A 72,089-nucleotide genomic window follows, 5' to 3' on the forward strand; every position below is an offset into this window, starting at 1 on the left:
ATCCATCATGTCATCGTGTGCACTTTCAAGTCACAGCTTTATACTTGCAAAATACTAGCAGTATATAGTAAGAAAGGTTAGACTAGTTTTATGCATTTGGCTCCCAGACAAAATCTCACCATCCCTTTTTATAAAAAAAATAACACATTTGAAATGTGACTTTATCTCAACTTAGGAGGATAACTAAGATTGCACTATTTTTTAGGGAGAGAGAGAGTGAGAGTGTAACCAGGAGGGTCCCCCCTGCGCGCCATGATCGAGCGCGACACGCTCAATTAACCCATTTTTAGATCAGATCTGCCAATATTGTCTTGGGTCTCCATTGGGCTCATGCATGCGTTAGCTACTATTTTCTTTGCTTTGCTAAGTTAAAAAAGTTGAAGACTATATAAAAACTATTTGAGCTTCATCTCTTTTTAATGTGGGACTAAAGAAAGTATACAAGAGAAAAGAAATGTAGGTTTGAAATTTTGAAATACTCCTACAATAGGTAAAAGATGAGATTTAGTCCTTTCTAGCTTGGAAAAAAAAACAATTTATCTAGCTGGGTTGACCCATGAGGGTAGGGTGGATATATAGTTGGCGATAAACCCTCCTCATCTCAAAGCAATAGAGATAACATTCTATATTTCTTATTTTCTTTTTCTTTTGAGTGACTAGATTGTTTTTTGTTTCCAAGATCATAAGCAGGGGCGGCCCAATGCATTTGGGGGCCTAAGGCGAACTTACTAAAAAAGGCCTTTGTTAAAATAATAATAATAATAATTTTCTTTGTACACCTTGATGTTTTCCTATCATATTAGATCCGTTGTCATACCCTTGTCCTCTTATATCATTAACCTCAAGTTTATATTTTTCTATTATATTTATAAGTTCATTAAAAAGGCCTTTTCCAGAGGTATCATCTACTTCTAAAAATTCTAAAAAATATTCTTCTACTTTTACTGAACTTGTTGAAGTATCTATACATCTTAAAACTAGGGTCATTTGTTCCTGATGGCTTGCATCAGGAGTGCAATCAAGTATTACAGAAAAGTATTTTGCTTCTTTAATTTTTTTAATTATTATAGCTTTAATTTCAGATGCTAACATTTGAATCAAGTCATTTTGAATATTATGACCTAAATAATGATTATGAATTTCACCACTATTGAATGCGTCAAGTATGTTCTTGCGTTATTGGATCAAATTCTGCAATTGTTTCAATAAAACTTAGAAAGTTTCCGTTATTGCTTTGATAGATCTTTTCATTTTTCCTCGAAATGCTAAATTATTTTTTGCAAGATTTTTTACGACAGCAATAATTCTAAATAGAATTTTTTTTCCAATGATCCTTCTCTTGGTTTATTTGTTCTTGGAGACTTTTATCAATTGTATTATTTTTTAGCAATCTCACCTCCAAATCAATCCACCTATTCATGCTAATGATATGTTCATTAGTTTTTTTTATGACTTTTAAGCTTGATACCTAGATTTTTCCAATCCCTACTTCCTTTATTGACTAATTGACTCGTGCTAGGCTTTGAATCAAATAATTTACAACAAAAATAATATACTCTATCCAAATCTTTCGAATACACTAACCATTTTCTATCATGTTTTTCACTATTAGGTAACTTACGAATATAATATATCGTAGAGAAGTGTCTATTGTTTTCATCCTTAGAAAAATGAAAATCATAATCCCTAATTAGACCTCTTTCCACTATTAGATCTCTAAATTTTGTATCAATCATTTTCCATTGACCAAGATCATATAGATTTGTAGGAATAGAACTAGTTTCACAATTTTTTTCCTTGTTTATCCTATCTTCATCTGATTGTTCATTGTGTTCTTTACTAGATATTGTTTCACTAGTAATCTCATTTTTTAACTCTATTTCGGGTGCCTGTTCTGTTGCTAATTCCTGAGTTGAATTTGATGTGGTGTTATGTTTGTTTGTAACAACAAATCTATCTAGAGCTCCTTTTTGAGATTGAATGAGTTTATCATTTTTTTTTTTGAGTTTTTCATACCCACAGTCATATTTTCTATAAGACATTTTAATCTATAAATAATATTATCAAACTAAGCAATTAAAAAAACACCACAAACAAATCAAAATATAAAAAAGTTAAAAATGATAAAACTTGATTGTGTCAAGAAAAACAAACTCGGGTTCCGACAAGTAGTGCCGAACTTAATTGTGTCGAGAAGAGGCGGCATAGTGCCAAATTCGATGGCGAGAAGAGACCGAATAGTGCCGAACAACTAATCTACAATTGGACCAAAAAATTAATTAGTTAAAAAAATTAATTAAATAAAAATTAATTAGACTAAAAAATTAATTAATAAACTAACTCACGTGCACTGCCTGGGATCAGTGGGACTGTGGGAATTGGGAACTGGGAACTTGGGAAGTGGGATGCTAATGGAGAAGTGGAGGAGTAGAGGACCCCGAGGAGGCCGGAGCGGCGGAGCCCAGAGGTCGGAGGAGCCGAGGACGGTGAGGAAAGCTGGAGAGGACTCCTCTCAGAGCTTCAGAGAAGATCCGGCCGGCGGCTCGCCAGTCGCCACTCACTAGGTCTCTCAGAGGAGGAGCAGAGGCGGTCCAAGAGTCGGAGGTCGGAGGACCGAGTCACCGAGGACGGCGACTGGAGACTGGAGAGGACTCTGAAAGCCGTCGGCGAGGAGAGATGGAGCGGAGGACGGGAGGAGCCAAGCTCGGAGGTTGGAGGACGGGAGGAGCCAAGGACGGCGACGTCGGCGAGGAGAGCTGGAGAGGAGATCCGGGCTCCGGAGCAGAGGCGGTCCAAGAGCCGGAGGTCGGAGGACTGAGGACGGCGACTGGAGACTGGAGAGGACTCCGGAAGCCGTCAGTGAGGAGAGATGGAGTGGTGGAGCCTGGATACTGGAGAGGACTCCGGAAGCTGAGCTTAAAACTGTTCTTTTGCGCTCTGCAAGCCGAGCTACCGAGTCTGCTAAGAACCGGAGAAGGTTCAGCATTTAAAAAGAAAGCACCGGCAGGCCGCAGGCGGCAGAGAAGGAAGGAGAGAAGGGGGGGAGCCGGGGAGGAAATGCCTGTTGGCACTTGGCCGTTGCTTGTCGACGTTGTCGTAGCCAGTACCCGGTAGCCGTTGCCCAGGCCTAGCCGTTGTCGTAGCTGTGACGGTGTGACCCTGTCTGTCGTCGGGGAGACGCCGAAGGGCCGAAGGGGACGCACTGTAGCGGCGTATGGGCATAGCTCGGTAGCCATCGCCCACTCCCCGTCTGCCAGTGGCCAGTGCCCAGCTTTCACATCCGTCGGCCACACCCCATCTGCCATTAATTATGCGAAAAAAAAAAAGCCGAGCTGTCGATGGGGGCCTTCCCTGGGCCGGAGGCCTTAGGCGACCGAGGCTCGAGCCGGCACTGATCATAAGCATCTTATTATTAGAAGCATTTTCTGTTTTCTTGTCATTTTTATCTGCACTATTATACTGGTGCTAGATATATAGATCTAATAGGAGCATAATGATCCAATGAATTTCCAATCAAACCATTTATCCACAAAACATAAAAAGAACTCGCTTTTGAAATAAAAAGAAACTCCCAAAATTATCCTCCTTCAAATTCTTAGTTTCTTATGAATCAGTCACGTGCGACCCACGTGAGTTCCCTGCCCTTACCGGCCACCCCGGGAATCTGGGGTCATGAAGCATCTCCTAAAAATCCCATCTCCGTTTAAAACCCCCATCCAAGCAGCACTCAGAAAAAGGGCGAGGTAGAGGAAAAAGGAGACGATGGCAGCTGCTTCCTCGCAGCTGAATACCTTCCTTTCACCTGCCCCTCCTCCTCCTGTGTCCGCCCTCCTCGCCCCCTCCAGACACCGGGCCAGCCTCCACATCCGGCGAGCCGGCGGCGCCGCCCGTTTCCGGTGCGCCGCCGGGCAAACCGGGTTCTTCAACAGGTTGGGCCGGCTCATCAAGGAAAAAGCAAAGAGCGACGTGGAGAAGATTTTCTCCGGCTTCTCCAAGACCCGCGAGAACCTCGCCGTCATCGACGAGCTTCTCCTCTACTGGAACCTCGCCGACACTGACCGCGTCCTCGATGAGCTCGAAGAGGTCCACTCTTGATGCTGCTGGGAAGTCCGAAAAACTAAAATTAGTACTGAATTATGTTTTTTCTCTTTTTTATTTTGATCAGGCTTTATTGGTGTCGGACTTTGGGCCCAAGATCTCTGTGAAGATTGTGGATAGCTTGAGGGATGATATATTAGCCGGGAAGCTCAAGTCCGGAAATGAGATAAAGGTAGCTGCTTTCTTCTCTTTCGGGGTTTCGATATCTTTTCTTTCATTAATTTGCAAGATTGCTACATGCACTTCTGCTTCAATCCGAGTAAAGAGTAGGCATTCTGTATAATTAGGTCGTCAGATTGTTGTTTCTGGTGGTAGAATTGCAGTGGAAGGTATTTGAATTGTTTGAAAGGTCTTACTTAGTGCTGTTGGTTTCGCAGGATGCTTTGAAAAGGAGTGTTCGAGACTTGTTGACAAGCAAAGGCAAGAAGACAGAGCTTCAGCTAGGATTCAGGTTTTGCATGTGGATTTTATGCCTGTTGTTTTTGGGGACATTTAGTCTCCTTTCCTCATGGTTGACTTCAAATTCTTCTTTTTTGATGTCCTTGTGCTAACAGGAAACCTGCTGTGATTATGGTTGTTGGCGTGAATGGTGGTGGAAAGACAACTTCTCTTGGTAATACATTTCAAAAATGCCAGCTATCTTTTTCTCTTCTTTGGCATTTTGGTAAATTATAGTTTCTTATAATTCCAACCATGGACAATCTAATGAGTCTACTGATAACATAAGCTTAATTTTAGGGTTTCTGGTAGTACTTGAGAAGTTGGTTGTGCTGTTGCTCTAGAGAACATGGTACTTGATCATCCCTATTGCCACAGACAAGATTTAGTTCACTGTCCTTTATATTACCTAATTTATTTGATTCTCTACATTTTTAATTTCCTTTTAAATGCTGTTGAACCAGCCTTCATTCTGTAGATTCTTTTACTGTAATAATCAGAAACTGTCATGATGTTGCTCAGTGCGAATCGCCACCCATGACAGATCTTGAGGTTGAGATTTTACTTTAATCTGATTTTAGATCAGTACTTTACTTTCAATCTGAAGTAAACTTTAGATTGGATTTTTCAAACTAGTTTAATGCTTCTACTAGAGAAGAGAAAAAAGATCTTTTTTTTTGGTAATAAACATAGGTTAATGCCCAAGAAAAAAAAAGCAGAACTTGGTTACAATCTGAAGAAAGATGAAGATATATCAGCTAAACTTTAAATACCAACACAAATAGTGATCCACGACCATAGAAATAGTCTCAAGCTCTTGAGATAGTTTCCACCTCTCCTTTATTGCATGAGCAAGGGGCTCATGGTGAATTCTCCTCCTAATGAGTCTTACGAATAGAGCATATTTTGAATCCTTCTTGGCCTCTTCATCTTAGCTCTCAAGAAAGTAACAACCTTCTTGAAGCAAAGGCAAAAGCATAACCCATATGGCGATTTCATCACCTGACACTGAGTTCATAACCCATATTTGGCTTTAACCCTTGGTAGTAGTAGTCCCATAATCAGTTGTTCATGGGCACAATTCTTTCACCACCATGCTTTTCACCTTTCTCTCCTGGGTTAGAAGAACCACAAAGAGAATCTTGAACATCATCAGCCCCCATATGCACATCCCACAGCAAAGACATGGGAGTTACAACATCAACATCCATGACTTGATTAGCAACCACCTCTTGCACTGACAAGGCCCCTTGATGAGCACTAGGGTTGGTCGCCATCAGCTTCTCTAGAGCTTTAACCATATTGCTCTCCATTAATAGCTAGTTGAATTGGAATAAGGCAATTACTCTCAATGATGAGATTTTGAATGTGTAAGTCTTGCTCCATGATCGTGCTTCCCTCATGACAGTAGCTTCCATGGCTAGGAGAAGGTTTTGTCCATAGAGAAAATGCTTAAACTCTTTGGTAATTGACTCCTGCTTTTCCTTTTGAAAATTGAAGCCATCCATAACCAGTCCAATATGCTCTGGCTAAACTTTAAATACCAGTACCAGTTGCTAGATCGATTAGTCTTGTACCACATGCTAACATGCTAGTAACAGCCAGTATATTGGTTAGTCATGATGCAGTTCTTGGTATTTATGCAGTCAAAAGCTACTTCTAAAACATTAAAAGTAGAAAAAATGATATAATAATACAAAATATTAAAATATAAAAGTTTTTTTAAAGATGTTTTATGAGAGATGACTGTACTTATAGTGTTTTTTTTTTTTATAGCTAGCAACTAGCAAGCCTAGATTTACCAATCGAGAATTCATCTCACTTTGTTATGGAGGCACATTTTCTACATATAAAATGCTGCTGTAGTTCTTGTTGTAAAAAAACATACACATGAACATACTTTTGCTTCAAGAACCATTATCTATCTTTCTCTTCTCTCCCCATTTTTCTCTTCTCCTCTCCCTTCTTTAAATGCTAGAACTGAAAAATGTAACCTATAAACTGCTCTAGATGTCATTATAATATATACAGATGTGATTTATAACTTACATGGAAAGCTCAAATGAGTCTTAAAGTACTCTTACATCTTGAATTAATTTGAACCAATTTTACACTGGTTTACATCAACTATTTTCGGATCAGGTCAATTTTCGTGGGTACCAAGTTCAGAAGCCATTTTAGCTGATATGGGCAGTATGGACTGTTTTTCCCCATTAACTAGATAAATTGGTTTTGGGGAGATACCAGATTTGCTATGGCTAAGGTTTGAAAAACCAATTGTACCATGGCACATAATGCCACCACTCTATAGCAAGGTACATGCCATGGTACATTTTGCACCATACTGATATGAAGTGTTTACTGTTTCCTACTTCCTAGTATGAATCTGTATATAAACTGGTATATGACTCCATATTCCATAACTTGGATTTACATGAAGGAATTTTGTATTTTCCCTATAATCACAATAAAATTTGTACTTTAGACATCTTAGATCAGGGAACTTTTAAATGAAAGAACTTTTCTGATGTGAGATTGATGTGGATTAGTTCGAGATGGAGACTTTGTGCAAGAAAGCTATCAACCAGTGCAATTGAGATCTGAGATATACAATTCTGTGCAACACCTACTAAAACAAGCATAACATTCAGTCCACTTGTCAAATTGTGCAAATGGAGACTTTTGAGAAGCAGCAATTGTAGCATGACAAACTTGCCATTTGATGGAGTCCATCGGCTTCATGTTCCATCGCCATATTCCATTGTTTCAGTGGTCAACAAGAACCCAGAAGTGGAAAGTTGCCATTTTAGGAAATTTGTTTTCTCAAATTCATCACTTTAATTAGTCCATATGACCTTAGAATTGCATAGGCCTGTTCCACATGATTACTACTTTCTATTTTTCGTAATTCTGGGGATATTTGGAATTTTTTGATTTTCTATATATTTTATATAGGCTAAGGCTGCCTAGGGTTAGTTTGATGGTGGACTTAAATTTTGCTTAATCATAAATTTGTGGAAAGTTTTGTCCACCTCCTTTCTCTCTTCTCCTTGTGCTTCTTCTTTCTCTTCATCACAGTCCCTTTTAGGGCCACATCAGATTCATCACCTAGGCATAAATTTAAAAGAGCTAAGGGAAAACAAAAAATCTTACTTAGTGAGTTAAAAATGTCATACAATTACAATTACATAACAAGGGCCTAAAACGTGGGTGCATGGGAAAACTGTCCCTAAACAGTAAAAGATATGTTTGCTATTTCTGTTAAACCACAACCTGTCAGGAACTTTAGATGTCATTAGGTAAATGATCCATAAAAGCATGGAGCAACATTCTTGTAAAAAGCAAAGGAATCAACATCCTAGTACCAATGTCTAGAGTACTCCTAAAGCTATGGCAGTTAAAAGACCACTTCATCAAGTGCAAAATTTCTTTAATCTAAGATAAGGATGGTGCAGTTGTATAGCTTGTTTATAAGCTTTCTGGTATTTCAAGAATCATGCAAAATGAAGTCTCAATAAGGAGTTATATTATCTTTTTACCGAGAGGCTATCAAAACTCTAAGAAATTACAGTTCTGCCATTGACACTATTCCTAGTTGTGTCAGGCATGGAAGGTGCTTTTTTCTCAAGTAAATTTTTGAAAGGCAGTCTAATAAACCTTATTGTCATAAAGGCAATCCTAATAGCACTTAGACTAGTTTGAGTAGCTTTGCTTATTGCCTCATTAAATTGTAGGTGTGAAGTGACTCTAAGTCATGTTTTGGTATCTTATGGGTTAAACTGTCCTTTAAAGCCTAATAATGAAGTTAGGATTGGTGATTTTATGGTTTCTAATACTGCAAAATGATTGTTGGCATTGTTTGTATATTTGTGTTAGGTTTTGCATGTTTTCTATAAATTCCTTTTTCACTCTTTGAGGAATACTGTTGTTCAGTTTTCATTCTGAATAAAGCTAGACTGTTTCTAGACTGGAAATTTTTTACCATTCTCTTCTTGACCCAATCATTCTTTATTCTTTCCCCTTCCTCTTCATCAGTTCTTGGTGATTTATTTTTGTGCATCCATTATTTGGTATGAAGTTTTTTGGTCCCAAACTATTTCTCTTGTTGAGAAGTCATAAGAAATACAAGGTTACATCAAGCATGACTCAAAGGGTCAAGGAAATTGAAAAAAGGAACTTGTATCAAGCCAACGATATTGAGAAAATTAACTTCCTGGTAGACTTGAGTTCTAAGATGGATGAGAAGTTTAGAAGGGTGGACAAATGGTTTAGTATATCTCCAAATTTATTATGGAGTTGTCCTTTTCCATGACACTGTCCATCACCTATGCATTCTCTTAGTGCCAATTTTAATATGAGGATAAACTCATGATGTTCTTTTAAAAGTATCTTCCAAGTATGTTTCTCCATAAGAAAGAGGTTCATAATTATCCAATGCTAGTTCACTGTTCTCAAATGCACAATAAGCTCTTTTTTTTACAAGATTTTGAAACCATCCTAGGGTTGATTATACTTTCTAATAGTTTCTCTTATTGCTAGAAGTTGTGAAAATTATCCTAGGGTTGACCATACTCATAATATTCCACCAAATTGTGGTTATTATTATGTTCATAATTTTCTTCTGAATTACTACATGAGAGATAATCATGATATCAAGTATCATGGAATGCTCTATCTTCGAGAGCGAAGTCATGATTATATTCATACCAAATAAGTGCAGAAAACTTGCTATTCCCAACTTCCATGGCCAGGTGACTCAGAAATATTTTGTGATTGGCTTTCTGGTTGAGGTAAATTATTGTGTGGCATCAAATTCATGAGGCTTGTGAAGTCCCATATCATCCTGCTAAATTGTACAAATATTCAAAAAGCAGATCAGGATGTTGTGACATGGGCTGATGAACAAATTTTAAAGCAAGATTTTCTTCCTGTTGATTATGAACAACTTTTACAACTCATTTTTTATAAACTACATCAAAGAGGAGAAATGGTGGACTACTCGGTGAGGTTTTATAATTTGACTACATACATGGGGTTTGCTTGAAATTGAGGCGGCTATTTCACTGTAGTTTCATCAAGACCCTTAACAATTGGTTTATTCATGGTTGGACATAGTCTTTGAATTGTTGAACTTTACCAATGTTGTACTCCAAATTGATAAGAAGTCAAACAAAAAAGGGCTGCTATGCGAAAATTGCAAGTTATGCACTAAACAATTCATGTTGCCTCTGCATTGGTTATGTCTAATCAAAAGGAAACATATGTGGAGAAAAGACACCCTTCAAGTGCTTCCATTTTGGTGAAAAAAGCAATAATGGGTTCGCCTAATAGAGGCCAAGAAATTGAAGACCATGAAGAAGCTGAAGGATGAAAGCATAGCAGATTTTGCGCCCAAAGTAGGGGTGGCAATCGGGTCGGGTCGGATATAAATGGGTCGGGTCAGATGTTAAACGGGTCAGAAAAGTAGAAACCTGAATCCGACCTGTTTAATAAACAAGTCAGAAATTACAACCTGAACCCGTAACCCAACTCGACCCGTTTAACCTGTTTAATAAACAGGTCGATTAAACAGGTCGGGTTTACTGTTCTGACCCGTTTAACCAAATGGAGAGAGAGAGATGGGAGGGTGGCTCCGTGGACCGTGGCTGGGACGCTGGGTGGGGTTGCTTCCGGCGAGAGAGAGGGAGAGAGAGGTGGGGGGTTCAATGGAGAGAGAGAGAGAAGCCTCTCTGATGTTCAGAAATCGAAGTTCGAAGATCTGATGAGGTCTGGGAGGGGCTGATGGCTTCTCTCCCGGACCTTATCGCGGCGGTTCCACCTGCGACCAAGTCACAGCCTCAGTAGAGGAGGGAGGAAGAACCCTCTCTGCCTTGCCTTAGTTGCCTACCCATAGCAGGAGAAGGAAAAGAACCCCTCAGAGGAGGGAAGGAAGAATCCTAGCACGGCCGTCAACAACTGTGGCCATGACGACGATCAAGCGCGGCGCCGGATCCACAGTCGGAGACCCTAGGTAGCCAGGTAGGTCCCTTCCCCCTTCTTCTTCCTCTTCTTTTTTTTATTTTGTTATCATGGGGTAAAAGGAAACAGGGGTTAGGGTTTACGGTTTACCTCGCTCCGGGAAGAAGCTGCAGCTACTCTCTCCGGTGGCACCAGTTGTGGGTTCTGAAAACCCTAGCCGAGGAGGAAGAAGGAGGGGTGCGTCGATGTAGCCGCGGGGGGCGTTGATATAGCCGCGATGATCTCGTCCCAGGTGAGAGTGGGATCGGCCGATCGGGGGCATGATGTAGCCGCGGTCGCCGACTCGCCATTGACGGGCAGGCAGAAATAGTCGGCAAGGGGGAACCGGGGAGGAGAGGGCGGAGGCGGAGGAGAGGAGAGGGGAGACGAGAGAGTAGAGAGCTCGGGCAGTCGGGCGGCGCTTGACAAACCCTATCCCCCCAAATGGCCAAATCGTGGCTGAGCGGTGAAAAATGAAAGGAAAAACCAAATCGGGCTGAGGCGGAGAAATCGGGCCGAGGGGAGTTGGGCCGGCTGTGGGCCTCATGGATTGTGGCCTTTATCTTCTATCAGCCCAATAGTTAAACAGGTTAAACAGGTTAAACGGGTCAGATATCTAAAACCCGTATCCGACCCAATTAATAAACAAGTTAAACGGGTCAACCTGTTTACGATCCGAACCTGTTTAGGCTAAACCCAAACCTGTTTATGGCGGGTCGAACACGGGTTGGGTTGGCGGGTCGGGTCATAGTTTGCCACCCCTAGCCCAAAGAGGATGAAGACATCTAGCTTATTTTGAAGGTTGCCTCTCAAGCAACATAAGGAAGAAGGATTTTCAAAGGATGAAAATATTCCACAACAATGCTTAAGGCGGTGGTAATTATATTCTTTGGTGATTATTGTAGTTAGTGCTGAGAGCAGTGTTCACCAATCTTACAGCAAGCCGAATTTGAATAAAATATTCCCTCCAAAATTTTTACAAGAAGCTCGTGGTTGGAAAACCAGGACATGGTTGTCTTAAGCTTGAGATGTTTGATGGAGTCTCCTGCTTCCACCACCACCACCACCAAATACTGTGTTACTGCAAAACCAAACAAATTCTTTATAAGATAGTTTAATTTCTGGAAACATCATCAGTAGAAGCAAACATCCATTAATGATTTTGAGATTGTATACTAGCCACAATTTCTTAATTAATGTTTTGGAAATATACCAAATTTTAATAGTTGACTAGTGTAATAAGTTAGCAACTTTCCAATGTTTATATATTTTAGAATTTTACCATGTAGATGCCGTGTTAGTTAAACAGAATTACTTACATTTGCCGCATATGTATGTGTAAAGTTTCTATCATGCTAATTTAATGTGGTGGCATGCTCATTGATGAAATCTTTTGATAATGTTTTCTCCTGTGTGATTTGCATTCACTCCAACAGTTCATCCTCAGGTTTCACATGTAATGTTTTACAATATGTTGTTTATTATGAACATTTTTGCATATCTTAGTTTAAGTAACTTATTTTGTGTACTCTCTGCCTCTAGAAATCCATTTTTTGTATGTTGTTTGAACTCATTGCCATTCAGGCAATTTTGACATCAAACCAGTATACATGTATTAATGTTTCTGTAAGGAATCCTTGTTGTCGAATATTAGAACGTTTCCATGTCAGACACCTGTTAACATCTGGCAACTGAAACACTAGTTATGTCTGGGATACTTCAAGTCTTCAACACATGCTAGAGAGCATTTATTATTGATCATGCGATAACATAGATTGCTTGGTAACATTGTAAGATGAATCTCCTTTTATCTGATGGTTAGTTGACCATGAAGTTCTATTTTCACCAGATTTACTTCAATTTTTGCAGGAAAGCTTGCTCATAGATTAAAGAAAGAAGGGGTAAAGGTGAGGCTACTCTCTTGATTGTTTTGCATTATTTAGTATGAGAAAAAAATTTCTTCATGCAAACTTTTGCATACAAAGGATTTTTAGTTCTTAAATTGGCCCAAACCATTTGTATAAAGATATATTTCTGTTTAATTACTGACAAGCAAATGATAGCTGGCATAACATGATTTTTGCTTGGTGAAACAATTTACGTTTACTAGACTTATGACTTAAAAATTGATGAATACTCAAGGAACTGTAAGCTTCTAAAATTAAGAAAATTGAGGATCAGTGTGATAGGAAACTTAAGAGGATCTAACTTATTGAAGTATGAGTCTATGAGATTGATTCCCATGTTTCGATGGCTAGACTAATCTGTAAGACATGAAAATATTAATCCACTCGCATCATACTAGAATCCTCATACGTCATAACTGATTCCAAACCCATATTTAAGCTGATCACAAATCATCTTACAATAACTCAACTTACAAAAGTTTTTCAAACTATTGGTGCCTTAATTCTTGAATTTACTTGAGAGAGAGAGAGACCAGCTCGTTTTTACCTTTTTCTTTTACTGATTTAAGTAAACTGGATGTACAATGATTTAAAAAATACTCCTTAATCTATTATTTACATGGCACTGTTATGCAAAGCATTACAATATCATGTTACAGCTAAACAGAAAACTTGAAGTTGCAACAGTCAGCATGTCTTCTGCAAAGGCTACAACATGGACCACTCATATTTAACATGCTAACCTCTAAAGCCTAAATCAGTTGACTTTGGCTCCAACTTACAATCTTGGTAAATATTTCTCCCAATCATTACTTAACTTTAAGCTATAGGGTGGAGCAAGGTCCGCCGTACTGGTCCGGCTCGGCGTACCGGTCGCCGGCCGGACCGGTACGGTACCGGCCGGGCTCCGCGAGCCAGACTTTTTTTTTTTAATGTTGTCTCTGTTGGATCTTAAATGAAATGAAAATTGATGTTTTTTTATTACTTTTTTCATGATTTTTGATATTTTCATATTTAAATTTAGGGTTGAAATTTGAAACATATATGATGCATCATTGCATGTTATGTTTTCCTCCCGTTCGAAATGATAAAATCATACACATAAAATATCTTCGAATTAAGATACAATCATTTACATACATTTAAAGTACTCTAGGATATCTAAAATCGGGACGAGTGCCGATGGCTCTCGTAGATATCTGGATCATAAGTATAATCAGGAGGAGGCAAATCAACCCAATCAGAAGGAACACGCGCCAGGTTATAAAAACTGTCGGATCTCTCGCTCACGCTCTGGCTCTGAGAGGTGTCCTCTGATTGTGTAGGGGCCCATCCAAATATGGCGGAAGCAAAATCCAATGCACCATATCCGTATTCGTCAGGCTGAGACTGTGGATAATAGAATCCGTATCCGTATGTCCTCGGATCTGCAGTCGTATCCTGTCTTCCTGAACGACCTCGAGGAGCCCGTCTTCTATATCCAATAATATCCTCACGATCTCTATCAGGTGGTCGACCGTGGTCCGTATCCTGTGTAGCACCCATAAATTGGGACTCACCGGTGAAATAAAGACCACCCTCCGGCTGTGTCTCATGAGTACCATACTGTCCTCCGCTCCCTCCATGGCTAGAAGATCCATCACCACCAGAACCTTCATCGCTGCTAGTCCAAGTCTCTTCCTCGACACTCTCTATTGGGATTCTTTGTTTTCCTTTCCTGGCCCTCTCTGTCTGGCTCCCCTGTGCCTGCGGCTGATCAGCTCTGGGAGTGCGTGGAATATTGCGCTCAGCCCATTGCTCTGGATCGACCCCAGCTTCGGTGGCTATGAAGGTAGCTGGTCGTGGAGGCGATCCTGGCTCGTCAAGCTCGGGCTCCTGCTGCTGGCCTACAAGCCAGCCGAGTAGTGGATCATCGTCATCAGCGGTGAAGGACCCGTAAATCGGATCTGTATACTTGAGCTCCACTTCCTCCTGGATGCACTTTAGCCTCAACCGCAAATTGTAATGCACATAAACAAGGTCGTTGAGGCGCTTTTGCGTCAAACGGTTTCTTTGTTTGCTGTGGATAAGGGCGAAGGTGGACCAATTGCGCTCACATCCACTAGAGGAGACTGTTTGGGAGAGGATCCGGATAGCTATCCGCTTTAGATTTCTCGCGGATCCGCCAAAATGCACCCACCATTCAGCTGCAAAAATATTTATGAAGATTACATATATGATAGTTCCATAATAGTAACTAAGTAACACCAGGTGAATGTTTTGCTGATGTGTCACGTACCTGGATTCATATTGTGTTTGCTGACGACAGCCGCTCGTTGGCCAAAACTGTAGCTGCCCTCTCTAAATAATTTGCTCTGTGAAAAATAAGCATAAGAAAACCATGTTAATAATTGAAGATGCTGATATACTTACACATGCTAGTAATTACTAAATCATAATTACCTCTTCAAGACATAGGGCCGCTTTTTCTGGATCTGCCTCCATCTTGTAAATCACATTACGCAAAGCATCCAGAAGTGTTTCATCCATACCAATTCCATCTATGCTGTACTGAAACCGGGGGTTTAGGTAGTATGCTGCACATATACGAGACTATCTTAGCATAATTATATAATTATATCCATCACTATAATTGTCACTATAATTATATCTTAGTTTACCTGCTAGATATAATTCCGTACCCATTTGCGCTCCCCACCGTTGCTCAATGATGTTGATGTATGACCGGCCATGTGCTGGATCTGCCTCCATAATCTGATCCTTTGCCTTGACCATCATGTGATACAAAAATCCCATCTGGGGGTAGATCTCGCTATCTACGGCCCGCAGCACTTCATATAATGGTTTGATAGCCTTGACTATTGTAGTAGCCTGCTGCCAGAATGGCTGTCTCGTCACCAAGTCTTCTATCTTGCTTCCTTCAGTGCCGGCATAAGAATATCTACTATCATACCACTCGGGACTGACAAACATCTGACGTAGAGCTCCTCTCTTCTCGAGTATGCTATCAAGTGCGATGAAGTTGGTAGCAAACCGTGTGACTCCTGGTCTCAAAATCTCTCCCCCTGCATACTTTCTCATCAATGAAAGAACCCAGTTATGGTTATAAATATACCTCGTAATGCGTTGGGCTGTCTCCACCGTTTGTTGCACCCTACGGATCTTTCCAATGTCCATCAACATAAGATCGATACAATGTGCAGCACATGGGGTCCAGAAAATATGTGGCCGCCGCTCCATCAAGACCTGCCCGGCAGCCTTATATTGCGGCCCATTATCAGTGACGACCTGCACGACATTCTCCTCTCCTACCAGATCAATCACATCCTCCATAAGTTTCAGCATGTACGAGGTGTTGTGCACAGAAGCCGAATGTCACGCCCCGAGCCCGAGGCGCGGCAGACGCCGCACGCCCGCACGGCGGGCCGCGCAGGCGTGCAAGGCAACGGATTACATCAAAGCAGATACAGATGTTCAAAATTGACATAATTATTTAAATTGTTCAAAAGCGGACTTACAAAATTCCAAAATAATATATGCCAACATAATTCAAATGTCCAAACTAAACTAACTAAAATGCCAATAACTGAAGAATCATCGGAAATTCTAACGCACTCCCCAATCCTGTGCGATCAAGCCTCTGGATCTGAAAAATGGAGAAAACAGAATAATGAGCTACACTAGCCCAGTAAGCAACAAAATACCCCAGAGTGGGGTCAGAGCATATCAGATCAAAATACAGGACAATGTTTGAAACAAATCACAAATAATATCATTTTTGTTTTTATAAAACTCTGATATCATAATCTCAACATGATAGGCTACGGCCACGTAACCTAGTGGCATGGGTCGCACAGAGTGCCAGAAACCACTATTGTTAGTCACCGGTGGAAACGGTGTCCAGAAACCACTATTCTAATCACCGGTGGCGCGGTGTCGAAACCGGTTCCTCACAGAATACAAGTCGACAGGTCCAACGTATAATCCCCATTGGCGGGGCCAGAACAGAACAGAACAGATCATAGCCATGCTGAGAATATATATATATAAAAATAGTTTTCATAAATTGTGCAGTCATATTTCACGGATTTCAGAGTATATAACATGATTTTCAAATAAAATTTAACATGCCTGACCCATTTTACAGAATACAAAATATTTATTAGAATTTAATCTATTTATCAAGTAATTTGAAAATTACACTTGAAGTATTAAGTTACTTACCTCTTCTCGCTTGATTCCTACTTCAGGTAGACGGATCAGGTTCACCTGTTAAAGTTTAATTAATTTCTTGTTAATTTCAGACTAAGCAAAATTCAAAAATAATACTATTGGACATGGCCCAACAGAGCCCAAAGTTGGCCCATAATGGGCACGACCTGATAGGGCCCATAATGGGCACGGCCCAATGGGCCCGCATAGACTCGGCTAAATAGGGCCCCCAAGGTTGGCTTCTAATTTATTCATTTATACAATAAGATTTATTGCAGGGACTAATACTTAATTACAGGGTACTATTCTATAATAAAACTTGAGTGAGGGGACTAAATAAATATAGTTGGGGGCCTTTATGTAATAAATCTTTCCTATAGGGATCAAATACAAATTACAGGAGTCCCTATTTCTGAAATAGCATACTGCCAAGGGCTTAACTGCAAAAAATCTGTTTATTGGTCAAATGGGTTTGGGTTTCGGGTTCGGGTTCGGATTCTCGGGTTTGATCTGGATCCAAGTTGTGCCCATGGGGGTATTGCCCAACTGGGCCCAACCGGACTGGACTGGGCCCAAGTTGGGCCTGCAATGGACTGGGCCCAACGGCCCAGTTTGGCCCGTGATGGGCCTCCTCCTTCCCCAAACTCCCCCCCACGAACAGGGGGAGAAGAAGAGACGGAGGAGAGAGGGAGGTGGCCGGCGGGGGTGGCCGGCTTGGGTGGCCGGGGGCCACCCCTCGATCGACTGCCAGCCAGCCGCCATGGCGGCCGGCGGCGTTGCAGGGACCGACGGGGAGGAGAAGCAACCGAGATGATGATCTCGGCTGCTTGGGCTGAAACAGAGGAGAGGAGGATCTCGACGGAGGAGGGCTTACCGGCGGTCGACGGAGGTGGCAAATCCCGGCCGAGGGAGGCCCGGTCCGGCGTCAAGCGACGGCGGCGATGTTTGAAGCCGAGGGGTTGGATCTCGGAGTAGGGGAAGCTCGCGGAGGGGATCCGGGCGGCGCTCGGTCGGGAAGACACACCGATCGGAGAGGAGGAGGGAAGGAGGAAAGAGAAGGAGGAAGAGGGCTCGGTTTGCCCTAGGGAGGAGGATTTGGGGGGTTTTTATCACCCCCCTCGTGATGGCTCTCCGCCGCAAAGATCGCGGCGGCCGAGCGAGATCCGCGGCCGCGGTTCGGCCGCGGATGAGCTGGAGGGGGGGGGGTGCCGCGGGACTAGCGACATCCCCGCCCCGATCATCCCCGGAAGAGCCGGAGAGGATCGCAAATCGCGATCCTCTGTTCCGGCCTTCCAAAAAGAGAACGGGACTGAAGTCGGCAGGGGCTGCCGACTTCAGCCCGTGTCTCACATTCTCTCCTCCTTAGAAAAATTTCGTCCTCGAAATTTAACATACCTTAGCTTGCAAAAAGGTCCGGATATTTTTCCTTCATCTTGTCCTCCAGCTCCCACGTGGCTTCACGTTCTGAGTGATTGCTCCACTGGATCTTAACATAAGGAATCGTGTGCCTCCTCAATACTTGTTCTTTTCTATCAACCACACGTACAGGCTGCTCAGGATATGTCAAATCTTCTCTAAGCTGCAAAGGAGCCACTTCTACCACATGGCTCATATCTGGAATATACTTTCTTAACATAGAAACATGAAAAACATTGTGGACTCCAGACAGTGAAGGTGGGAGTGTCAATTTGTATGCCACAGCTCCTACTCTTTCCAGAATCTCAAAAGGGGCCCACATAGCGTGGACTGAGTTTTCCACGTATTCCAAATCGCATCACCCCTTTAACTGATCAAATAAGTCATCAATTCTTGGTAGAGGATACTTGTTCTTTATTGTTACTTTATTTATCTCTCGATAATCAATACATAATCTCATACTACCATCCTTCTTCTTTACAAATAAGACTGGGGCTCCCCAAGGTGAAACACTAGGTCTGATGAAACCCTTATCAAGAAGATCCTGCAACTGCTCCTTTAATTCTTTCATTTCAACTGGAGCCATTCTATAGGGGGTCTTAGAGATTGGTGTGGTACCAGGAATCAAATCAATTGCAAAATCAATTTCTCTATCTGGTGGCAAGCTAGGGAGGTCTTCCGGAAAGACATCGGGGTATTCATTTACTACTGGGATATCTTCAAATCTTTGATCTGACTGTCTAGTGTCAACCACTGTGGCAATATATGCCATACTCCCCTTTCTTAGTAGTCGCTTAATTTGCATAGCAGAAATAATTCGAGGGGAGGCATATGCACCACTGCCGATGAAGCTGAATTCAGTATCTCGAGGGATCTAAAATTTTATCCGCTTTTCATGACAGTTAATGGTAGCAAAGTGTGATGCTAAGTAGCCCATACCGAGAATTATGCCAAAGTCATGCGTATCTATAACTATCAAATCAGCAGGCAAGTCTTTACCTACTATCTGAACCGGACAAGTCTTGCAGACCTGATTACCCATCATCCCACTTCCAGCAGGGGTGTTAACATGCAAATCATACTCTAACAGCATGCAAGGTAGATCATGCTTTCGCACAAATATCGATGACATAATGAATGTGCAGCACCAGTATCAAATAGTATATAAGCATAAACAGAAGCAACCGGTAGTGTGCTGATCCCTCAAAGGATAATGACTAACCTTAGAGTCAAATTATTATGTTGCTAAGAATATGATTCACAAAATGAACATGTACTGATAATCATTAGATAGCAACGATTTATCTCAAAAATGATTTGTATCAAATCGCAAAAGTAGGTCTAAGAAGGCAAAGTATTGATACCATGATTCAATATGCCACAAAGCCTTTAACTTAAACTTATAAATCATAAGATGAGAGCAAATAATGCATGGTTTATTCAGATATTTAACAAATTAGACCATATTTGGTCATCAATCAACTAACCCGAGTCATGATACGTTCAAATTATCATTATTATTATTATTTTCTTAGCATACCCAAAAATAGCAAAGTCTATCTAAGAAATAACATAATCATATCAGGATTGACCTGAGAATCAATAGTGTTCACCTTCCCGTATTAACAAAATCTTTTATTATTGAATAAAATAGTCTTTCATCATAACATGTTACCAAAACACAGTCAATATTTTTGACCAGTTTAAATTTACTCAGTTAATCAAATTTCTGCTGCACAACTCAGATCAATATTTTCCAAACTTTCTTATTGATCCCACATCATCAGCAATTTTTTTTTTTTTTTAATATCCAAACAAAATTTTATCCTTGCTTCCCAAGTACACTAGATCATGATTAACCCTTGAGATAGTTATCGTATTTGTACCATCATATAATCAAGCAATCATATTCTAGATCCAAATTTGAACTAAGCCAATTCTAGTTTTCCTTGACAATTCCATTATACAAGTTAATATTTATTCTAAGCTTTGATAATTAAAAGATTCTAGATTAACTTACTTAGGAGCTTACTTAATCATCCTGAATCTTTTCTTTTAGGCTAAACTTATTTGGGCCTCTCATGAAATCCCACTTGCATTTCTCATATGGTGATACAAAATTCACAATCAACTCATAGCCTTGATTAATAAATATTTAACTCACACAAATCTAATAATCTGGTTCAAAGATTTATAAGAAATTCCTCCAAGATATAAGCTCTATGATTTTACATTGAGATCAATTCCTTAAATAAGTAAAATATTTTTTATTTGCAATACTGCAACATTTCGGAATTTTGTAAACTACTAGACTTAGAGAATCTATTCAAAACACCACAAACTCATTAACTATTTCATCCCTTTAGTAATAGTTCCCATTTTTTTTTTAATATATATATTGCAGATAAAAGAATCTACTAATAACACAATGATATCCATATTGATCAAAATCAAAAACACTATACTTTCCAACGAAATTTTTCATTAACAAGAAAAACCATCAAGAACTTTTCCAAATCAAAGAGGTCCTATCTTCGACCAACCCAAAAACATTTTAATCCACCAATATTCTCAAGATTTACTAATTGACTTTCCATCAAAATATCAATCTTAATTGTTTCAAGTCTCAAGTAGAGCCAAATAAGAACTCTTAAGTCTCATCCCCAAGTATATTTTCCTTCTATATACGAGCTCCATGCATGATCCACATACAGATTTCAACGAATATTTTCTAGTCCAAGCTTTAAACATCTTTTTATAGATGAATCTTAAATTGCTACCAAAATAATTAACTTCAACTAGAAGCAATATCCATAGTGCCTGATATCAAGTTAAACTTCCAACATAATTACATTGCACGATAATATCTCATGATTAATATTCCTTCACTTAATTTAGTCAAAATCTAATTAATCATTGAAATACAAATTGCTCTACCAAGAAAACTCTCAGAATAACTTATTCACACTTTGGTTACAGCCATAATTAGGTTGCATTTTAGCATTTCAAAATTCTGGTAAAATAACATAAATTTATCAATAACAAAAGCAAATAAATACCTTCGTCTAATGGCCTAATGTCTGCCCATCTCTCAAACTTTCCGACGAATTCTAAAGATCCTAAAACTTAAGCTCCATCCGACTATTTCAAACACAATCCCTAGGAATCTGAAACCTGAGCTCTGATACCACCAAATCTGTCACGCCCCGAGCCCGAGGCGCGGCAGACGCCGCACGCCCGCACGGCGGGCCGCGCAGGCGTGCAAGGCAACGGATTACATCAAAGCAGATACAGATGTTCAAAATTGACATAATTATTTAAATTGTTCAAAAGCGGACTTACAAAATTCCAAAATAATATATGCCAACATAATTCAAATGTCCAAACTAAACTAACTAAAATGCCAATAACTGAAGAATCATCGGAAACTCTAACGCACTCCCCAATCCTGTGCGATCAAGCCTCTGGATCTGAAAAATGGAGAAAACAGAATAATGAGCTACACTAGCCCAGTAAGCAACAAAATACCCCAGAGTGGGGTCAGAGCATATCAGATCAAAATACAGGACAATGTTTGAAACAAATCACAAATAATATCATTTTTGTTTTTATAAAACTCTGATATCATAATCTCAACATGATAGGCTACGGCCACGTAACCCAGTGACATGGGTCGCACAGAGTGCCAGAAACCACTATTGTTAGTCACCGGTGGAAACGGTGTCCAGAAACCACTATTCTAATCACCGGTGGCGCGGTGTCGAAACCGGTTCCTCACAGAATACAAGTCGACAGGTCCAACGTATAATCTCCATTGGCGGGGCCAGAACAGAACAGAACAGATCATAGCCATGCTGAGAATATATATATATAAAAATAGTTTTCATAAATTGTGCAGTCATATTTCACGGATTTCAGAGTATATAACATGATTTTCAAATAAAATTTAACATGCCTGACCCATTTTACAGAATACAAAATATTTATCAGAATTTAATCTATTTATCAAGTAATTTGAAAATTACACTTGAAGTATTAAGTTACTTACCTCTTCTCGCTTGATTCCTACTTCAGGTAGACGGATCAGGTTCACCTGTTAAAGTTTAATTAATTTCTTGTTAATTTCAGACTAAGCAAAATTCAAAAATAATACTATTGGACATGGCCCAACAGAGCCCAAAGTTGGCCCATAATGGGCACGACCTGATAGGGCCCATAATGGGCACGGCCCAATGGGCCCGCATAGACTCGGCTAAATAGGGCCCCCAAGGTTGGCTTCTAATTTATTCATTTATACAATAAGATTTATTGCAGGGACTAATACTTAATTACAGGGTACTATTCTATAATAAAACTTGAGTGAGGGGACTAAATAAATATAGTTGGGGGCCTTTATGTAATAAATCTTTCCTATAGGGATCAAATACAAATTACAGGAGTCCCTATTTCTGAAATAGCATACTGCCAAGGGCTTAACTGCAAAAAATCTGTTTATTGGTCAAATGGGTTTGGGTTTCGGGTTCGGGTTCGGATTCTCGGGTTTGATCTGGATCCAAGTTGTGCCCATGGGGGTATTGCCCAACTGGGCCCAACCGGACTGGACTGGGCCCAAGTTGGGCCTGCAATGGACTGGGCCCAACGGCCCAGTTTGGCCCGTGATGGGCCTCCTCCTTCCCCAAACTCCCCCCCACGAACAGGGGGAGAAGAAGAGACGGAGGAGAGAGGGAGGTGGCCGGCGGGGGTGGCCGGCTTGGGTGGCCGGGGGCCACCCCTCGATCGACTGCCAGCCAGCCGCCATGGCGGCCGGCGGCGTTGCAGGGACCGACGGGGAGGAGAAGCAACCGAGATGATGATCTCGGCTGCTTGGGCTGAAACAGAGGAGAGGAGGATCTCGACGGAGGAGGGCTTACCGGCGGTCGACGGAGGTGGCAAATCCTGGCCGAGGGAGGCCCGGTCCGGCGTCAAGCGACGGCGGCGATGTTTGAAGCCGAGGGGTTGGATCTCGGAGTAGGGGAAGCTCGCGGAGGGGATCCGGGCGGCGCTCGGTCGGGAAGACACCGATCGGAGAGGAGGAGGGAAGGAGGAAAGAGAAGGAGGAAGAGGGCTCGGTTTGCCCTAGGGAGGAGGATTTGGGGGGTTTTTATCACCCCCCTCGTGATGGCTCTCCGCCGCAAAGATCGCGGCGGCCGAGCGAGATCCGCGGCCGCGGTTCGGTCGCGGATGAGCTGGAGGGGGGGGGTGCCGCGGGACTAGCGACATCCCCGCCCCGATCATCCCCGGAAGAGCCGGAGAGGATCGCAAATCGCGATCCTCTGTTCCGGCCTTCCAAAAAGAGAACGGGACTGAAGTCGGCAGGGGCTGCCGACTTCAGCCCGTGTCTCACACCGAAGCATCAATCGACTTGTGGAAGAAGGTCTTAGCATCACAGTATGTCAGGAAGTTGATGATGCTCCGCCTGGTCGGACCGGTCCAACCATCGCACATGATGGTTAGTCCATATATGGGCCACTTGCTCTTGTAGGAGTCAATCCAATTCTCCAGCTCCTCCTTATTGTTGTCAAGAAGCTCACCGTATATATCCTTCGGGCCTGGAGGAGCTACACCGGGACCGGCAGCTTGTATGGCGGCAATGGCAGACCTGTAGTATGTATTGTCTGCCACATTTGCTGGGATGTGGCTGAAGTGAAACCAGGATCCAATAGCTCGCCACATAGTTTTCTTCTTATCCTTCATCCACATTGTGTCTACCCTCTGCTGCCTTGAATTTCTACCGGGGAGAGCATGCGGATCTACATCATGAATTGTCGCTCCTTCTGCAACTCCTCTAGATGACTTCTTTCGGCTACCAAAACCACCCAGCATAGATGCAATCCGGCCACGTTCTTTGCCGACGCCCTCCCTTACTGAAGTTATCCTCAAGAACTCTGGATCTTGTCTAGTGCTTCGAGAACCGCCGCCCGACTCGTATGCAGAGGGCCCAAATCGAGCCCTATGCCTGGCCACCTCCTCCTGCTGCCACTGATCATCCAGGCTTGCATGCATGGCCGCCTGAATATCTGCCTCCTCCTCATCTAGATCCTCGACCTTCTCTGGCTCCCTTGAGTGATAGGAAGGTGGCTCTGCCGCTTGGCGATCGACCTCCGCCCTCTTCTTGGAAGCCATCTCCTTCGCTTCTTTGGCCTCAGCAAGATTCTGCCTCATCAGCACACGAATCTCGTTAGGACAATTTCGGCACGTAGCAACCTCACCGGAATTTCCGGCTAAGTGTTGCTTCAACCTGGTTACCCCTCCTCCCTTGAAAACCTTGTCGCAAAACTTGCATTGAAACTGGTGTCGTTGCCCCTCACTTCCAAGTCTTCGCCCATAAGACCAGCCAATATCACGTTTTGCAGGGTTCGTTTTTCTTGATGGCTCCATTTCTATCATAAAAGGACAACTTATCAAAAAATTAAGCTAATAAAGTAAATTTTTGCATTATCTTATTATTTAAGTAATTTATAAACTATTTTTTTAAGTAAATTATTAACAAAATTAATGAAATAATATAGGATAAAAAAACCGCACCTTAAATAGTCTCCGCTGGATTTTTTGGGCAGGACCTCCTCCTCGCTATCTCTCAAATCTTTCCGTCTCCGCACCTTAAATAGAACCTCTCAAGTCTCAACCTCAAATTGTTTGGGAAAGAAGTGAGCCTCGTTCGGTTTTTATAACCGAACGAGAGGCTTAAGATCGTGCTGTTAATCCCAGATTAACAGAAAATTCCAGCTTAATATCGTTAAATTGGTACGGAAAGAAGTGGCCGGTCGGCCACTTCCTTGGTTTTTAATGGGAAGGAGTGGCCTCCGGCCACTCCTTTTCCCATTAAAAAAGGGAAAAAGCTGTGGCCTGTCGGCCACAGCAATTTTTTATTTTTTATTTTTCTTTGAAAGAAGTGGCCGGTTGGCCACTTCCTTCTTAAAACCACGCGCGGCGCGTGGTTTTTGAAACCACGCGCCGCGGTGGTTTTGGGAACCACAGCGCCTCGCTGTGGTTCCCCAAAAAAAAAAAAAAAAAAGTGAAAGAAGTGGCCCACGGGCCACTTCTCCCTTAAAACCACGCGGCGCGTGGTTTTTGAAACCACGCGCCGCGCGTGGTTTTTGAAACCACGCGCCGCGCGTGGTTTTTGAAACCACAGCGCGAAGCTGTGGTTTCTTTAAAAAAAAAAAAAACACCCGTACCGGTGCGAACCGGCCTACGAGTCCCGTACCGGCCGGTACGGGGTCCGTACCGGCCGGTACACAGATGAAAACCGGATATACCGGTTTTCATCTGTCTCCGGTACCGGTCAAGCACCGGACCGGTTTGTACCGGCCCGTACCGGCCGGTACGGACCGGTACGGCTTTCCTTGGGGTGGAGTCTTTTTGATAGCCATCTTTCATGTAATATCCAATAGCATGTGTTTCAAATGATTGGTCTGCTATGAGTACAGGGAGATAATTGATTATTGCAAATATCATCATTGACAATTGTTAAAATCCAAACCAAGAGCTTAAGCTGATATAGAAAGGGTCAACAATGTATAATAAGGATCGCCGAACTGACCCTAACCGAGCGGTTTGACCTGTATTGAACTGAATCAACACCAAATCGGAATGGTTCGGCAATATGGGTCGGTTTAGGTTATAAAACTCCCACCCTTGATGGGTTCACTCTCTCGCTCACTCGCTCGCTCTCTCTCCCCTCTTTGATGTCGATCCATGCCTTTTGGGGGTTCTAGCTATTGCCATTGACAAGATAAGCCCCTCATCTCTCTCCCTTTCTCTTCTTCCCGCTCCTTCTCCCTCTCTGTAAACCTTCCCTTGCCCTCCCTTCCTCCCTCTCTCTTCTTTCCGCGCCTCTCCGTCTCCCTCCTCTCTTTCTCCTTCTCCCCCTTTCTCCTATCCTCTCCCTCCCTCCCTCCCTCCTCTCCCCTCTCTCTCTCCCTCTCTCCCTCCTCTCTCTTTCTCCCTCTCCCCATCTCCCTCTCCCTTTTTTGGTGCACATCCAATCAGTACAATACATACCATGGCAGTTTGTAGGTCCATTTGCAGCATCTTGGTGTGTTTGGGCCATTTGGTTAGCTGCAGCTTATTGGCCTGCAGCAACTGCTGATACTAAAATGGGCCCAGTTGCAGCCCAAATGCAGTAACATTGTCCTGCATCCAAATTGGTTGCAAGAGAAGATGCCATGGTTCGACTCACACACTTTTTAGTGTCACCAGATTTCCCGTCCAACTTGCACTTGCTTACTCTCATGGGTGTCCGCATGTTACTCTCTTGAAAGGCTCATTCTTTCATCTTCTTGCGCACCTATGATGCCCCTTTGCCTATCCACCCTCAACCATGCCCTCCTCTTCTCCCACCATGCTATTACACTTATACTTTGCCTCACACCTCGCAACCATTCTCCTAGTGACGACCTCACCTACAGTGCCCTCCTTAAGTCTTGCTTTCACCTTCTTGCCCTCCAGGAAGGCTGATAGACCGATGCCCACACCCTCAAATGTGGCCTTGGCTTCAACATTTTTGCTTGAAATAACTTCAAGTGATCTGTTCAATAGAATCCCTTAAGCATGGACGTATTATGCAAGCTCTGACTTAGCGATGTTGAGCTTACATGGTCTTCATGTGTGGTGTTCTCTCCATGTGCACCAACATAAGGGGTGCTAAAGCTCAGTCAAGTGCCCATGCCTATATGGAGAAGCTTGAGATGGACAATTGAGTAGCATCAAGAAGACGACATACTTCAAGGTCTGCTACCACCTCCTTGCCCTCAAGGAAGGCTAGCAAATTCATACCCATGCCCTTAAATATAATCTAGGCTCCGAAGTTCTCATCTATAACATATGCACAGAAAGGGCTTGATAAAATGTCCATGTAGATTTTCTTTACTTGAAATTTCCTATTGCAACTTTCCAACACACACAAAAAAAGACATGCAATAGCTGCTGTTTTATGTTCCCAAACCAAAAAAAAAAGTTGCATGCAATTTCACTCGCATGCAACTCCTATTACAGTGTATCTCTAGTTGCAAGAAACCTAACAGCTCCCAAAGTCTAATATACATCTTCACAAGGAATCCTCAACTCAAAAGTATGTGACAAATGCAAGATCAAGCCTAGTGCTATTGAGACATGTTTTACGTGTCTACACGTGAGCAACTCTCGCTGCTCATTATTAGGCTAAATATGAGGGTTGGCTTCCTTTTGTTTGATTGTTTGTACCAAGGCCCACAAAAGCAGTATGGAAACCATATTGGTATATTGCAGGTTTGGTATGTTATGGTATGATACACATCCTGTGCTGAAATAGGCTCTTAACATTTTTTTCTCACTCTTAGCTATGGTACCGCTTATAACCGGACGGTACGGTTGGTGCTAAGTGGTACTAGAAGGTTTTGCTTGGTTTGGGCCGGTGCGGACCGGTTCGACTCATATACCAATTGAACCTCGAAACCATACTGGTATTTTACCAGTATGGTACGACATGCTGGTTTGGCAGACCTTGGTTTGTACTATATTATAAATTTCTTTTGAGTTGAATTAACATCATCTTAGATCTTGCTAGGTTCTTATCAGTGTGACAAGCTGAACTCCATGTAAACATACTGCAAGAATAATTTTAGCACTCTGATACCTTACGATTTCCCCATGCAACAATAATTTCATCCCCAGATTGTTCTAGATTATAAAATTGGAACCACCCACTTGTTGACCATTTAAAGAGTTAATTCAAAACAGTAACTCTGTCACCTAACTATATTGTTAAATAACTCACTTTTCATTAGCATATAATTTCATTTGGCTTTTAACAATTTGTTTGGCTACTTGTACGAGGTGACTGGTCTATGGAGAGGACTTTAAGTTACACAGTGGAACAAATGATCCTAAAATCAACGATGCCTAAAGTTTGGGGGTACTGCGAAGTGACATGCCTTCACATGGATAAATCATTTCATACAGAATGCATACTATGCTGTAAAATCCTTACAATTGGTATATAATGCACCTCCCCCCCCCCCCTCCTTAAAGGGGGAGTGAATACCTTAAATTGCTCATTCATGTTTTGTACAATTTTAAGTTGACCTATCTAAACAAATTTAGTATCCTAGGATCTGCTAAAGACGTGCGCTACCAACTATGGGCCCTTGCTATTTTATCTCATGAAGTCTCATATGTGAATCAATATGGACTACCATGTTAAGTAAAACTGGATGAATGATAACAAAGAAAATACACTTAAAATGTAAGACAAAAGATAGATTATACCACACAGCTACTTTGAAAAAAAGGCGTGTGCCTTGAGGGACTATTACACACACAAATGATACAATCAGTGGGCCGTCAAGACAAACCAAGCTGACCTTGAAATCACATAGATGTATTCGGCAAACATATTGCAAAGATAATAAAAATGAGTGCTATAATTAAGTGTGTGAAAAAGTCGGAATGCTTGATGTTAGAGAGAAAGAAATACCTATTCTCAGTCTCACTTCTTATAAGCAAACAAGAACCAAGATGGATCCTGAAAACAGAAGAGAAACATGCACCCTTTCTAAAACAATCATTGACATGGTTAATTGAATTAAGGATTTATTTACTTGTGAGATCCACAACGAAGTTTTTGGTGAGCCAACAAAGCTTACCTTACAGTGCTCAGCTTGTACTTGGCTCAACTTTTTGGGTTCGTTCTGGGCTTGATTCAGCTTAGGCCAATAACTGCTTATGCTTGGTCCTTCAGAATTTCATGAGACTTGGCTTGGCTCTTTAGGTTAATCACTTTTTCTTGAGCTTGGTCTATGCTTTTTGTTTATGTCTCTATTCATGTACAAGGACCCACCTAGACCAAATTCCAAGAACTCACAATTTTGATTAATTTATTTGAAACTTCGAAGCAATAAGCAAGAATTGTTATTTTACTGTTAAAGTTAGCCCATTTATTTTAAGTCCACCAAATATGCAAAGTGCAAATCAAGCTGAACATGTTTTGATCCAAACTGTCCTTAGCTTGTATTTTGTTCTTGTAAGCAAGGTTCGCCGTACCATACCGAACTGGACAGTACGAGGCATACTGTACCATACTGGTTTTGTATCGCTACACGGTATGGTGTATTGACATTCGGCATGCCGAACTAGTCTCAAACCTGTTGTTTTTTGAGAAGGAAAAAATAGAGAAACAAAGGTATGTGAATCTGAAAGTAGAAAAGGAATAGAAAAAGTAAATGAAAAAGTTGATACGATGCAGCAAAGGGGTTATTTTATTTACCACCAGTGCATTACATTTATAGTGCAAAAGTAAAACTGAAAAGAGAGTGGATCACAAGATTTACGGTAACAAACCATGACTTGTGATGCGCTAACAATATCCTAGAGACTAGGACTTATTGTCTGAAAACAAACATCTGTTATTGACTAGAAACTAAATTTAGAAAACTTAACACGTGGATTTGCAGTCGTGAAGCATATTCTTAACACTCCTCCTTGCTTTAGGCACTGCAAATTCCAATTCTCTTCCTTAGTAACTCAAACTTGCAAACTGGAAGTGGCTTTGTGAACAAATCTGCCAGCTGATCTTCAGACTTGCAGTAAACTAAATTTACTTCTCCATATTGCTGCACCTCCCTTAAGAAGTAAAGCTTGATGTTGAAGTGTTTCGTTTTCCCATGAAATACTGGATTTCGAGAAATTGCAATTGCTGCTTGATTATCAACAAAAATCTGAGTACTATCATTTTGCTCCATGTGTAGATCAGATAGTATTTTCTTCAGCCATAAAGCTTGGTTTGCTGCTGCACTTGCTGCAATAAACTCTACCTCTGCAGTGGATTGTGCTACAATCTCTTGTTTCTTTGAACACTATGAGAAAACACCTGAGCCTAGGCTGAAACAGTATCCTGAAGTACTTTTCATGTCATCTACAGAACCAGCCCAATCACTATCTGAAAATCCACACATCTTGAAGTTTTGACATTTCTGAAACTTAACACCACAATCAACAGTACTCTTGATAAACCTTAATACTCTTTTTGCTGCTCTTAAATGCACTTCACTAGCACAATGCATAAATCGAGATAAGAGATTTACAACAAATAAAATATCAGGTCTTGTTGCTGTAAGATACATTAAGCAACCAATCAGGCTTCTATAATAGCCTTGATCAACTTTATCAACACCATCTTCTTTGCTCAGCTTCTCTTTTTGACGCATTGGCATGTTTGTTGCTTTGCACTCCTCCATATGAAATTTCTTCAAAATTTCCTTTGCATACTTCTTCTGACAGATAAATACTTCATTTTGGCTTTGTTGGACCTCCATACCAAGAAAGTAAGTCATAAGGCCAAGGTCTGTTATCTCAAAGACCTGCATCATCTCTTGTTTAAACTCTTCAACCATTTGTACATTATCTCCTGTTACCAAAAGGTCATCAACATAAAGGGACACAATGAGAACATAACTACCCTTTTGTTTAACATAAAGTGTAGCTTCAGATAAGCTTCTTGTGAAGCCTAAGCTTAGCAAATGTTCATGTATCCTGCTGTACCAGGCTTTTGGGGCTTGCTTTAAGCCATAAAGGGCCTTTTTAAGCAAATAGACCTTATCCTCTTCACCTTGCACCACAAATCCTTCTGGCTGCTCCACATATATTTCTTCTTGCAAAACACCATTTAGAAAAGCTGATTTGACATCTAGCTGAAACACTTTCCAGCCTTTTTGTGCTGCTAAAGCTAACAACAATCTGATTGTGTCTAATCTAGCAACTGGAGCAAAAGTTTCAGAATAATCAACGCCAAAAATTTGAGCATGCCCCTTAACAACAATCCTTGCTTTGTGTTTGTTGATGAAGTTATCAGCATTTAGCTTTGTTCGGTACACCCATTTTACTCCAATGTTTTTTCTGCCTTCTGGTTTGTGGACTAATTCCCAAGTTTTATTCTTGTGAATCATTGACATCTCCTCCTCCATAGCTTTCTTCCACTTTGGATCTTTAAGAGCTTCTTCATGGCCAGCAGGTTCGCATAATGCCACATTACATCTTTGATAAATGTCTGAAGGTGGTCTTGTTCCTCTAACTGGAGGATCATCTTCCAATTCATTTTGCCACTGCTCCATTGTCTCCTCTTCAAGAGAATTACTTATAAATTCTTGTGAAGGTCTGCTTGTTCCTTGCGAATTTTTCCAGTTCCATTGCTCATCCTCATGGAAGTGAACAACTCTAGTAATCACCATTTTTTCTGTTTGAGGGTGATATACTTTGTAGGCTTTAGAAACTGTGCTATAGCCCACAAAGATGCCTGGAATTGCTTTTTTGTCAAGTTTGTCCCTCTTGACCTGTGGAATATGGACAAAACACAAACAACCACATACTTTAAGAAAGCTTAATGAAGGTATATACCCATACCAAGCTTCAAATGGAGTTTTGTCTTCAACGGCTACACTTGGAAGCCGATTTTGCAGAAATACTGTTGTGTTGGCTGCCTCTGCCCAGAAACTTTTTGGCAAATCCTTCTCATGTAGCATGCATCTGGCCATCTCCATGACGTATCTATTCTTTCTTTCACTAACTCCATTTTGCTGTGGAGTGTAAGGAGCAGTGAGCTGATGTTCAATGCCAGCTTCATCGCAAAACAAATTAAATTCTGCTGAGGTGTACTTCTTTCCATTATCAGACCTTAAAATCTGAATTTTGCAGCAACTTTAATTTTCCACCATCTTCTTGAACTTCCAGAATACTCCAGCCACTTCAGACTTGAACTTTAGGAAAAAAATCCAACACATTCTTGTAAAATCATCAATGAAAAGAATGTAATACTGGCTACCTTGAAGTGATGGTGTTTTTTTGAGGTCCTCCCACATCTGTATGAACTAGTTGCAGCTTCTGTGATGCTCTCCAGGATGATTTAGGAAATGGTTTCCTACTTTGTTTTCCAAATTGACGAGCATGACAATTTGGCAAGTGATCAACCAGAGCTGGTAAACCTCTTATCACTTCATCTTTCTTCATCTTTAACATTCGTTGAAGATGACAATGCCCAAGCCTTTTGTGCCAGACTTCGGTGATGTTGATATTGGTGGAATAAGCTGTGTGCTCCTCCTCCGTTGGATCAAATGAGAAGCTTTTACCTCTCATTTTAACATGCAAGATCTCCTTTCCAGCGGCATCATAGATAAGACAATACAAGTTTTCAAAGGACACCTTAAATCCTTTTTCTATTAACTGGCCAACACTCAGCAAATTTTGATCAATATCAGGTACATAAAGAACATCTGAAATTGTTTTTGTACCTGAGCTGGTTGTTATTGCAATGGTTCCTCTTCCTTTGGCTGCAATATAACCACCATTTTCTATCCTGACTTTCGTCATTGCGGTAGGCTTTAACTCCTTAAAAAGAGTTCTGTCAAACGTCATGTGGTTTGTACAACCACTGTCAATTAACCAACATTCTGAGGAGACCTTTGTAGAGAAACAAGTGGCCGCAAACATCTGAACTTCTTCTTCTTGATCAGCTACTTGAGCATCTTCTTCCTTTTTCTGAAATTTGCTTTTGCAAATCACAGCTTCATGTCCAAGCTGATTGCATTTGCTACACTTTGCATCAGGCCTCTTCCAACACTTGAATGGAGGATGACCCATTTTACCACAGTGTTTGCAAGGAGGGTAGTTTCCCTTTGAGCTTCCACCTTTGCTTTGAGTGTGGTTGGTTGAACTGTTCCCAGAACTTGAGACTTGTTTCTTCTTTTTATTGTTTCTCTGGACATGCTGGTGTTTAACTGACAAGGCTCCTTCAACAGTAGAATCTTGTCTCATAAGCCTCCGTTGCTCTTGAGCCTGCAAAGCATTCAACAGTTCTGCCAAGGTAATCTTGGACAGATCTTTAGTATTATCCAAGGTGGTTATTGAGGCTTCATATTTTTCAGGCACTGTAACAAGAATTTTTTCTACAATTCTTGAATCATCAAATTTAGTGCCAAGAAGCCTCACCTTGTTGGCAATGCGAAGCAATCGGTCTGAGTATTCTTTGATTGTCTCAGCATCTTTCATCTTTTACAGCTCAAATCCCCTTATTAGATTAAGCACTTGCATACCTCGTATCCGTTCATCACCTGCGTATTCCTTCTTCAGATACTCCCAAATTTCTTTTGCTGATTTGAAAGTCATGATCATCGTAAAAATTGTTGTTGAAACACCAACAAATAGCACTGCTTTGGCCTTCGATTTTTTGGTTTTCTTCTCTTTGTGGCTTTTGATCCGAGCGACCGTCGGGTTGTTCGACAGCGAAGCGACTTCGTAATCTTCTTCGACAGCTTCCCATAGATCTAAAGCCTCCCGATAAGTTTCCATTCTAACAGCCCAGAGCTGGAAGTTTTCTCCGTCGAAAACTGGAGGAGCAGCTTGAGAGAAATTGGAGAAACTTGTTTCAACTTCCATGGTTGCTCCCAGGTCCCGTAAGAAATAGAAGCTCTAATACCAAATTGTTGTTTTTTGAGAAGGAAAAGATAGAGAAACAAAGGTATGTGAAATCTGAAAGTAGAAAAGGAATAGAAAAAGTAAATAAAAAAGTTACGATGCAGCAAAGGGGTTATTTTATTTACCACCAGTGCATTACATTTATAGTGCAAAAGTAAAACTGCAAAGAGAGTGGATCACAAGATTTACGGTAACAAACCATGACTTGTGATGCGCTAACAATATCCTAGAGACTAGGACTTATTGACTGAAAACAAACATCTGTTATTGACCAGAAACTAAATTTAGAAAACTTAACACGTGGATTTGCAGTCGTGAAGCATATTCTTAACTCAAACCCTACCGTACTAGCACAGCAATAGTGTGGCACCGGTACGAGATTCGGTACTATAACAGCACACCTTGCTTGTAACTAAGCTTGATTTGATTGATCCAAAGCTTCTGCTCAAGTTATCAGCCAAAGTGCTTGCAATGAATTGATCGTGTGAGCAAACATAACCAAGGTATTTCAGCTTATTGACACCCCAGCTCACCATAGTAAGGCCTTCTTTTTGGTAGGGGTGTGACGCAGCTGATCTCAAGTGAGACATGCCATGCTCAAGCTCTTATTGTATTATTAACTGAGCAGAGCTTGAGGAACTCACTCAGTTTCAATCTAGAGATTCTGGACTAGGCTTTTCTTGAAGGGCTCATATAAGGGACTTACTGTGACCATGAGACCAAGCTGTTGATATCCATTTAAAACTATCATATCCCAATTGAACAGCTGAGATGCATATTTTATTATTTAATATGTTTACAATTTATAGATAATACACAAACACAATTTTTTATTTATAAATAAATAATTTTTATCTTTTTTTAAATTTATTTTGAGGTTATTCAAGCCAAACACAAATAAGATGGGAATATCACAACCTTGCTTGCTAATTGAGCAAGCCCTTATCAAGCTGAACTTTGAGCCCAACATGACTGTTCATTTGCCTTACAGCCTTTGTTATATGCAGTCATGTTGAGCTTTAAATAGGTGTAGCTCTTGAAGCCTAGGATTTTTTATTCCAAAAAATATCTGTTGATTTATCTGTTGAATAGAGGCTGTAAGGGCTTGATTCTTAAAGCTGCTAAATCTCTGACTTTTTTTATCTGCTACATTTTTTAAATTAGCTTTGTTATTAAAAGAAAGTATCTAGATTTGTGTGGTTTTAGTGAAGTTTATCATGGACTAAAAGCTGCAAGCTAAATTGCATTTAAAGAATAGCATGCTAAAGTATGACTAGTTTTTAAGTTCTACGTGTATGACTGTTGCAGCCTATCATCTTGATCCAGAATAAGACTTCATGCATATTTATGCAGTTGTTTGTTTTTGCTTCTTGCAATGTTTAAGACCTCATGTGTCAGTTTGACTTCATAGCTGAATGGAGGAATTTTAAATTTTTTTTATCATCCTCAAGGTTTTTTGCTTCTATAATTGTAGTCACTTTGTTCCTTGAGTCTTGCAGAGGAACTTGCTTAAACTTTTTTTTTCTTTTGTTTGTATTTGGCCACTTTGATTCAGGTACTAATGGCAGCTGGTGATACTTTCAGAGCAGCAGCTAGTGAGCAGCTGGAGGTATGGGCTGAGAGAACTGGATCAGAGATAGTTATTGCAGAAGGTGAGAAGATCAAAGCCCCATCAGGTATGACTTACAGGTGCCCCATGATCTTGTATATTATTTTGCTTGTGTAATAGTTCCTGAGAGGATGTGTATATTGCCATCTGAAGTCACTTTCTGGATAGTTCTTACACAGGCTGTAAAAAGAGGGAAGGAGCAACGATATGACGTAGTTTTATGTGATACATCTGGACGTGCGTATCTTCTTCTTCAAAAATTTTGTGATATATTAGTTTCAATTTGATTCTTATCCTTCTCTTTAACTTTATAATGATTTTCTCAGGTCTGCACACAAATTACAGCCTCATGGAAGAGTTGGTTTCGTGCAAGAAAGCTATTGCTAAAGTTATCCCTGGTGCTCCAAATGTATGATAATATGCTCCAAATTATGTCCGTAAATTTTCTAGACAATACCTGTTTTCTCTCTTGAGGGTGCCAACCGGCTGAGCTGGTAAAGCCTCTTGTACGGACACAAGAGACCTGGGTTCATTCCCACTCAACTCGATTTACAGCCAGGCTCCCACCCATCCTAGAGCTCAAAAGAAGAAAAAAAAGAAGGGAAAAACACTTTTTTCTATCCTTTAAAGAGTAGTATATTTCCATGCTTCTTTATGCTCGATCTATTTCTGAATGTTAATATCTTGGAATTTTAATTCAATATGTTTCTCATTTTTTATATTTCTGATTGCAAACTTACTCAGTTTGTCCTTTTTGAAGAATTATTGTTGGTTGGGTTGACACTGAAAATAAAAGGGGTTATGCAAAGGAGAGAAAAGATAGGGAAAGAGGATAATAAGGTAGGAGAAGAGAGATAACAAGTGCAATCCACCACTAGATTTAAAGAAATTTAACACAGATTTTATTCCTAATTCTTCACTATTCCTTCTTTTTCTGCTACATATCTATTTATAATAGACACAAGATGACTCTTCATATCCTAATGCATTAATGCTTACAACTTTCTGAAAGACAAATGCTTAAATACTTTCACAAATTAAAGTAAACAGTGTGATAGTTGTGTCCATGTGTGGGCATTAAGCCGACTTTCAGGGCTGCACTCTTCTCAAAAAACAGTACTTCAATTAAATTGAAACAACCCATATCCATATGGAGATCAACAATGTTTTAGGAACCTGTTGAAAATATTCTATGAATTTAGAGATTAATATATTAGTAAATAGATTGTCATAGTCATGTCTATGCACAGTCGGCGGAACCGTTCCGAAGCGGGCGGTTCCGGCAGATCTGAGCTGTACCGGTGGCTCACCGGTACGATTTTGGCAATGGAAACATAATCTGTTGCCGGAGGCGGAGAAAGAAAAGAGAGAGAGAGCGGGGGAGGGAGGGAGGCCGGCGGAGGTCGGCGCTGGGCACTTTTGCGATTTACTCAGCCGTTTATCTATTTCGTTCGAAATAGAGGTTGACTGTTTTTTAATTTTGCAATTTTTAAGTGAAGTCGGCAAACATAAAAAGCGGATTTGCCGACTTAACTTAAGAATCGCGAAATTAAAAAGCGGTCGACCCCTGTTTCGGATGAAATAGGGGAACGGCCGCCTAAGTTGCAAAAGGGCCTGGTGCCGGCCTCCGACACCCTCCATCGGCCTCCCTCCTCCGCTCTCTTTCTTTTTCTCTCTCGTTCTTCATCTCTCCCGTTTGTTTTACTGTGTTAGTACGGGCCCGACACGACACAGCGCAGGCCCATACTGACTCATCCCGTCGGAGAACCGATACGGTGCCTGGTACCGGTTCCGCTTATGTTGTGTTTATGTTGGAGAAATGTACTAAGAATGAAAAGAAACAATTGTGAATGAGATTTACTAAAATTTAGTAATATGGACTGAAAATTTACTAAACTAAGCTCTCCACCTGCTACTTGGATGCTTGTATTAATAATGTCACCAATAGTTTCTTGATTTTGGATAATAGCTGGGGCTCTTATAACTAATACAAGAGGAAATCACTTATTAACTGATATCTGTTATAAATAAGTATTATATTATCCATTCCTTTCATTATATATTAGTATAGATGATAGATAATAGAGTATTTTACTATTATCAATATTAAATATCAATGATACTTATATAATTGATATAAGTATAATTTATAGTTGAGAATATTATCCATTTAAAATATATAAGTATTATACTTATCTAAACTAATATTACTATGTTGGTTTAGATATTTGATGGGAGTTCCTACTCCGCCATCACTAAAGTTCACTTGTTGATGTGCAACAGAAGTTTGGCTATTGAAACTTTCTATTTATTATATTTTATTACATTTCTGTATTGCATTTCAATAACAATCGAAAAAGAAAAAAAAATCTGTACCCTGCACATTGTGTTGGTTATATGCTAGGATACATCTAAAATGGAGGCTCAGCCTGTATGGAGTTCTCCATTTGTCATGTAGATTCTGGTATTAATGATGCCGATATTAACATACTTTGCCATCACTAAGTTCATTACTTAATATGCAACAAATAGGAATGACGTTAGTATTAGTTTGCTTGGCCATTGTTATAGCTCATTGCTTAATATGCAACAGAAATTTGACTATTGAAGCCTTTTATTTATTATAATTTGTTATATTGTTATATTGCATATCAAGAATAGGTGGAAAAAGGAGAAACAATTGTAACTCGTGCATCGTGCGGGTTATATGCTAGTTTATAACTATCCTAGAATCAATAACTTTATATATCTGTATCATGGTTGTGCATTATGGAGGACAATTAGTTTTGTACAGCTTATGCTTGTGTCTGCAACACTATGAAGCCAGGAAAAGTGTCAAGGTGCAGATGTACTTCTAATATTGTTTATGGGTGTCTTATACACTGCACCATAGTTTTAAAGGGAATTTCTCTTTGATTTTACTAAAATAAGCATACATAGCATTAACATTACATCTGAATACAAGTTTCTCCTACTTCAATATCGTTCAATGTCAAATCATGCTAAACAGCCAGTGTCTTCTGGTCCTGTGTAATTACTTCCTTTCATATTCCTCCTGAACTTATCTTGAAACAAATGAGAAAGGGGTCTTAGTGCAGATTGGGATAGTAGAGTTCTTTTGCATATCCTGGACATAGAGCTTCAAGATGAAACATGAAAATTTATTTTGTATGATTTTATTTTGTTTCTGATTATTTTCTTTTTGCTTTAACACTCATATGGTACTACTATAAAGTATCACATGCATCATATGGCTCATTTAATTTGGACTTAATGGGTCAATGTTGACCGCCATGTATTGTGCAATTTCTTTATCTTTTGCATGGGAAGATGGAGTTGGAAAATGTGACAATACATGTCAATTTTGGATGGAAATTATCTAATATATGCATATTTATTATAAATAATATTATGGTCAGCAAACTGGATGGTATAACAATAATCTAAATGGTAATATCATGTATGGAAGATCTATTTTTTCTAAGCATGTTGATGTTCTAACCATTAAGCTAGTTCTATTAGTACATCCTGTAAATAGCACTGCTTCTTAATAACCAAATTATCTGGTATTTACCACTTTGAACAAATACCTATGCCTTCACTATTGATAGATTTTGCATCTATGGCACACATGTTTATCAAGATGGGGATTGTTTAATGGAAGGCTATAGCTTTTTTTTTCGGGGGGAGGGGGGGGGGGTGTGGGATGCGGAAAAAAAAATGAAAAGAAAAAACTGCGCAGGTGTTTTCCTTTCGCCCTTTCTCTCTCCTAGTTGCATTGAGAATCTACAACAGCAGATTCCAGCCCAAAGGCTTTGGCTCTTACTATAAAATGATTTTTTTTCCTTTTAGTTTTCTACAGATACCAATCTCTTGCTTTCTGGTCAGCATGTTCAATGGCAAATTGGCAATTGGTCTGAAATAAATTAATTGACAGCTATGTTTACTAATTAGTGCATGTTAAAACATGCTGAATTTTACATGACGAATCACACAAGGTCGTTTTATTTTATTTTATTTTTACAGGAGATTTTGCAAGTTTTGGATGGGACAACTGGTTTGAATATGCTACAGCAGGCAAGAGAATTTAATGAAGTAATCTTCTTATCATCTTGGATCACTATTTTACAAAACAATACCATTTCGATCTATTCTTCATCAGTTAAATTTAATTTGTACATCTCCTACCAAGATTTGCTGTCTCGGTGCCGGACTCCGTATCGGTAAATTCTATTACAGTGTGTCAGTACATGGTACTGTATGAGACGGCGAGATGTACTAAGTTTTGATACAATACGAGACGGCGTACTAGTTTGGTATTGCTATGGTACGGTACGGTACCGGCCAATACAGCAAATCTTGTCTCCTACTACTTTAATGATGCTCATTTTTTTTTCATTGTCTAGTTTCCACACATCTATCTCAACATTCTCAATTGTCAAATTCAACTTTTTTCCTTGTACCCAGCATACTGGTCAACATTCTGAGCTAGAGAATATTGTGTACTTTATTGTTATTATGCATGCTGAGGGATTTCTCTATTGCATAATACCCCACAGGGACCTTCACTTCATCCAACTAATTCAAGTTCTAGCATGTCTTTATCTATCTCTTTAGTATTTGCTATGATGAATCCCGGACAATGAAACCAATCACTGTGTTATCTCTTGTGCACCAATCTTCAGTGCGACCTCATCTTTTTTTATTTTCACTAAAATTGCATTCTGTTTATTGCCTTTGTTCTGCTGACTCTTTGAGCCCTTCATCAGGCTTTCTTTTGTACATACATATACATATACATATACATATACATATACATATACATATACATATACATATACATATACATATACATATATATATATATATATGTGTGTGTGTGTGTGTGTGTGTCCAATTTAACATTTAATCTTGTTTTTTTTTCTTTTTAATATGTTTTTAGATAGATTAACAAATTATTCTTATTCTATTTGATTCAACAATGAACAACATATTGCATGTATGTTTTTAATGTTTTATTTTTGCAAACTTGCATTATCATGCTAACCTACAAATCATGTGCATATCATGCCATTGATGTCTAATATAGAATTCTTGCATGTATATCTACAATCTAGACCTGTTTAGTTATAAACCATGGAATTTCTATGTTGATTTATTTTTTAAAATAAATAGTCTTTATCAAATTTTTATTAACTTGTGAACTATCATTGTCTAATAAATAGCATTCTGTTGTCCAAGATTGCACACATTTGCTTGTAGAATATCAACAATATAACTATGAGAATTCAATGCTAAAAATGGATATTGTGACATGAAACTAGGCCTGCAAACAAGCCATGTTAGGATCATGTTGCTCATGCCTTGATCCTAACCAGTACAGTTTCAGTTCAAGATTTTGACTGGAGGCGGTCTATAAGTTGACCACACAGGTCATGAGATTCTTAGGAATTTTTATTTACTGATCCACTCATACAGGTCAGTTCAGGTCGGTCATGTGCCAAACCTGGCATATTATGTTTGGGTTTGGCTTGTCATATGGTTCCTATGGATAGTTATCTTCATTTATAAGCAAATAAACCTTATATCTAGATCAATGATGAGTATTTGAGCTCAAACTATCTATTTCTAGATATTTGAAGGCATGTAGTGTCATTCAAACATCATATGTGCAACACCATGAAATTAAGTTTCTACACACCCAGTTATTATTGGAGTTCCTCACAAATATAAATATACATACATACAGAATGTCTTACATCATTCTTATGCCTTACCCTGGTTAAAAAGCATGAGATGGATCCATTAGTCTTCCAGCCCATGATTTACTATTGGTCGGTGAAAGGAAGTCTTAGAGTTGGGTAAACATGGACATTCTAAAATCTTAAGTGGTATAAGTGAACATTAGTTTCTTTATCATTCAATGAGCATCTTGTATTTCATAGAAATTTGGGGTAATATAGTCCTTACGTAAGGGCCACCCTATCCAACTTTCAGGCATCAAGATATGTTTAAGGCGTCGTTTTCAAGCGTGACCATCAGTCGGGTTAGAAAAAAAAAGGGTATTTCTTAAATTGGAAATGTGCTTTATGCTTCAATAACCATATTCTCCCTTTTTCAAATTGGAGTCAGCCTCTTACCCATTCCTTCGAGGTTGGTGGAAAGTGTGAGATCCGAATCACTTTCTTAGTCTGCTTGTCATTAGCATGAAAAAAACCCCAGAGCATTCTTTGCAGCTTTAGCCACACCAGCGTTCACCTCAGCAAGTGCATTTTGAACAGTAGCCGCACTATCATCAGTAGGCATCGTTTCAGTGGTAGGTGCTAACCGTATTGGTAGCATTGGTTCTTGGAACATAAGCCATTCTCGGTGACGGGTTGACACCAAGTTCCTTATTATTGATTATTGATTATTGATCAATAATCATAGTGGAATCATGGTGAATTATTTGATTATCCATGTGGAGTTCATTTAGGAGAAAAAAGAGGAAAATGAACGTATAGCAATATAGCAAAATGATGCGGAGATGAGTACTGACATTGGCCCAAGTTTCCTTCAGGTCCCAACTCTAATAAGATCCCCATGCTTCATTAGCCCATACTGCTCCATAGCGGTCATATCAATTCTACTAAGTTATTTAGTAATTCTTTTTGGGTGCCGCCTTGTTTTAGGCGATCTCAATATAGGTGTTTTTTTATGGATCACCATTTCAAGTATTGGCCCTATTGGGCTTCTTAAACATTTAACATAAAAAAAATAACATAAAAAAATAAAATAACAAATAAATTATATATATAATTTATTATATATATATATTATTTAGGAACAGATCAAACTATTTTTACTTCAGGAACAAACATCAACTTCTCCCTCTTATTCTTAGTACAAGAATACTCATTGAGAAATATTTCTATTTTGAATCATTCAAAAAAGATTTCTTGGTATCTCTATGAAGGGCTTCTACTTGCTCGGTGAATGTCTTGGTAGAAGATATAGACAAGATATGCCCTATTTGCAACATGGCACACTTGTTGATATGGTCTTCAACCCATTAGGAGTACCCTCACGAATAAATGTGGGACAGATATTTGAATGTTCGCTCGGAGACATGGTCGAGAAGTGCCATGCATGGTCGCCCAATATGGGACACCTGTTGATATGGTCTTCAACCCATTAGGAGTACCCTCACGAATGAATGTGGAACTGATATTTGAATGTTCGCTCGGAGACACGGTTGAGAAGTGCCATGCATGGTCGCCCCCTGTCCTTTCTTTCTCTCAGTCCCATCGTTTTACTCCACGAGAAATTGAGCAAAAGGCTACCGAATTGGCCTATTTCTTGTGTGTACCAATTGAAGTATTTTAAAATGAACTGAAGAAAAAATTGAAAAAAAAAACTTGCTAATTTGAAGTTGGTTGACCTCCTTGCTTCTCTCATGGTACAACCCTCTTTCCGCTGAGCCCCCTTTCTTCTCGGTCCACAAAGACAAAATGGAGGAACAATTACCAATTACTATGATTTTGTTTTGATATAAAAGACCCAAGCACTTTTTTTGTTTGGTCAGTAACAGTGGATCGATCAAATACCCAAACTCTAAGGAAAAATCAATATCTATGGTCTTGGATATTGATAAATAAAAATTCCATTTATTTGTTGAATAGACAGATTGGCCCAATGCCAAGCGCTTTGACTTTTTTTTAATTAAGGCAAGGCGTTATCTTTAAAAGTGCTACTTTATCATATTCCGAATTTAATGGTTTCAATAATTTTCCTACAGTAGTTCGTCTTGGCCCAGATCTAGATCCTACCGCAGCTGTCATGCCCCTGTTTTAGCATTTTTTGGGGGGAGTAGGGTAGCTCTTGTTCCAACTTTACTCGAGCTTAATAATCTGCCTTTGCCGGACGGATGAGATTTCTCAGCGCCATGAAAAAATTATGATAGGGCTCAATGACTACGTCTTGTGGATGCTACCTACAAGGGAAGATAATCCACACTTCCGCTAGTGAGTTCTTTTCTAATCCTAGAAAAGATCGATTGAGACTCCAATTAGGTAAATAGGATGGGCTGAGCTGCATTAGAGTTCGCTGAATTATGGAAACCCATATATGGTTCAGATCAGGTTGAGTTGGAAATGCTGACTCAACTTGTAAGCCGTAATTGTAACCATCAAGTTATGTCCCAACTATTTGTTATCAACTTTCTCAATCCTCATTCACCAACTACCAGGTTGTCTGTTTAATTTTTTTTGTGCCTCTCTTGCTAGAGTAAACCCTATCTAGAGTTCCTGATCTGTGTTAACATCCCTACCAGCCAGTATGGGGCGTACCATACTGTATTCGTAGGGTATTCAGATGGTACACCCCCTGTGTTTGAGTGTCAGTATCGTGGTATGTATATTGTGTACTGGTAGGCTATTGGTACAAGGTCTAATACTGAGACTGCAAATCTTGCGAGCCTATTACTTTTCATAGCTCACAAAGTGCATATGCTCGATTTTTTTTGTTTTAGGATCTTGATTACATTGGACCACCTTGAGAGTTCTATTATCTTTTTGCTTACCAATCCATTTGGTTCCATGTTTTTGGCTAAGGGGCTCCAATGTTCTTGAACTAGTTGATTTGCTTCTATTTGATGACCTTTATCTATTTTAACCTTTTTTCTATTGAGTGTATCTAGCCTGTATGATGTCATTGGGTTCCACGTCCAGTTTTCTGAAATTGACATCTTCTGTTTAGTTTTTAGGTTATGTCACCATGACCTATGGGTTCGGAATACTGAAGAACCCATCTAATTTATTCTGTGCTTCTTTTGCATTCTGAACATGTCCACGACCCTCATGGTTGGTCTTTTCGCCCCAAGCGAACTATTTCATATGCTGCTTTATAGGTCAGTTAGGTAAACCTTACACTACCTTTTGAAAATTTTATTCAACCTTTGGTCACGGCCCATTTATTTATTAATAGATGAAATTTCACATTATGTTTTGTTTCCTCAAACTTTTCTGCATTTCTTGCTCATGATAACCTTTTGTCATTTCCTTCTTGTTCATCTCTGTTTCCATGGATTGGAGTTATTCTGGTCTTTGTTCTTGGTGATTATCTATGGGTTTGCATAGTTCAGCCTAGGATATATGGCCACATATATTGTCATATGAGAACTCATATTTGCAGTTTTATTCTTTTACTAAACATGATTTCCTCGCAAGATTGGAAAGCATATAATGATACTTGTAGCAGCATCACATATATCGTTATTCTTATGAGAAATAATTTTTTACATGCAATTCTTAAAATTTCACAACAGGTAGTTGGAGTTACAGGACTGATCTTGACGAAGTTAGATGGTTCTGCTCGTGGTGGCTGTGTGGTATGCTCCAATATCTTTTAATGAAATATTTCGTTTCATGCGATTTCTTCGACAAGAACAATTCTCTTGACATGGCCCATCTGGGACCATAGTAGTGAAACTGAGATTTTTTTTTTTTTTTTCTGACTGCAGGTCAGCGTTGTAGATGAACTTGGTATCCCTGTAAAATTTGTGGGTGTTGGTGAAGGGTTAGATGATCTTCAACCATTTGATGCTGAAGCCTTTGTTAATGCCATCTTCTCTTAGGGTTCTTAGGAAGCCATTGTTGTACCATCATGTACAGCTGTTTTGCAGGTTCTACTGCTATTCTTTTTTCTTGTTCAAAAAATTTGATGTTTATGCTCATATTTTGCTTAATAAAGCTTTCTGAGTGTAGAAATCTCCAAGCCATCTCCTTGTATATCTGAAAAGTTCCTTTATGCGCCTTCTGTTTGATAGAGATCTTGCAAAACTTTGATGTGTTAATGCCAGATACAGGCTGCTAACATCCCTTTAGTTTAAAATTTTCATATAAATTTTTCTAATGAAAAAGATTAGCTTTATAAATCTATACTTAAATCTAAGAATTTGTCTCTTCCACTTCTCAAGATATACTAGAGATGTGACCATTATGACAAGAAGGAAATTGCTGTCTATTCAAACTTCCCCCTTAAAATGTACATCGGGAAGGGAATAAACATCAATTTTCCGGTCATAATTTCTTGAACATAAAGAAAATCTGATCTCTTCAAGAGGATCGAACTTATCAATAGGAAAACAAGTAAAGCTTTATATAAATAAAATGTTATTAACATAATTTAATTTTCAAAGACACCGCTGTTGCCAGTTTACCAGTTCCAAGCTTGATTAATGTGGAGGGCTGATGTTAGATTGGCAGCCGCTTAAAATCCTAAGTTGAAAACTACTAAGCCAACCTATGTTAGAAACTACTATGCAAAATAGTCGGAAAAAAGCTAGATGATTATATTTATAATTACAATAATTTATATTTCATCACTGAATTACAAACAAGTTTGCTTTTATTCTTGCTGGCTCTTTGTGAACCCAATCTTCAGGTGTGGGACAGTATTTTGAATATCCATTTCTCTGTATAATTTAATACTTCTTTTTCACTAAAGGTGAAAATAGATTATAGCCCAACAATTGGAGCCCCTCTTTAAATCAAGTTGTGTGAATTCTCAAAATGCTTGGTGACATCATCACGTTTTTATCCCCTTCTATTTTGTAATTGCATAGTAATAAAAAACAAAAGATGATACTGAAAATAGAATCAATTTTTTTTAAATAAAGAAAAAAAAGGAGATCACCGGGATGCGATCACTCAAGAAGTCTAGATTTTTGAAGATGCATCACTCAAGAATCGAAACTAGAATCTTTGGTTGCCAAGCACAAGGCGCGATCACCGGTTCAGAAAATAGGACAAGAACTACAACTACCCAAAATACTCTATACCTGTTTGAAACTTCTGATAATGGATCGATGGACAAAACCTCTAGTGATTATTTTCGAGTGTATTACTCCGATTGGCCAAAGTCAAGTAAAATTGACCTAGTCCAGCCCAACCTAAGTGACTTCAAGGGATCAAACTTGACAAAACAAAACCCAACCTAACCAAATAAGACTCGAACCTAACTTGCTACACCTGATCCCCAGATTTGCCCCTGATCAGGCTGTGACACAGACCTTCAGGGCACTCCTAAACAGGGCCCTCAAAGATCACACAGCACCACCTCTATATCTGCAGTAGTTCCAAAATTTTGCCACAGCGACCTCAACAACATGCAGGAACGTGAGCCTCTACCAGTTCATCCGGTTTCGGTGCATGTAAACCAAGCTCCTCACTTTTACACTGACAAACTTCATCTAGAATCACTCTTAGAAGTAAAATGTGAATCTTATTCCTGTTCATAAGTGAGGAGTTAACCAGCTGCACCATGAGAGAGAGAGAGAGAGAGAGAGAGAGAGAGAGAGGACCAACACCTTCTGTAGCAAAAAGCTTTCGAAGAGCTGCCATATGACCAACAGCTAAGTCCATGACATGAATGCAATCTCGAATCGGATTTGGAAAACGAATTGACATAAGGAGAAATGTAAAATTCATATCGGCTTTAGATGCAAAAAATATTGTGTCTCAGCAGTAATAATAGTCAACTAAATGACAACAATTTTTATTCTTAAAAGGTGCTTCATATAAATTAATGGTTTCCAATTAACGTAATATAAATTCGAATTGTTAGATTATTTCAACATTGAGTATTTATGTAGAAGATTGACAAACCATCATACTTGGCACAAAAATAGGTATTATTTGGTAATAGCAGCAGTCCTCGTTCAAGCTAAATATTATTGTGTTGGTACTGCATTGTAAAACACACAGCAATTGACAAAAAGAATCATTCAGTTTGCATATCAGCGCAATGCTAGTAGAAGGCTGGTGTTGAGTTCATATACACAAAACCAAGTCACTGAAGTGATGTTAGACAATGAAATGGCATGAATATATTGTAAATTCCCAAGAAGGCATTACAAACATGATCAGGAAAGCCTTATCCCATTTATATCAAATCGGCTCTATAAATTGATGTATGGTCCATCAGATTTGAGAATTTATCTATAACCAACTCTTGACCTGACGCAGGCCTTCATAAATCAGAATAAATTGCTGGCCAATGTAATCTCAGGCAACAAAGGTCCCAAAAGGCCAAACTAACGAAACACCTGTTAGATATTTTAAATAAAATGATATATATATATATATATATATATATATATATATATATATATATATATATATATATATATATATATATATATTAATTTGTTCCATAGTGGCCCATGGAAGATAAGGGTAGCTATTTGACTTGTTCAAACTAAATGTTGTGGAATAGTTATCAGCATACATATAAGAGTTAGTTTCCTTGATGGGATGAAACTACTTGTACAACGTGCATACAAGGGGTCCCTGGTCTAGCCATGTTTAAAAAGATAGTGCCTGCCATTCCCATCATTTGACACTCAAAAGAAGAAGGCATAGACCAGAAGAACTTCTTGTTTCCTAAAATCTCCATTCTCAAAATCTTCATCTCCCTAAAACCATCATCAAATCTGATCATATGGTTGGAGGTAATTCTATTTCTGCTGTGTTTAATTCATCTGATATACTATAAGGTTTTTAGTTTAATATTGCCATACCATATAGTTTTATTTCATTTGGTATCAGAGCCATGCTTCCATGCCTGTGTTCAATTTAATTTTTGATGTGTTTGAGGGATGAGTTTTTTGAGATCTTCTTCATGAAATAGGTATTTCAGAATAGCGTGCACAGTCACAGAGTTGTGTTTTGTTTCTCTTTGAAACTTTTGACATGAGAGACACCATTTTTAAACAGAGTTTTGGTATATACTATAGACATTCAATAGGCACCATAAGAGGTCAAACTACCATAAGCATTTATATGACCCTTGTTATCGGAAATCAAGATGAAGAGTCTAGTTCAGTTTTTAGTTTATGAGTCTTCCCAAGACAGGATGTTAGTATAACAAGAATCAGTAGCCCCACGACTGTGCTCTCTGGATTGGTGCCAGGTTAGTCTTCAATCCACTTGAAACAAAATATAGAGGGAGGAAGAGGCCTGACACAAGGTGTAAGATAAACTGAATAAGGAAAGAGCATGAGAGTTTAAATATTTGGCTTTTTTCATCCCATTCTGTTTGTATTGAGTTTGTGTTTATAAAGCTATACATGAAACCGAACTCAGAAAGATCAGGAGTTTGTTCAAACTATCTAACTATCTAACGTATACTTCAAACTCTTAACGTTTGTTACAAAACTAACAAAGTTTCAAAAAAACTTCAACCATGCGAGGCTTCAGCGGAGACAAACGTGGAATTCCTTAGACTTGGTTAGCTTCTCCAGAATGTACTCTAATACCCCCTGCAAACTGATGGGCAGTAAACAGACCAACAGTTTGTTTCGAAGAAAATGAAAACGTGAAGTAGTTTGTCCCTTCGTAAACACATCTGCAATTTGATCTGTTGTGGAAATATAGTGCACTGCAATGTCCTTGTTTACCACTTTCTCCCTTATAAAATGATAGTCGACTTCAACATGCTTAGTTCTAGCATGAAAAACTGGATTTGAAGCTAAAGCAAGTGCACCTATATTGTCACACCATAACACCGGTGCAGAGGAAAGTGTAATTCCCAACTCACAAAATAACATACGCATCCAATATAGTTCAGCTGTTGCAATTGCCATAGACCTGTATTCTGCTTCTGTGCTAGACCTGGATACAACATTTTGCTTCTTTGCACTCCAAGATATTAGATTCTTTCCTAAATAAATTCCATAACCACTGGTGCTGCGCCTGTCATCAAGATTTCCAGCCCAGTCCGAATCACAGTATGCGTTGAGAGTTATTGAGGAAGGAGTATAATAAAGACCAAAATCAATTGTACCCTTAAGATATCGGAGAACCCTCTTAAGAGCAGTTAAATGCAAATCTCTTGGACTATGCATAAAGTGGCATAGCTGATTTACCGCATAGGCGATATCTGGTCTGGAGATTGTGCAATATTGGAGTGCGCCTACAACTCTCCTATACTCAGTTGGATCATCCAACAATGTACCAGCTGTTGCAGAGAGTTTTGAACCAGAAACTGTTGGAGATGCTAATGGCTTCGCTCCTGCCATCTTGGTTCTGTCCAGTAGATCTGCAATATATTTGCTTTGCCTTAGGTGGAGACCTTCAGCATTATGGGAAGCTTGCACTCCTAGAAAGTAGTTGATTTCCCCCAAGTCTTTAATCTGAAAACTGTTCTTCAGCTTGTCTATAAATTGCATGATGGCAGTAAAGTTTGTGCCTGTAACAATTATGTCGTCGACATATACTAGCACAAAAATCTTCAAATCATCAGAGTGGAGTGTAAAAAGTGAGTAATCAACAGAAGATTCCGCAAAACCAATCTCCAATAATTCTTGAGATAGCCTACGAAACCAAGCTCTAGGGGCTTGTTTAAGCCCATAGAGTGATTTATGTAATCTGCAAACAAAATCAGGATTAGTTTCATCAATAAATCCTTTCAGTTGTTCCATGAACACTTCCTCATCAAGGACTCCATGCAGGAAGGCGTTAGACACATCTAGTTGTCTAATTGGCCAATGGAAACTAACGGCAAGAGAAAGGATCAGTCTGATGGTAGATGGTTTAATTACTGGAGAAAAAGTTTCATGAAAATCGACTCCATCTCTCTGATCAAATCCTTTAGCCACGAGCCTTGCTTTATAACGTTCAATGCTTCCATCAGGCCTCCTCTTAATTTTGTATATCCATTTGTTGCGGACAATATGTTTATCTGGTGGTCTAGGACATGAAGACCAAGTCCCATTCGCCATCAAAGCATCGAATTCGCGTCCCATTGCAGCTCGCCATTCCGGGTTTGTCACTGCTTGTGTATAGCAACGAGGTTCAGTTTCTTGCAGTACACTGGACAACACTTTGAGTGGATGACGGGTGGAGTAAAAGGTCATGAAACCAGGGAATTGTTTGGGTTTCAGGTTTCCAGTTTTGGACCGGGTTACAATTTCTCTTGGTTCATTGGCTGGAGGTATTGTTAAGGGAGGTGAACTAGCAGCAGGCGGATCACTTGGCTCAAGGATGTGATGTGACCGGGTCTCAATGGCTTCTGTCTCGGGATGGGTAAGTTGGGTTTGAAATTCCTCAAAGTGCGGCATGCAAGTTGTCTCCGCAGAATCATGAGGATTTTCAATATCTGGAGGTGTTGTAGTATTCTGAGGGGTTGGTCTAGGTATTATTGTTAATATAGTAGGGTTTGACTGGGTTTCTTGCTGTATGGGTTGTGGATGAGGTATATTAGATAATAACGGCAAAGTAAAAACAGGAGTTGTATTTGAATATGAAGACTTACCAGACAAAACATTACCATTCAAGGTAGAAGAGGATGAGATGGTATCCACTGCTGGAAAAGAACCTTCATCAAAAATCACATTACGTGAGACATAAACTCTTCCTGAACTTCGGTCAAGACACCGATAGCCTTTTTGTTGTCCAGAATACCCTATGAAAACACACCTTTTACTTCTATAGGCTAACTTATGTTGTTCATAAGGTCGTAGTAAAGGGTAACAAGAACAACCGAAAACACGCAATTCAGCATAATTCGGGAGTTTCTTGTATAACAGGAAGTAAGGAGACAGGTCATGTAAAACCTTTGTAGGCAGTCTATTTATGAGGTAAATTGAGGTAAGGAAAGCATCGGCCCAATAGCATTTTGGTAGTTGTGATTTTGCTAGCAAAGTGATTCCCATCTCTTGAATATGTCTATGTTTTCTTTCGGCTATCCCATTCTGTTGGGATGTATGTGGACAAGTCAATCGATGAAATATTCCATGTATGGATAAAAATTCTTTGAATTGATTTGATAGAAATTCACCACCATTATCTGTCTGTAATTGCTTAATTTTGCAAGAAAATAAATTTTCCACAAGAGCTTTGTATTTTATAAATTGAGCAAATACATCAGATTTGTGGTGCATGGGATACAACCACGTGAACCTAGTATAATCATCAACAAAAATAACATAAAAACGACAACCACCAATTGATGCTATTGGGGATGTCCATACATCAGAGTGGATAAGATCTAAAGGTTGAACAGACCTACGCTGGGACTCTTCATACGGCAATTGTTTGGCCTTACCAAGTTGGCAAGACTCACAAAAGTCAATCTTATTTGTAGATTTCTTAATGGAAAGACGATCTAACCGAACGAGGCAATCTAATTAGACAGCTTTGGATGGGTGACCAAGTCTGTTATGCCAACACTCCATTGTGGTCTTAACTCCTAGTTTGCTTGTAAAGCATTGGATTTTATTTGAAATGCTCTTGTGTCCAGCAATTGGATACAATCCATTCTCAACCTTTCCTTGAAGTAGTATTCTGTTTGTCTGATTCTCCTTCACAGAAAAATCAGCCCCAGTTAGTACAAAGTAGCAGTTATTATCAAGACAAAATTTATTGATGGAAAGGAGATTGGTTGATGCATTTGGACAATGTAATATATCGGTAAGACTAAAGTTTGAATTGCCAACTGATAAAGAAGTATTGCCAGTGTGTTGAATACTCAAACCTAAACCGTTGCCAATAGTCACAGCTTCATTCCCTTCAAACAGCCTGTTGGTTAGCGAGATTGGATGCATCTGAGGTGATATGGGCATTAGCCCCGCTATCTGCATACCACACTTGATGATCATAAACCGAGTTTGCTTCTGCCGCCATTGCTGCAAGATCTGATGGTGGAATCCTCCCTTGGTAAGAATAGTCAAATCTATGGTAACAGTCAAGGGCAGTGTGCCCTACCTTACCACAAATCTGACACATAGAACGTCTATTGGAGTTATTTTGTGGCTGTGCTGGATGAGGGGCAGGATTGGTGTTGTTTCCATGGGGTGGATTTTGGTTTTGCTGGATAAATCTAGGGACATTGGCTTGAGGTTTAGGTTTCTTCATGTAGTTCGAGCCCTTAGGTTTGACAACAGTAAAGGCAAAGTGGGAGTCCGAAGATTGATTGATTTGAGTTTCAAGAAGAGATTCGAAACTGAGAAGTTCAGCTCGAAAATCGTCAAGTGAAAACTCTCTGTCACGAGTGGCAAAGCTGTAGGAGGTAATGAACGGAGTGTAACTCGGCTTCAATCCTCCAATGAGGTAGCTGATGACATCTTGTTCATCAACAGATTTCCCTACTGCTGCTAACTAGTCAGACAGGGATTTTGCTTCCTCGACATAAGCAAGGCAGGATCGATTGCCTTGAGTGATGGTTTGCAGCTGGCGCTTGAGCATAGCAATTCTTGATCGCGATGTTGAGAAAAACTTGGATTGAAGAGAGTCCCAAACTTCTTTAGACGTCTTCAAGCCATATAGAGTTGCTACCAGCTTTTCTGAGATTGAGCCAAGTAGCCAACTGAGCACGCAGTTGTCCTTCCGGTACCATGCTGCGTAAGCTGGATTTGGTGCTCCTCCTTCAAGGGTCTTGGATGGAGCAGCCTCTATACCAGTGATGTAGCCAACCATGTCATGACTACGGAGAAACACCATGAATTGGAGGCTCCATGCCATATAGTTGGGGCCTTCAAGTTTTTGAGAGGTAGGTGGGGAGTTGGATTGGATAGAACAATTTGAGAGGGGAGGCATTTCGGTGGAGTTGGAAGACATCTTCTAGAGATTGCGGAAGCAGAACAGAAGGATCAGGCGTTAGCCTTTCTAGGCTCTGATACCATGTAAGATAAACTAAATAAGGAAAGAGCCTGAGAGTTTAAATATTTGGCTTTTTTCATCCCATTCTGTTTGTATTGAGTTTGTGTTTATAAAGCTATACATGAAACCGAACTCAGAAAGATCAGGAGTTTGTTCAAACTATCTAACTATCTAACGTATACTTCAAACTCTAACGTTTGTTACAAAACTAACAAAGTTTCAAAAAAACTTCAACCATGCGAGGCTTCAGTAGAGACAAACGTGGAATTCCTCAGACTTGGTCAGCTTCTCCAGAATGTACTCTAACACAAGGTCCTCCACCTTTTCTACCATTGCACCTGCAAAGGGACCATCCTTGGGTACTAGAACCCCAATCATAAAAGCACCAAATAAGGCATGTGTTCCTATAGTATCTATCACAAAACCAGCAGACAGAACAGCTGCTAGAGTGGCACAAACATATATTTCCCCTACAGGCTCACCCTCTAGTGTGCGTCGTGCAATCCATAACAAGATGGGTCTCACACGGATTATACAAAACAAGACAAATTCAACTCCGCAAAGGAGAACCCAGAGAGAGATAAGAGGGAAATGGCTTGAACCAGATAGGGCAATGGCAAGGGTAGGAGGATCCAAGCAGCAGACCTGGCTATACGGTCAATATCAGTTGTAAGGAGCTTGAGCTCCGCAAGGATATAAGCTAGGACTGGGAAGGCTGTGATGGATAGAGCAACACCAATGAAAACTTAAAAAGGAGCACCCTGAACGCCCTTAGAGATTGTATTTCTTATGATAATGCTACGAGAGATGATTTTGGAACAATTAGGAAAATGGTTTTGGCAGTGACATTATTATCTTTACCAACATACTTAAGGATGCCTTGAAGCGTGAATATTAAAATTTTTGGGAGTAGCCACAGTATCTCAATAAATTTTAAGCTCACATAAAATCATTTTAAAATTAGCTTCATCAGATTTTTTGGCATCAAATTGTAATAAAGTCATAAAATTTAGTAATTTTTACCCATAGGGAGATTATTAAATTTTATGATTTGATTAGAATGAGATGGTAATTTTTGGTAATTTTAGGCATCAAAATAGATTTTTCTATGCCAACATGTACCGAAAATTTATTTCTTGATGTTTGAATTCATCAGTCTTATTAATTAAAGATAATAGTAATTTATGTGTGATGCAACCTCTACCCACAGGAAGGTCAGGATTACTGTTATATATAGTTTCTTATTTTTCCTTATCATAGCATGTGATTATTCTTTGGTTATTTGCAGCTATTCCTACTGCTATTATTGACAATTCATCTCGCATTTCAACTTCGTGGTAACAATTATTCCGATTGGAAGGAAAATATTCTTTTCACTTTAGGTTGTATGGATCTTGACTTGGCACTCCGTGAGGAAGAACCTCCCATTCCCACGAAATCTAGTATGCCACAGGAGATTTCTAAGTATGAGCGATAGGAGCGGTCAAACTGCTTAAGTTTGATGCTCATAAAATCTCATGTCAGTAAGGGTATAGGGGGTTCAATCTCTGACTGCACTAAGGTTAAGGATTATATGAAGGCTGTTGAGAAATAGTTTGTGAGTTCCGATAAGGTCTTAGCCAGTACCCTAATGAAGAGATTATCTACCAAAACCTTTAATAATTCTAAGGGTGTCCGTGAACGCATCATGGAAATGAGGGATATTGCGGCTCAACTGAAGTCCTAGAGATTGAAATTTCAGAGCCATTTTTGGTTCATCTCGTGCTCAACTCTCTCCCTTCAGAATGCAGTGCTTTCAAAATCTCCTACAACACACATAAGGAGAAATGGTCAATCAATGAACTTCTGACAATGTGTGTACAGGAGGAGGAGAGGTGGAAACATGAGAGGCCCGAAAGTGTACACATGGCAACGCATAGCAAAGAAAAAGCCAAGATAGGCAATCATGGTCAACGAGGCAAGAAGGAGCACAAAGTACCAATCAAGAAAGATGGTATTAAGCAGTGCTTCTTTTGCAAAAAGAAAGGCCCCTTCAAAAAAGGATTGCCAAAAATATAAGGCCTGGCTCGTAAAGAAAGGTAATTTCAAATCTCTTGTATGTCATGAATCATTATTTATTGATGCTCCTAAAAGTTCATGGGGGGTTGACTCATGTTCTTCAATCCATATTGCCAACACAATGCAGGGATTACTCAACCTCAGGAAGCCAATGGGTGGTGAACAGAGTGTCTATTCAGGAAACAAAATGCATTCACATGTGGAGGCGGTTGGGACGTTCCGGCTAGTTTTAGAAACTGGATTTATTTTAGAATTAAAAGATGTTTTTTATATTTCTGGATTTTCTAGAAATCTTATTTCTATTCCTAAATTGCCAGTACTTGGTTATGAATTTTCATTTAAGGGTTTATGTTTGAACATTTTCATGGATAATAGTTTGATTGGTAATGAAAAATTGGTTGATGGTTTATTCAAAATTAACTTGGATCAAAATTTTGAAAATAACTGTTTTTCCTTACATACAAATGTTGGCATAAAGAGGAGTCTCATAAATGAGGACTCTGTCTTACTTTGGCATAGGAGATTGGGACACATCTCTATAGAGGGAATTAAGAGGTTAATGAATGATGAAGTTCTTAAACAAACTCTTAACTTCACTGACTTCGGAACTTGTGGGGACTGCATTAAGGGCAAGCAGACCAACAAGTCCTCTAAGGGTGCCAAAAGAAGTTTAGAGGTTCTGGAGATCATACACACAAAATCTGTGGACCATATTCTTCCAGCTTGAATGGACAGAGATACTTTATCTCATTTATTAATGACTATTCAAGATTTATGCATCTCTACTTTTTAAATGAAAAGTCTAAGACACTTGATGCCTTTAAGACTTATAAAGCTGAGGTAGAGAAACAAAGAGAAAATGGTGTAGCTGAAAGAAGGAATCATACGCTTGATAAATCAAGATCGTAAGATCTGATAGAGGTGGAGAGTACTATGATAGATTTACAGATAAGGAACAAATGAAAGGTCTATTTGCACAATTTCTTGAAAGTAAGGGTATAATTGCTCAATACACTATGCGTGGCACACCAAATCAAAATGGTGTAGCTGAAAGAAGGAATCATACGCTTATGGATATGGTGAGAAGCATGAATAGTAACTTGAATTTTCCATTTATCTTATGGAGTGAAGCCCTGAAGACCGCCGTGTATATTTTAAACAGGGTTCCATCCAAGGCTATCCTTAAGACACCTTTTGAATTGTGGAATGGATGGAAAAGCAGTTTGAACCACTTATATATATGGGGTTGTCCAGTTGAGGTGAGGGTTTACAATCCTCACATAAAGAAACTTGACCTAAGGACAATTAGCAGTTATTTCATTGGGTATTCCTTGAACTCTAAAAGTTTCCGATTCTATACACTCTTAAATAGTTCTAAAATTATTGAGTCTAGAAATGCAAAGTTCTTAAAGATCATGAAACTAGTGGGAGTGACCATCCTCGTAAAGTACAACTTGAGGAGGTATAAGAGTCGGTTGTTTCACCTCAGAGTGAAATGTGTGTGATTATGTTTGGAAAAAATCAATCCGATAACTCCAAACAATAATCATCTGAGCAACAACATACTCATCAAGAACAGGTTCAACCCGAACTTTTCCAACCTACGGACAATGTTGAAGAGTTAGGAAAAAGGAGATCTTCAAGAACTAGAAGACTCCAATTTATGATGACTATGTTGTATAACTTCAAGAGTCTGATTTTGATGTCAGACCTAAGGATGATCCAACCTCGTTTTCACAAGCCATGAGTGGAGAAAATTCCACACTTTGGTATGATGCCATGAAAGAGGAAATGAAATCAATGGCGAAAAATTAGGTTTGGGAACTCGTTATATTACCTAAGGGAATTGCGTCCATAGGCTGCAAATGAGTTTATAAAACCAAAAGGAATGCCTCAGGTAATATTGAACGATATAAGGCCAGACTTGTTGCCAAAAATTTCACTCAAAGGGATGGCATTGACTACCATGAAACCTTCTCTCTAGTTTCTAAGAAGGATTCATTCAGAATTATCATGGCGTTAGTGGCTCATTTTGATTTAGAGTTACATCAAATAGATGTGAAAATGATATTTCTTAATGGAGATCTTAAGGAGGAGGTTTACATGGTACAACCTAAAGGTTTCAATACAGACAATCAAATGGTTTGCAAGCTTAAGAAGTCTATATATAGACTAAAGCAGGCATCCCCCCAATGATATATCAAGTTTCACAACGTTATAATTTCATTTGGATTCATTGAGAACGTTGTGGATCAATGCATATACCTTAAGGTCAGTGGGAGTAAGTTTATTTTCTTGGTCCTATATGTAGACGATATTTTACTTGCAAACTGTGATTTAGGTTTACTACATGAGACTAAACAGTTTCTCTCTCAGAACTTTGAAATGAAGGATATGGGTGAAGCTTCTTATATCAATAGCATAAAGATTCACAGAAACAGAACTTTAAGGACCTTAGGTGTGTCTTAGAGAGCCTACATTAAAAAGATTTTGGAGAGATTTGGGATGAAAGACTATGCGCCCTTAGTAGCACCCGTTATTAAGGGAGACAAATTCAATAAAGGCCAGTCTCCTCAAACTGAATTGGAAAAGGAAGAGATGAAAAAGGTCTCTTATGCATCTGCAGTGGGCAGCTTGATGTATGCTCAAGTTTGCACGAGACCAAATATTGCCTTTGCAGTAGGATTATTGGGTCGCTATCAAAGCAGTCCAGAAATAGAACATTGGAAGGCTACAAAGAAAGTGATGTGGTATCTATAAGGAACCAAAGACTATAACACATTGACCATTTAGAGGTGGTTGGGTATTCAGACTCGGATTTTGCTGGTTGTGCGGACACCAGAAAATCTACTTCAGGATAGATTTTTCTTCTTGTTGGAGGGGCTGTGTCCTGAAAAAGTAGTAAATAAACCATTATTGCTACGTCTACCATGGAGGCAGAGTTCATTGCATGCTATAAGAGTACTACGCAGGCATTATGGTTAAGAAACTTTATTGGTGGTCTCAAAGTTATCGGTAGTATAGAGAGACTTTTGCGGATAATATAGCTGTTGTTTTCTTCTCTAAAAATAACAAGAGTGGAAGCAAAAACAAACATATCGACATCTAGTACCTCAGTGTAAGAGAGAATATAAAGAGACAAGATGTATCTATTGAGCACATTAGCACTCAATTGATGATTGTAGATCCCATGACTACAGGATTATCAGTAAAGCAGTTTAAAGGTCATGTGGAAAATATGGGACTTGTTAATTGAGTTTATGTTTTTCTCTCTATTTGTTCATAAACATAAGTTTATTATGATATTCAATGAATTCATTTATTTTTATTTGTTCATAAAGTATTGAATTCATAAAGAGGACCCGAATAACCTTAGTAGTTTCATAAAGAAATTGCTCTTAAAGTGCTTAATTAAGGAACTTGATGCATAGTGATACATGGAAGGGAGTACTCACTTGACTAGAGTATAACCGTTACGATCCATGTGTTTGATTACTTGATCGAGTGGGAGCATTCCACAACCAGATGAACAAAGTAAAATTGGCCAACTATAAGTACCCAACACTTCTATAAGGTTATGTGGGCCAAGTGGGAAAATGTTAGATATTTTAAATAAAATGATATTTTTATTTATTTATTTATTTGTTTGTTTCATAGTGGCGCATGTATTGGAAGATAAGGGTAGTTATTTGATTTGTTCAAACTAAAGATTGTGGGATAGTTATTAGTATACATATAGGAGTTGGTTTCCTTGATGGGATGAAACTACTTGTACAACGTGCATACAAGGGGTCCCTGGTCTAGCCATGTTTAAAAAGATAGTGCTTGCCATTCCCATCATTTGACACTCAAAGGAAGAAAACATAAATAAGAAGAACTCCTTGTTTCCTAAAATCTCCATTCTCAAAATCTTCATCTCCCTAAAACCTTCAGGCAAACATCATAAATCTGATCACATGGCTATTTCCGCTATGTTTAATTTATCTGATGTATCATAAGGTTTTTAGTTTAATATTGATATACCATATAGTTTTATTTCAACACCTATCTAAAAAATGATCAAATTCCTCTTATATCAATAATTATCAAAGGTTAGTAAGACATATCAAAGGTTATTAAATATTATCAATATAGATTCTTTTATCAATATTGTTTTTTAAAGAAAAGAGCCATTGTAGTTCTTAGAAAAAATTGAAGGAGAAGCAACATATGCTGCAGAAAAAGTTCCAAATATTGGATATACCACAACATACTATATACTATCTGAATTTTAAATTTCAAATGTAACTTGTATATTATTGTTGTTTAATTTGATTTTAGCTGCTTGACATACTTCAATGGATTTTTTTTTTCAAAAAATGACATTTTATTTTCATAATTGTTGAAAAGGGCCACAATTGTCTCTTTTGGCAATATGCTCTTCTTTGGGCTATACTGAAACATTATGACCCTAGCCTCACATAAATGCACATATAGGTAATGGATGAAGACTTAATACAAGTTGATGCATATTTAAAATTTGGAAGACTATTTTTGTAAATGGAAAAAGAAGGCATTTTGTGCAAATTATATTATGATGTAGAACTTCTGTAGAATCCCCTTAGTTTATAACCACCTTTACACCATCAATCAAGAGCAACATGAGGTAACTTAAGTCCCACCTTTGTGTTGTATAACATTGGATGGGATCCACGTATAAATATTTGGATCTAATGGCACTGATAAAAACAAACATTTTAAAAGCATCAAAAGCTCCTAAAGGTGTATTCAACCCATTTTTTCTCACTTCGATCCGAAGCCCCTCTCCCACTTTTCCTCTTTCATTTCTCTCTAAAGCTCGCTGCAAGAATATTCTTACATCATCCCATAGTTGGCTATTGCTGCTTGACATTACAACCAAGGTTGTTTCCTTGCTAAACCCCATCATCGGGTACAAATCTAACTGCCTCCACTACCTAGCTTTTATCGATTAGAAGACCATTGAAATTGATGAGAGAAGCTTATCCTCGATCTTACCCTGAGAAGGTGTCATATTCTCGAGCCCAAGTTCAGCTAAGCATAATTGTATCATGATGACAGTCAAGTTTCATCACTCGAGGTCTTATTGTAGCGATGTAAACTTTTGTATACCATGAGATAAAATCTGGACAAAACTAAAAATCACTCCTTGCCTTGATTTCACTGTGTATAATAAGGGATGATTTTATGTGCCAAATTTTGTTCGAGTTGTTACTGTCTATGATGGTGCTACTCCTTCCATAAAGATCCTCTTACGGCTTGCACCCATTTTTGCCCTCTAATATTTCTTGGTGAAGGTATCAGAAGTGGAGTTATTATTGTTTGCCTATTTTTGGATAGTCGTGTAGTTGAGAATGTTAGGATCTATCACATGCCGCTGAAAATTCAAAAATTTTCAGATATGCAGCGGAAAGACATGTGCATATCCCATTCATCGCATGAACGTATTTTAAAACCTTTTGTAGATAGATCAGGATTAAATTCTTATTAAATTATTTTAAAATTATGATTAAGAAGATCAGATCTTCACCTTGTGCGGGTAGATGGTCTCCGCAAATCTGATTCACGTGGTATTTGATGAGGGTTCAATGGAAGCCGCACACGCGTCCGGCCTCTACAGGTATCCATACGAAGTAGTGAGTCGATCGAAGCCTTTGGATCTTCCCGGGGTGCTAGCTCCCTTGCAGAGAAGGCTAATGATGGCTGATATCCTCTTCCTTGAATCAACTTTTGATTGCCTTAAGAGGAGGTAGAAGAAGGAAGGACCAAGGAAGAAGATTTGAAACCCTTGCGCAACCTTTTTCCTTTCTCTTTGTTTTTGGAACCAAGAGGAAGATGGATGAGAGCCACCAAGATCTTTCTTCCTCTTCTCTTGCTTGCGGATCAAAGGAGGAGGAGAATGGGGGCTTGCTGCCATGAACACCAAAAGAAAAGAATGAGAGGAGGGGCCGAACCCCTCCCCCTTTTATTTCTCCATGAGATAAGGATGAGCTCCTAATTTTTAGGAGCTCACCCTTATCTCCTTAATTCGGCAGCAAGGAGGGGCTTACACCCCTCCTTTTTCTTCCACGTAATTCCCAAGGGGAGGGGCGTGGGCCCCTCCCTCAAGTCCAATTAAATCTGCCATTTAATCAAATTAAAGGGTGATTTAATTTGGGTTCATTTCATGAGTCCAATCCTATTCAAAATAGGATTTATATGAACTCATTTCAATTTCCTCCTTTTTCCTAATCTAATTAGGATTTAATTGAACCATGACTCTATTGAACTCTTTAATCCTAATCCAATTAGGAGTCATTTAATTAATTAGATTAAAATTAAAATTAATTAGGACTTAAGAAAATCCTAATCTAAGCAGGACTTGTTTAAATTTCAGCCCTAAGACAATTAGGACTTTAGAAATCCTACTCCAAGTAGGACTCTAATTTAATTTGAAATCCTAATCCAATTAGGACTCTAAAGATCCTACTCCAAGTAGGACTCATGATCAAGTCCAATTAATTAAATCCAATTAATTAAATTAAATTGCAATCCGATTGCAATTATTCCTTCTTCTAACCACTAACTCTTAGCGGGTTATCTATTTATCAATCTAATTGATTATATGTGATTCTTAATCACAATTCAACCATCGGATCGGTCAATACCTCTAATGTGTATGACCCCATAGGTTCTATTCTGACTGGTAGCGAGATATATTGCGATCTCTATCACAATATCATTGAAAACTCCTTTCAATGGGTTGAAATAATTCCAACTCAACTCACCAGGGATTATCAACCATCGAGATGATCCCTGTGAGTCTCACCATCCGCCAGTGACACCTAGCAGTATGTAGTGGCTACCCAATAGAATAGAATGATGAACCTCTAGGTGTAGTTATCGTATGATACAGTCCTTCTATCGTGGATCCCTACAAACCGGAGGTCATGGATAACTCGTCAAACCCTGTCGTCTGTCATATGTCTAGATTTATTCAACTTGAGTTCGATAGTGAAAAAACTTTTTATCCAGTATATATTCTGCCAGGCCAAGGTCTTAGAACTCAGTCTTATAAATCACATAGGATCACTCCTCTTCTATTAAGGTCGATAGATTCCATGTAAGTGCATACCCTACTCCTACAGTGAACCTACTGCAGCCAATCTACACAATAAGGATCCATATGACTAGAGACCATGTACATGTGCAGTCAAACTACAATAACATCACTGTGAATAGCCGAAGTACCGCAGGTCAAAGGACCAGTCACACTACTGCAACATCAAGTAAGTCACCGACGAGTGGATAGACATCCAAGTGACTTCTTGTCTTGGTCACGCTCAGTACCCTTGTTCTCTAACAAGCACCTGCACTATCACTTCAGTGTCTCTACACTGTGGACTCGAGTCTCATCCATCCATAAGAAAAGCGATCTGTGCACTGATCGGATTGATCACCGTCCTCGTGATGATCCATTAACCAGGAGTATTTAGAAATTAATCACCAATGATACATGGCTCAAATTCTCAACTCTTGAGAATATGTATCATCATCTTATTAATTCCTTGGACGATTCATAGACACATAAACAATATGAATGAAAAGATGCCCATTTATTATTCAATAATAATAAAGTCAAGTACAAATTTATGTCCCAAAATTAATAATGTGTCCGCCAGATTGGCTTCTAGGGCATACATCTAACAGAGAAAGACAACCACGGAGACAGATCATCAGTAGCATCTTCCCTAGCATAGGTCTAGGTCATCCTCCACCACAAATGAATAGGGGGAGAGGATCTTTAGATGTTCGAAAAAAGGGAGAGGAGTAAAGATTGCAACTGAATGTTTTTTTTCAGGTATTCGATCCATCCTGAATCCTAATAGAAACCATTTAGCAAAATTCTATAGGGTATGGGATGAGTTTGGTATTTAAAATTTAAACCCATTAGGGTTTGGAATTTTTCTCCTGGGTGGTTACTAACCGAATCTGATTATGAATAATATATATATATATATAAAAGAATATATATAAGAATATCTAACTTCTACCTTTAACACTAAGCTACAAAACTCATTTATATTTAGATTGTTTGCCAAATCATTTATATCCATTTTTACTTGACATTATCCCCCCCCCCCCCTCTTTTTGGTAATTTCGGGTTGGGCACCCAAGCCAACCCAAATAACTCGATCTGAATAAAGGTTAATCGGGTGGGTTCGGGTATCCAAAAGATTTATTATTTTTTTGGATGTGAGATTTTTGGACAAATTTTTAATCTGATTTGGGATGGATTTGGATAGTAAAATTTTAAATAAGTTTGGGTATGGATAGGACAAATTTTGCTGGTACCGTACATATTGTCGTTCCTAGAAAAAAGATAGAAACAAGCTGAATAAGGTTGGGGTTATTGGAGTCAAAAGTATATAGTTGAAGAAGATGAGCTCCAATCCGTCTTCTTTGCAGTGGCTGCCTTCTAGTAGAGGCCTAGGTCATCAAAACAGAAGAGGAAAAGGAAAAGAGGAAACTTCAAATTGAACGGAGAGAAAAATAGGCTGAATACATCATTAGAAAGTGCGGTGCCGTTGGGAGGTTCCGATGCTCCTAAAATATTTGTTTTCATCAAAATCATTGGATCCAAATATTTACATATGGTTCCCATCTAATGTTACAAAGTACTCTGCGGTGCAAATTCCACACTGTAGAGGATCCAAAAGGTGGGGGGAGGGTATGAGTATAGCATTTAATAATGGTAGTACAGAAGGTTCACCGATGGCTTTTCTTTTCTTGAGGGTAAGATTTGGTGGAATGGATGGTATCATTTTGGACCTAAGTTCAATCTTGTATTGGGCTGGGTTAGGATTGAAATCTTTTTTATCCTTGAAAATATCCAATTCTTATTGGTTATTGCTAGAGAGCTAAGATATGAGAATATATTAGAGATTTTGCATCCAATATTTCTTTTGTTATGATTAGAAGTAGGACAAAGTGTTGGGATATTGGGGTAGGGCAATTTCCACTTGTTATCCTATAATAGCTAGCCAATATGTGGATAAGGATGGATAGGTAGTTATGATCATCATCATATGTGAGAGCAAGAGGAAATACTACTCTACTTTGAACTATTTTTATGGAGTCTCTCTTTAGTATACCTTTACTTAATTATCATTCATATCGCTATGGCCTATGTCTCCCTTTTCAACAAATTTTTGAGTGGATGTACTTGTCCAACTAGTTAAGAGGTATCTAAAATTAATTTCAAAGTTGGGGTTAGTTTACCCCTACCAAATACCAAATGTAAGAAGAAAACCAACTCTTAAACATGCATATGCCTCCTTATTTTCACTCTTATGCCTCACTTCTACTCTAATCTTTCTCTCACATTTCATGCCTTTCCTATTCCACATGCCCCTATCTTTCTCTCACAATTGCCCTCTCTTCTATTTTCCTCACCCTTCTATTTTTCTTCTCTCACCCCTCACATCTCCTCTATATATATTTTCTCGTATGTCTCATACATTCCCTTTTTCTATTGCCCCTATCTTTTTCTCGTAAAAGAGATACATCGCACGGAGAAAGAAGGCATGTGGCACCCAAAACTTCTTGGATGGGTCCTTCTTCTTCCTCTTTTGGTTGCAAGAGACTTAGAGGGTTCAGAGTTCATGTGAAGGATATGGGAACAGTCTTGCAAAGTGTTATGAAGCAAAATAGTATTATTATGATTACATAGGAATATTTTTTTCGATAAAACACTATATATCTATAAATTACATGTGTAGTAGGAGAAATGTATATCTTTTAAGATATATTGAAGCTATGAAAGCACACGACCCTAAAAATTACTATTCTCAGCTAGTTCAGCCTACGTGCTTGTCTAGAGCTTTTTCTTGATCTCATACTCCAATAATCACAGGCCAAGGAGATATGCTGTAAGAAGAACTTGTCTCACAAGTTCACTCTTTTTTTCTCTTTCATCTTAATGGAGAAGGAAGCAATAGCCTAGCCTGTGCCTTTCTCTCTCTCTCTCTTAGTGCATTGGTTGTGAGTGTTTAGATGCCCAAACTCTAGGATGCTCCCTTTCTTTTATAAATGAGAGGAGGTTCCCTCAGGAGTCCTCGGACTCATCTTCTAAGAGAGAAGATAAGGTTGATAAGGGGATGCAACCTTACTTGACCATCCCCTCTAGAGTCCTACTTGGACTCCAAGAAGGGAAAGCAAGGGATACCAACCTCCTAGAGAAGCTACCCCTTTTGGATGCATATATTCCTACTAGGGATCCACTATCTAGCTAGTGTACAAGAGACAAGGATGCTAGCCCATCTTTCTTGGTTGGTCTGTCCCACTTGGATCACATCCAAGTAGCCCTTAGGGTTGATCCAAGTGTGGTTTTGCTTGAGCTAAGTAGCCCAATCCCTATATCCAGATTATTTCTCTAGCAAAATCTCTTTCCAATCAAATCTGATTCTTTCTTGATCCAATCTGTAAGAGAATTATCAACTAGAATCTTATTCTCATTGCCCTAGATATAGACAACATATTTTAGATCCATTACTAGGATAGGTTAACTTAGATATCTGCTCATCAATGACATCCCCTTTAGGTTCGCTTTAGTCATATATTAGCAATATGGTCTAGCATGGAGATACAGAACTGCTAACATATTATTAAATCTCTTGGTGAATTGGATGAAACCATCTGGTCTTTCCATTTTCGCATAAGTTATATGCTGAAACTCAGCCCTTATCATTCTAGTGTCCTTATATAACCATTTAGTATTGTACTATTAAATCCTTAGTTACATGATTTCTTGGCCCAATAGAATTCTGGAACACATTAGGCATATTATAAAATTGTTTGCATAAAACTATTTTTTAAAAAAATAATTATTAACTCTAAAAATTTTGTAAAAATAATTATTTTCAAAATTTTTCAAGTTGCTACTCAAGCTCTAAATATTCAATATTTGACGATATTAGACAATATTCTATTACAATGGTTTTCATGTTGAAAAGCTAGACCCTCATTCTAGACACCGTAAACCACTATGCTCCCTATTAAGGCCATATACTCTAAAGTATAATTGTCAATATATGAACTTTGCTATAAATTATTAACCTCTAGAATGCAGCATGTTGTCCTATCCATAAAGTCAAGAGATCACTTGCAAGCTATACACCTGATACATACATCTACTTCTGACAGTGCTTTGTGAAGATATCACCAATTTTGATTGTTTAATATAATGGCACACCTGGATGTCAGTGCAAGATCTTACTTTGGTGAAAGAGGAACTCCACAAAGATGTTGTCTACCTTAGTAGCCTTGTAAGTACGATGCCCAACCTCAGCTATTGATGTGAATATATATTTTTGAGTGCTTAAAAATATCCAATCATGCTTACAAAAAGCACTCCATCTACTTAGATAAATCTCTTATCGTACTTGTAGATCTTTCTATGATTCTAAGGATGACGTATAACATATACCTTATTTATGACTGTATATAGAATAGAGATAGATAGGATTTCTCAACTAATTTTCTTTATGTTAAATATGCAAATGGCTTTTAGGGCATACCCTACTAGCAACATCATGTGGATAGGAAGCGGTAGAAGGCAATAGACTGAAGGTTAGGGCTAGGAATTCCTTGTACAATGATTTTAGAAGAATATCCCCTTGTTTAGCTAAATTTGTCTAATTTCTACCTTGGATTTTCTTGATTTTCGACGTAGATTAGGGGATATCTATAGAGCGGGATGAGGGGTTCAATGGCTAGAATTAATTGAGGAGAGGGGTAGCCCTATATCTAGCAGCTACAATAGAAGGCTGGATTATTAATTCCTATTGCCCCAAGGGTTAAGGGGAGAATTGGTAATGTGGCTTAGTTATCTGGCTAGGATGAGAGGAAAGTATCTTTTTTATTCTTTCTAAAAATTATGTAGCAAGGAATTTTTAGAAGGAAAAGATGTTGGTTAGGAGTTGAGATGATAACTCCTACAATCTAGTACTAGCGATTGATTTGAGATGACAAGTTCTTATTGGTCAGAAAGTAAGAAGGGAGGATTAAGTAGATGGATGGCTATCATTGAAAGATTTTGTATTTTTTGAGTGTGTTTCTATGTAGAGACAAGATTGAAGGATAGAGAGATGGTAAGGATGAAGGAAAAGCATCCAATCTAAAAGGTGATAGATGGGAGAAATGTGGTTCTCCTCTCCTCCTCTTAGAATAATGAGTTGGAGAAAGATTAGAGGATGGCGATTTTATAGTGAGAGAAAAAGATATGAGGATAGAGAGTAAGCTGGCAAGGGTGTGATTTTAGCTATAGATCCAAGGAGAGGTTAGAGGATTAATTAGGTAATTTGGAAGGGATATGAGGACTCAATAATGAATGCTTATACTTATCTAATGCATATCATAAAAAGAGTTCAAGAATAGATAGAGTCTGTTGAGAATAATATCTTAGCTTTGTCTTTTTAGTACAAGTAGGATTGGATGCAAGAAAGATCATACAGGAAGAAGCTGTTTGTAGGGATGCATGAGAAGAGGTGGAGGAGAGAGGAACTTAGGCTGTCAAGGCAAATATTTGAGGTAGAATGCTAAATGGGTACTACATGATCCCAACAAAAAGAGAAGGATGGTGGCTCAATAAGGGGTGGATCTATAATAATACACCCCTATGTATGTCAATTTGGGGGTGCCCTCATTTTAGGGAAATGAAAGATGGGTGATAATATCAAGGGAAATATAGGTTCATTCATGACACTTTAGTCCTAAGTCTACATTGGATCCAAGTTAAATCCAACTTGGATGCAAGTATAGGATTTTTATGCCTTTTAGGTGTATATTATGCTTAGCCCCAAGGGTTTAGGTTAATTGAGTTATAATTAAATTAGGTTGGGATAGAGTTGGATTAGGTGCTAGCGAGTTTGATTGAATGCAATGGGGTAAGATTGGACTGATTGGTTGTGATCAGGGCAATCAAATAACATCGGGTATAATCAGTTGGTTAGGGTTAAGCTAGATTAGATGGATTCAGGTCATATTGGATAGGACTAGGTCAAATATAGTGACAAATTAGATCAAGCATGACCAACTATGATGAATATGATTGGGCATGAACAAGTGTGAGCTTGATAGAGTCAGTTGGCTTAGGTTGGAGCGGATGGAATTTTGCTAGATTAGGTTGGATTCAGGATGAATTGTTTTACATTAGGTAAAGAGAAGGGATGGGTTAAGATAGGTCATGGTTGGATTTAGTTTAGGTGCAACCAAGGAAGAATTATTTATCCTACTATAGCTAGGAATGCCTACAGATATAGTTTAGGGGTGAACGTAGATCAGATTGATTAGCTTAGGAGTCAACTCAAAATCGACCCGATTCTAATTAGTTCTTCATTTTTTGAAAATAAAACCAAATCAATCAGTATTTTTACCAAATTGAACCAACCTGATCCAATAACCAAACATAGGCTTGGTTATGGTTGGTTGTTAAGTTACCCAAAAGCAAAAATAAATATTAAATAACTAAAATTCATATAATAATCTATACATTGATTCTATTCAAGAAACTTTATTTAAAACAGGAAGCAAACAATATAAATCGACGAGCAATATTTATTAAATTTTGGATATAACCTGTCATGACAATGAGAAAATTTATAATTATTTTATTTAATAAAATAAGAATGAACATAAACTATGACTTTAGGATATCATGAACCAGAAATAATATGTATATTACACTATCAATTTTAAATATTTGTAGTAAAAAGAATACATAGGTAGAGATAGTATCATAGATAGATATCAGTATACTCACAGCTACCTAAGATCTCAGTGGAACCATCAGACAATATCATATCTCCAAGAGAGTTTTAGTTGAGCTTTAATTTTGAGTTTGAAGTTTTAACGGAAAAATAAACCGGAAACCTAAACTCAGGCTAGGTTCGAAGACAACCCCAGGCCACCTTTTTCTGGGCTGAGCTTGAACAAAGGTTCAACTCAGTACCATATAGGGGTGCAAATGGGTCGGTTCGGATCGGGTCTTGAATGACTCTGGCCCAGCCCAATTTCTTGTTTGGGTCCTAAATTTGAGCCTAAATCCAACTCATTTGAAGATCGAGTCGGGTCGGGTCCACAACTACAATTTTTGATCCAACGGGTTATTCGGGTTAGATCGAGTCCGAGTTGGATCCAGATATAAACTGAGTATAAAATTAGCCAAAGAAATGAGTGAGCTTACAACTTGAAAATGCGTACATGCTTTGCTCTGGTGAAAGAGACATAATTGCAATAAATGAAAGTCTTATTAAGATCAAGAATAAAGTCAGAACCTGAAGCACAGCTTGGGCAAGAAGTCCTATGCCAACGGCGACTACTACATGATGATTAGCGCTCCAGTGCCTAGGACAGCCACGGGCGCTACATCTGGCGCAACGACATCGAGTATGCCGGCCAATGGCGCACCAGCCTCATCCACGGCAAAGGCCCCCTCGTCTTCACCAATGGGAACGGGTATGATGGCGGCTGAGAGAACGACATGCCCAACAGCAACGACACTTTTTGCTGGGCTAATGGCAGCCTCTACGTCGCTGTCTGGAGCAAGGACGACACTGAGCACAAGGAGGTCTACTCCCCTCACCGGTGGCCATGTTGCCCACCGCCAGGGACTAGCGAGAGGCCTTCGCCGCCGAGCTGCCGAAGTGCAGGATCTACCCCAGCGAGATCGTCTCCATTCTCCCCTCGCAAAAGACTGTCAACTAGTCTGGCCTCAACCAGGCTGGCTCCAAGCCCTCACTCCGCCCCCGGCGGCGGGCCTCCATCGATGCCGCTGCCGACACCATCGTCGGGCTGACAAGGCGGCCCAATGGGCAGACCAAGATCATCATTAGGTTGAATAGCAACATGGAAGCGGAAAGGGGGTTTGGAATGATTTGCATCTAGGAGTCGGATGGCGATGGGTCCAAATGGATATTCCAGGTTTGGGTCAGGTTGGATCGGGTCGTTGGGTAAATGATCCAAAATTGACCCAAAAAAATAATAGGTCGGGTCGGATCCAGGTTGGGTCGAGATTCAATAAATCCAACCCCGATCCGAAAAATAGAATGAGTCCAATTTTAAAATCCGACCTGGCCCCATAGGTCCTCTAACCGAGTCGGGTCGGATAGAGTCACAGGTCAACCTGATCCATTTGCATCCTTAGTGCCATATCTGATACAGCCTATTGACCCACTTATACTAGTTGTGAATATGATGCTCTAATTTATCTTACCTTGGTGGTTGATGAATTTAGCATCTGAATCATGTCTCCTTATTGGCACCAAAGTACTTGAATTTGCTTAATTTGGCTTCTAATCAGATGAAGTGATCGAACATCATTAGCAATTAGCCTTGATATATAGGATGGAAAGGATGTTGTATCTACTTCCATTTAGGTCATTGATAATCCTAAAGATTCCATTTTTAATTTGGGTACTTGGTGCTTGTGCTGCTGTATTGGATTCAGAAATTTGTCTACTAGTGCCTTGGTGGTGGAGTGGGTTTTGACATTGGTTGTTGCTTACCTACATTGACTTCACTAGCTTTTCGATAGTGCTAAAGAGATTTAGCCTCATGGGAACCTGCGTTTGGTCATTATACTTGCCCACTTAGCAATTAATCAAGCCTACCAAACTATAGTAACTCATGCCATACACTCAACACCCAACCCTCGCAATTGGTGATGAATGACATCACCATATATGTGATCAACCTAATACTATATCTTTTACTAGCATTAGTGGGTGGTAGGGTAGAGATGGATTTTTAATGAAAGGCATATCCATCCTAGAAATCTCATTGTGAAAGAGTAGGAATCCTGGGAAGCACCAAAGAACTCCCAATCCTGTGGGCACAAAAGGTTCCAAAGTACACAATTATCAATATATTTTCTTCAAAAAAGTTTGAACATAGGAGAAGACAATTACATAAGATAACATGTCTACATATAGGTTTATATTCTATTTGGTTGATTATTTTAAATCATCAAGGCAGTGATGAATGATTAGTCTCATCTAACCTCCAAATGGGCATCTTCTGGTGCCATGCACCCTAACCCATCTTTGTGTGAAGAAAACAAGCCAAGCAATCATTGAACCAGGGCACCACACTAGATGCTACTCTAAGGCAGCTTTTTGTAATTAATGGTGAGAGGCTTTTGAGATGCGACAACGTCCATTGGACGGAGGGAAAAGAATGCCATACGGGGTCTCATCTTTTTGGAAGTCTTTGTATACGGTGGTCGAATGGAGTTGGCCGAGCAATGGTTTTTAGCTTATTTTAATTTATTTAATATGAGTGTAAAACAAATGGCGAAATATTTATGATATCAAAGTAGGTTAATGAGATTATGTTGGGGCCCTCGTCGAAAGCATTTATATGCAAGGACAATGAAATGAGAGGTTTCTAGGATGGGTGTATCTGGTGGAGTTTAATCCCCTCTTCCTAAGCCATAGGATTAACACTATTTCTTAATTTAAAAAACAGCAAAATCAACACCACATATATTCCTTCCAGAGCAGCCAAATTCACAACCATTAATTGTAATACTGGTTAAGTCCACCATGAAGCATAAAATATTCAAGTAGAGAAACCGTGTAGCATGTGTGTTGAACTTTAATTTTCATGTTAAGAATAAGATTACTAAAGAAACATAAATATCAAAGTTTACCAGGTATCACTATTAATTGTAGAATAGAAATCAATTACACATTACATGAAAAACCTAAACAGCATCCCTTCATTGAGATTAAGGTTTGCCAAGTCGGAACCAGGATCCATATCGATCGGCGGGCAGTATGGTATAGCATAGATCCATACCATACCGGAACATACCTGTTGCTGGAAATTGGACCCGGGGGCGGCCGTCGGCTGAGGAGGAGGAGCTCCGGCGAACACTGGCGGGCGGCGGTCCGACGACGGGCGGCGTCCTCTGTGGGGGCCTGCAAAAAGCCGGTGGCCGGAATTTCCGGCGCCGGCCCTCCGATGCTTAAGTCAGAGGGGGGCTTAATTTTGGAGAAGGAGATGGACTGTCTTTCGAAGTCCCAAGCCCTCTCTTGGGAAAAAGAAGCCCTCTTTTTTATAGGGAGAGTGGAAGGGTTACCTGTGATGTGACTAGGCGAATTAATGGGTTACCATCACGATTGGACGTGGGCGTGTGAAGTAATGAGTTGTCGTGGATGGCCCGTTCCCATC

General features: G+C 39.3%; 2 protein-coding genes and 1 pseudogene across 5 annotated transcripts; 1 reads left to right on the forward strand and 2 right to left on the reverse strand.

The window, feature by feature from the left end:
• Positions 1–3,673: 3,673 nt before the first annotated feature.
• On the forward strand, positions 3,674–44,917 carry CPFTSY (signal recognition particle receptor protein, chloroplast (FTSY)). Of its 3 annotated transcripts, XR_016398792.1 has the most exons (12): positions 3,674–4,083; positions 4,166–4,270; positions 4,476–4,549; positions 4,653–4,711; positions 12,403–12,440; positions 35,107–35,227; positions 35,314–35,397; positions 35,487–35,569; positions 39,187–39,255; positions 43,904–44,047; positions 44,465–44,527; positions 44,660–44,727. XR_016398792.1 is itself a non-coding variant. In XM_088713090.2 (11 exons), exons 1-11 carry the CDS (start codon positions 3,763–3,765, stop codon positions 44,771–44,773), a joined length of 1,131 nt encoding a protein of 376 aa, XP_088569216.2. In that variant the 5' UTR covers positions 3,675–3,762; the 3' UTR covers positions 44,774–44,917. The 3 variants fall into 3 exon arrangements, 2 of the variants coding, with proteins under 2 accessions (XP_088569216.2, XP_008775398.4); XM_088713090.2 differs by lacking the exon at positions 43,904–44,047 and having other exon boundaries at positions 3,675–4,083; positions 44,660–44,917; XM_008777176.5 differs by lacking the exon at positions 43,904–44,047 and having other exon boundaries at positions 3,680–4,083; positions 35,329–35,397; positions 44,660–44,917.
• LOC149751118 (uncharacterized) lies at positions 12,759–25,098 on the reverse strand (annotated as a pseudogene). Its single transcript, XR_016398761.1, has 6 exons — positions 23,454–25,098; positions 18,612–18,624; positions 14,883–15,796; positions 14,719–14,794; positions 13,677–14,626; positions 12,759–12,797 (listed from the first exon to the last, which is right to left on the reverse strand). The product of XR_016398761.1 is annotated as an uncharacterized LOC149751118 (transcript).
• A 7,381-nt stretch (positions 44,918–52,298) lies between the features above and the next one.
• LOC148699733 (uncharacterized) lies at positions 52,299–52,757 on the reverse strand. The gene has a single exon (XM_088712315.1). The coding sequence runs from the start codon at positions 52,755–52,757 to the stop codon at positions 52,299–52,301; it is 459 nt and encodes a 152-aa protein (XP_088568441.1).
• Between the last annotated feature and the right edge of the window lie 19,332 nt (positions 52,758–72,089).

Source organism: Phoenix dactylifera, chromosome 16 (genome assembly GCF_051530095.1).
Source record: "Phoenix dactylifera cultivar Ajwa chromosome 16, Ajwa_hap1_PhDact_Kaust_v1.1, whole genome shotgun sequence".
Taxonomy (NCBI): Eukaryota; Viridiplantae; Streptophyta; class Magnoliopsida; order Arecales; family Arecaceae; genus Phoenix; species Phoenix dactylifera.

Excerpts from the sequence above, each read along its gene's own strand:
- LOC148699733 (XM_088712315.1), bottom strand. The coding sequence starts at position 52,757 with ATGTCTTCCAACTCCACCGAAATGCCTCCCCTCTCAAATTGTTCTATC.
- CPFTSY (XM_088713090.2), top strand. The coding sequence starts at position 3,763 with ATGGCAGCTGCTTCCTCGCAGCTGAATACCTTCCTTTCACCTGCCCCT. Across the intron at positions 4,084-4,165 it reads TCCTCGATGAGCTCGAAGAG|GCTTTATTGGTGTCGGACTT; the intron begins GTCCACTCTTGA and ends TATTTTGATCAG. Across the intron at positions 35,570-39,186 it reads TTATCCCTGGTGCTCCAAAT|GAGATTTTGCAAGTTTTGGA; the intron begins GTATGATAATAT and ends TTATTTTTACAG.